The sequence below is a fragment of the Mesocricetus auratus genome, unplaced genomic scaffold, assembly GCF_017639785.1.
Source record: "Mesocricetus auratus isolate SY011 unplaced genomic scaffold, BCM_Maur_2.0 Super-Scaffold_4256, whole genome shotgun sequence".
Classification (NCBI taxonomy): Eukaryota; Metazoa; Chordata; class Mammalia; order Rodentia; family Cricetidae; genus Mesocricetus; species Mesocricetus auratus.
The window spans coordinates 72,208,594-72,275,059 of record NW_024429182.1 but is presented as its reverse complement, the minus strand read 5'-3'; the positions used below and the strand labels follow the sequence as shown (position 1 = coordinate 72,275,059).

The 66,466-nt window shown below is 51.2% G+C and overlaps 6 protein-coding genes and 1 long non-coding RNA gene across 12 annotated transcripts in view; 2 read left to right on the top strand and 5 right to left on the bottom strand.

Moving 5' to 3' along the window:
* Nucleotides 1-3,210, top strand: part of Cdipt (CDP-diacylglycerol--inositol 3-phosphatidyltransferase) — a 4,311-nt gene extending 1,101 nt beyond the window's left edge. The window contains exons 3-6 of the mRNA XM_005064380.4: nt 837-990; nt 1,555-1,636; nt 1,996-2,077; nt 2,193-3,210. Coding sequence (XP_005064437.1) covers nt 837-990; nt 1,555-1,636; nt 1,996-2,077; nt 2,193-2,338 — 464 coding nt within the window. The 3' untranslated portion in view covers nt 2,339-3,210. The remainder of the gene's footprint in view (nt 1-836; nt 991-1,554; nt 1,637-1,995; nt 2,078-2,192) is intronic.
* A 4,159-nt stretch (nt 3,211-7,369) lies between these two features.
* LOC101833970 (major vault protein) lies at nt 7,370-34,111 on the bottom strand. 2 transcript variants are annotated; one of them, XM_005064378.4, is made up of 15 exons: nt 33,956-34,111; nt 24,097-24,246; nt 23,758-23,953; nt 19,706-19,829; nt 19,472-19,603; nt 17,532-17,626; nt 17,041-17,277; nt 13,308-13,589; nt 12,322-12,566; nt 12,043-12,240; nt 9,768-10,154; nt 9,086-9,202; nt 8,573-8,699; nt 7,915-8,103; nt 7,370-7,639 (listed from the first exon to the last, which is right to left on the bottom strand). In XM_005064378.4, coding segments are annotated over exons 1-15 (2,613 nt in total). In that variant the 5' UTR covers nt 33,958-34,111; the 3' UTR covers nt 7,370-7,507. The 2 variants fall into 2 exon arrangements, with proteins under 2 accessions (XP_005064435.1, XP_040610036.1); XM_040754102.1 differs by lacking the exon at nt 33,956-34,111 and adding an exon at nt 25,389-25,507.
* A 164-nt stretch (nt 34,112-34,275) lies between these two features.
* Nucleotides 34,276-36,979, bottom strand: Pagr1 (PAXIP1 associated glutamate rich protein 1). Its single transcript, XM_005064377.4, has 3 exons — nt 36,036-36,979; nt 35,824-35,906; nt 34,276-34,703 (listed from the first exon to the last, which is right to left on the bottom strand). The coding sequence occupies exons 1-3, from the start codon at nt 36,506-36,508 to the stop codon at nt 34,504-34,506; spliced, it is 756 nt and encodes a 251-aa protein (XP_005064434.2). The 5' UTR covers nt 36,509-36,979; the 3' UTR covers nt 34,276-34,503.
* A 144-nt stretch (nt 36,980-37,123) lies between these two features.
* Nucleotides 37,124-40,659, bottom strand: Prrt2 (proline rich transmembrane protein 2). The gene is made up of 4 exons (XM_005063388.4): nt 40,476-40,659; nt 38,921-39,878; nt 38,427-38,559; nt 37,124-38,269 (listed from the first exon to the last, which is right to left on the bottom strand). Exons 2-4 carry the CDS (start codon nt 39,812-39,814, stop codon nt 38,259-38,261), a joined length of 1,038 nt encoding a protein of 345 aa, XP_005063445.2. The 5' UTR covers nt 39,815-39,878; nt 40,476-40,659; the 3' UTR covers nt 37,124-38,258.
* Nucleotides 40,660-40,807: 148 nt separating this feature from the next.
* LOC121142951 lies at nt 40,808-43,936 on the top strand. Its single transcript, XR_005880110.1, has 3 exons — nt 40,808-40,894; nt 42,472-43,080; nt 43,494-43,936. It is a non-coding gene; the product is annotated as an uncharacterized LOC121142951 (long non-coding RNA).
* Nucleotides 41,535-46,441, bottom strand: Maz (MYC associated zinc finger protein). 5 transcript variants are annotated; one of them, XM_040754132.1, is made up of 6 exons: nt 46,324-46,438; nt 45,612-45,698; nt 44,688-45,538; nt 44,269-44,332; nt 43,834-44,005; nt 41,535-42,564 (listed from the first exon to the last, which is right to left on the bottom strand). In XM_040754132.1, the coding sequence occupies exons 1-6, from the start codon at nt 46,357-46,359 to the stop codon at nt 42,416-42,418; spliced, it is 1,359 nt and encodes a 452-aa protein (XP_040610066.1). In that variant the 5' UTR covers nt 46,360-46,438; the 3' UTR covers nt 41,535-42,415. The 5 variants fall into 5 exon arrangements, with proteins under 5 accessions (XP_040610066.1, XP_040610056.1, XP_040610060.1 ...); XM_040754126.1 differs by lacking the exon at nt 41,535-42,564 and adding an exon at nt 42,898-43,100 and having other exon boundaries at nt 46,324-46,441; XM_040754122.1 differs by lacking the exon at nt 46,324-46,438 and having other exon boundaries at nt 45,612-45,913.
* Nucleotides 46,442-47,096: 655 nt separating this feature from the next.
* Kif22 (kinesin family member 22) lies at nt 47,097-59,881 on the bottom strand. Its single transcript, XM_005064375.4, is given in 15 exon segments — nt 47,097-47,223; nt 47,338-47,397; nt 47,479-47,592; nt 47,594-47,692; nt 48,280-48,335; nt 48,708-48,867; nt 49,792-49,960; nt 51,543-51,678; nt 51,787-51,940; nt 52,076-52,306; nt 52,381-52,590; nt 52,761-52,915; nt 52,999-53,126; nt 55,654-55,846; nt 59,751-59,881. Coding segments are annotated over 15 exon segments (1,971 nt in total). The 5' UTR covers nt 59,809-59,881; the 3' UTR covers nt 47,097-47,175.
* Nucleotides 59,882-66,466: the final 6,585 nt, after the last annotated feature.

Here is a 66,466-nt window from a genome sequence, read left to right as displayed (position 1 = left end):
CGGAGGATAAGTTTAGAAAGCTTAACTGCCTGGTTGGGTGGTAGTGTCTAAGCACAATTTAATCCCAGCTCTCAGTAGGTAGAGGCAGGCTCTGAGTTCAAGGCCAGCCTGGTGACAGAGTGAACTCCAGTTGTGGCTGTTAACACAGAGAACCCTGTCACAAACAAACAAAAGAAATGTTACTGCTCTTGTACAGGACCCACGTGGTGGCTTACAAACCACCTATAACTTCAGTTCCAGGAGATCCAGCGTTGTCTTCTGGCCTCTGTGGGCACCAGGCACACATGTGATACACATACATATGTGTAGACAAACACCCATACCATAAAACAAAAGATAAATAAGCTTTAGAAATGTAAGAAGATAAAATAAAAATTCCATTCAACAGGCATTTACTAGGGGCTACTATGTACTAGTCACAGAGAGCAGGGACTCCAGAAGGGGTAGGAGCAGGGTGGGGGAAAGCAGGTGGTGTTTGGAGCTCTGACTAATGAGTTCCAGGTCCATGGAGAAAACTGCCCCTTAGACCTGGGATCTGCTTGCCTTTCTTGGGGCCTTGGTTCTGGATGAGAGGGACTGAAGATAGAGCTTCTCTATTTCTCCAGCAGCTTCTCCTGCCACAGCCCTGTGCCTTCTCATTTCTTGTCCTCATCATCCTCATCCTACTAGCCTCACCATCCATGACAGCAGCCTGCTCAAGCAGTAGATGGTAGACATTTTCAAACTCCTTTCTACTCTGGCCCCGCGTGATAGGCCAGATGGTAGTGCCAGATGTAGTGATCCACTATACCAAACAGTCCCTCCAACTTAATTTTTTCAACTTAATTATTTTTCAGGAACCCGGTTTGGGGCCATGCTCGACATGCTGACGGACCGTTGTTCCACCATGTGTCTCTTGGTCAACCTGGCCCTTCTATACCCTCGAGCCACCCTTCTCTTCCAGCTCAGCATGAGTCTGGACGTGGCCAGCCACTGGCTGCATCTGCACAGGTCTGCTCTGAAGCTGGAGGTGCTGGGGGGTGGAAGGCACTACAGTAAGCGGAGACTGAATGACTTCAGGCTCCCTGGGAGAGGTCTTCCTTTTTCTTTCCCCTTGAGACAGCAGCCCAAGGCTTGCCTAGAATTTAGTGTGTGCCCAGTAGGCCTCAAATTCATGACAGTCTTCCCACCTCAGCCTCCTGAGTGCTGGAATCATATGCCAGTGTGGCCCTGCCCTTAGCTGAGGCCTCTTTAAATTTTGTTTTGTTAAAGGCCCTGGGTGGGTGCTGTGTCTCTGAATGGACTTGACAATTTTACAGGTGGCTTAAGCAGTTTCTAGCATGGGTCTGGCTGGATGTTTTTGGATTCCAAATTCAGGGAGAAGCTTGGCCACCTTATGGTGGGGCATTTAATCCTGAGTCTGCCCCCACTTAGGGAAGTAGAAAGCTTTGAACAGATGCAGTTTTCAGCTTCACACCAGCTCCTCCCTACAGCAGAGGCAATGTCAGTCGTGGGATAATGGGATGGATTTGGTGGCAGTGGAAGCTCATGAAGTCTCATGATTTTCTCCTCAAGCTCTGTGGTGAGAGGCAGTGAGAGCCACAAGATGATCGACCTATCTGGGAACCCTGTGCTTCGGGTCTACTACACCTCTCGGGTGAGCACTCTCCCCCGCACCCCACTCTGTCTGAAAATGGGAAGTCTTAGGCTGGACCCTGGTCAGGAGAGAGTGGCTGGCAGGGCCATCTAAGCAGGGATAGTCCTCGGCTGAGGCCTGGTGAAGGATAATTGGTGGGAGTCTGGGTGAATCCTCCTTGCAGCAGTGAGAGTGAGGCTCTGAAGGAGAGAGGACACAGACAGACAGACAGACAGACAGACAGACAGACAGACACTAAAGAAGGGTGCAGTAGGGTGCAGTGTACGTGGCTGAGAGGCATTCTCCTGTGTGGCTGCCATCCCTGTGGGTTAAAGTAGAGACACGGCCCTGCATCTTAGACAGTCTTATATTGTGTGCAGCCCGCTCTGTTCACCCTGTGTGCTGGGAATGAACTCTTCTACTGCCTCCTGTACCTGTTCAGCTTCTCCGAGGGGCCGCTAGGTAAGAGAAGGGGGTGGGTTGGGGTTCCACCTTGCCCTGCCTGCGGGGAAAGAGGCCTCAGTCTCGACCTCTGCCATCCCCTGCTATGTTCTTCCCTCTCTCCGCCTCCCCATAGTCGGCTCTGTGGGGCTCTTCCGAATGGGCCTCTGGATCACAGCTCCCATCGCCCTGCTCAAGTCCATCATTAGTGTCATCCACCTCATCACAGCTGCGAGAAACATGGCTGCTCTGGATGCGGCAGACCGTGCCAAGAAGAAATGACCCCCGCCTGCCCCCCAGCTGCCCACCTGCCCTGGGCGTCTACTGTGTCACATGGCTCCCCTCCTCCTCCTCCTCCTCCTAAGAGGTCCTAGTGTCATGTCCTTCTCTTGTGTTCTCTAACCTGCTGGGATGGGGGTCAACCTCTGTTTGGTGTTATCACTGTCTTTAATCCTGAGGACCAGACCCATGCCCGTGACCCCGAGGACCTGGCACTGCAAAGCAGGGACAGTGCTCAGGAGGCCCCACCCGTCCAGCTGGTGCTCCAGGAGGCCTGTCTTCGGAGTGGGTGTTGCCACACATCCTGCTGGCTCAGCCCTGGCCTGGCCTGAGATTTTGGGGACATGTGAGGGAGGGAGATGTATGGGTGCCAGGTTTCCCGAAAGGCAGAAGAATCAGACTGATGCCATTGTGCCAAGGAAGCCTGGGCTACCAGCCCAGGAGGGAAGGGGCCAGGGGCCAGCTAGATCCTTCCCTGAGGCAAACTCCTCTGTCCTGCCCTCTTGCTTTAGAAGCCTCCTTAATAAAGGGGAGACTTTCGCTCTTTTTGGACTTGTTTACTTTAAGACATTCTCAGATGAGGGCCAGGGGTTAAAGGGAACTAGGTGTAAAAGATCCACCTGGATGCTCTTCCCAAAGCAGGTGGCTGGCTGCTCCCTGTCATTCATTCCTGTGACCTTAGAGAGGCCCTGTCGGCCTTCAGAGCGCTGTCTGCCCACCTGCTGTATGTCCCTGGCTGGCCACTTTAACTGTAACCTTATGTTTTCCACCCTCATGAGAATGTAAACTTCAGGAGAGCAGACGTCTTTCTTGTCTATGCCTAGAGTGAAAACTAGCCTGGAATGTGGTAGCTGCTTAATAAATACTCATGGAAAGATGGGTGGTCTTTGAAGAGAATGGTCACCTATAGCATGCACCCCACCCCATTGTGCCTCCTGGGACTCCTGGTCCTCCTGCTTTGGCCTCTAGGTTCTGGGTTTACACTATTACATGCCAACTTAAGGGTTTGTGGTTAGTTTTAGGGTTTTTTTATGATTTATGTCATTGGTGTTTTGCCTACATGTCTTTGTTGGATTCACTGGAACTGGACTACAGACAGTGAAGAGCTGCCATATGGGTGATGCTAGGAATTGAACCTGGATCCTGTGGAAAAGCAGCTGATGCTCTTAACCACTGAGCTGTCTCCCAGCTCCAAGGCTTTTGGGTTTTTGTTGTTGGGGTTTTTTTGTTTGTTTGTTTGTTTGTTTTGGTTTTTCCAGACAAGGTTTCTCTGTATTGTTTTGGAGGCTGTCCTAGAACTCGATCTGTAGACCAGGCTGGCCTCGAACTCACAGAGATCCGCCTGCCTTTGCCTCCCAAGTGCTGGGATTAAAGGCGTGCGCCACCAATGCCTAGCTGTTTTTGGAGGTTTTTTTTGTTTGGGTTTTGTTTTTTTCTTGAGATGGTCTCATGTAGCCTTGAGTTCCTAATTCTTTTGCTTCTGCCTCCTGAGTGCTAGGATGTACCACCATACCTAGTGAATGTGTATTTCTTGAAACAGTATTGGCTTCTAGGTTCAAATGAGGCTCCCATCTCAGTCACTGGGACTGTGGGTGCATGTCACTACCTGGCACCAGATTTCTTTGTTTAGTTTTTTGAGACGGGGGTCTCATATAGCCCAGGCTGGTCTCAACTGCTCTAGGAAATCAGTTGCGTTCATTCAGGCTGAATGAATAACCTCATACAAGTAGTGGCTGCTCTTCCAGAGGTCCTGAGTTTGATTCCCTGCAAACACATGGTGGCTCACAGCCATCTATAGTGGGGAATAAAAGTACATGCAGATGGAGCACTCATATATATAAAATAAATAAAATATTTTAAAAAGTGGAGAGGGGCTGGAGAGGTGGCTCAAAGGTTAAGAGCACTGACTGCTCTTCCAGAGGTCCTGAGTTCAATTCCCAGCAACCACATGATGGCTCACAACCGTCCGTAATTAGATCTGGTGCCCTCTTCTGGCCTGCAGGGAAACATGCAGACAGAATATTATGTATACATAATAAAATAAATATTAAAAAAACAAAAAGCAAACCCTTCTGTAAAAGATAAATAAAATAAAAAAAGAAGTGGAGAAGCTAGGTGGTGGTGCTGAAACCCTTTAATCCTAGCACTTGGGAGACGAAACAAAAAACAAACAAAGTGGAGATGCATTAAGGAGGACAATCTGAAAAGTCACGAGGTGTGAGGAATGGGAACTGAGACCACAGAGAACTCTGGGGAATCTGGCTGGGAGGACAACGAGGAAAGGTAAGACAGGAAGGTATAGGGCGTGGAGAGCACTTCTGATTTTTTGGGCGTTTTGTTTTTTGAGACAGGGTTTCTCTGTGGCTTTGGAGGCTGTCCTGGAACTCTCTCTGTAGACCAGGCTGGCTTCAAACTCACAGAGATCCGCCTGCCTCTGCCTCCTGAGTGCAGGGATTAAAGGTGTGCGCCACCACCGCCTGGCTACTTCTGTTGTTGTTGGGATTTTTTGGGGGGTGGGCACACGTCCATGGTGCACAAACCTGTGGAGGTCAGAAGGCATCGCCACCTTATTCGCTTGAGACAGGGTCTACCTCTTGCAGTTTTATGACTACACTAGCTGGTCTGCAAGTCCCAGCAATCCTGTCTCTGACCTTCAGGGTTGGGGTTGGAATCCAATCTCAGACTCGCATGCTCTTAACAAGGAATGGCTTTTACCTGTTTGTTCTGTGTCTCAGAGGTGAAGGGATCCGTAGACGGATGGCTGGGGCTCAGAAGAGAGGAAGAGTTACTGCTGCCGAGGCAGGGCTTAGGAGTCAGCCCTCAGGGCAACATGGTGGGATCTAGGGCCCAGGTAAGGAGTCCTTGGTGGGCACTGAGGCTAGGACAGACAGTTCAGCTGCTCTGTTGATCAGCGCCTGGGAGGGAGAGAGCCTTCCTGCCCGGTTTGCTTCTATTTTTTTCAAAGAGGTGAGAAAAGGTGGGCGGGGAGGAGGAGGGTGAGAAGAGGAGGATGAAGAGTGTTCTCTGTAGGGATGGTGTCTGGGAGAAGAGCGTGAGGGGGAGCAGGCCTCCCTGGCATTGTGACTGGAGTCTAATTAGAATGGTCACGTGCTGGGGTCTCTAGCAACAAGCAGCTGGGCTGGGGCTACAGAGAGAAGGCGGGGAGCTGGTGGACAGCAGGTGACACATGCCAGTGATCCTAACCTCCGGATGGTGAGGCTGGAGGACTGAGCTCATGGTCAGATCCTGTCTCGAAGGAAGCAAAGGGGGGGGGAGAGGATGTGGGGGGCTAGAGAAAGGGAGAGGAGAGAAAGACAGGGGTGAAGGAAGGGAGAGGAGGGGCAAATGCTGAATGCTGGGGGTATACCTCAGGGATGGGGCGTTTGCAGTTCCTTACCCAACATTGCCATGGGGAGAGCGTGTGGGAGGGTCTTTTCCCACTAAATATCACAAAGGTTAGGAAGACATGGGAGTCACGGGTTTTGGTTGAGTGACTTGTAGGGACAGAGCCCAGGATCCAAGTTAGGCAATGAACAAGTGAAGTTTTCCAAGGTGGTATGGGTACGGGCAATGGTAAGAGCAGTCAGAGGACAGCCTTGGGAGCCATAGCTGAGGCCTGAAGGGACGTGCACAGTGTCACTTGTCCCTAGAGGCCCTTGGTAAACACAGCATTTAATACACAGCCGGCACCAGTTGAAGAACTTTAAATTAATTAGTTCTCTGAGGAAAAGCTTGGGAGGTTGGGGGTAGGGACTTTTACACACAGTCAAGTCAGAATGGCCCAGTGCTGGGAGCTAATATGGACAGAGCCCTGCTCTCGTCAAGTTTAGACTTTAGTAGAGACACTGACCACACAAATGCCCCTCAGAAACACTCGGGAAGAAGCAAGGCTCGTGAATGACGCTTTCCTCTAGTGAGGAAAAAGGGATGAAAACGTTATCTCCAACCTTGCTTAGCTGGGAAACCACAGGCCCATTTCACAAATGGCAGGAGATGGGAGAGGCTGGGTTACTTTCAGGGAACGGGGCCAAATTTCTCTCTCCACTCCAGGATCATTTTACTTCTACAGTGGTGACCGGGCAGGACGGACCACTAAGACTCCGCTTGGCTTTAATACCAGCACCCCTGCAGCCACCACCGGCGTTCCCAAACCAGCACCCCTGGAGCCTCCACTGCTGTCCCCAAACTGACCGAGCCCACAGGGTTTCGACAAATAAAGACCCTTTACAAGTTTGGCTAAATTTTGAGGGGCAGATAGGAAAGAAGGGACCCCAGTGCTCCTTAAGAGCACAGGCCTTTAATCCCAGCACTCGGGAGACAGAGGCAGAGGCAAACAGGCTCCAAAGCTACATAGAGTAACCCTGTCTTGATTTTTTTTTTTTTTTGAGACAGGGTTGTCTGTATTGTTTTGGAAGTTGTCCTGGAACTCGCTCTACCTCCCGAGTGCTGGGATTAAAGGCGTGCACCACCAACACCCGGCTGCAACCCTGTCTTGAAAAACAAAAGAAGGAGCCAGGACCAGAGACTTCAATGTGTTCCCTAGATCCTGCTGCCCCTGGCAGAGTCCTCTTCCCCAGTCTGGTGGCCTTATTTTATCTAGGAGGGAACAAGTACACAGGTGCCTTGTGCAAGCCTGGCACTGTGGCTGGTGCTGCAGGCGCATGGGGAGGCCAGCAGGTGGCGGCAAAGGAGAGTCTCCAATGGCAAGGTTCTGCAGCCTAAGGGAGACTCCTCAACTGGGTGGCCAGGATTCATGGAAGCATCAGCTGTGAGTGTGAGTTGTGGTCCCAGTATGGCCTGACCCAACAGAGCTCCCCTGCAGCACTATCCCCTCCCACCTGGAGTCTAAAAAAGGGCAGCCGGCTTGGAAGGCTTTGGGTCGCATGCTTATCATTGTGGCTTCGGGTTAGTTTTCTCCCTGATTGTTTCCTTGGAGACCAGAATAGTTCCAGTAATTATGTCAAGATCTGAGGGGCATCTTCTCTTCACCAGTAAGCTCCCTTGTCACCCAGGCTAGAGGTAACAGAAAAAAAATTTAAATTTCCAAAATTATCAGTTTATTTTTATCAATTGTCAGTGCAGTCATTGTCGACCTAAGGCACAGCCTGGCTGCTTCAAAGATACTGGAGCAGGGGGGACTTGGCCAGCCTTCCCCAGGCTGGGCCAGCCATCTTACTTTGGTGCTGGTGGCTGACCATCAGCCCCCAGCCCCAGCAGCCCAAAGGCCGTGTTGAAGAGGTTTATGGGAGAAGAACCATCTGTGATGAGGGTGGATTTCAGGCCCAGGGACTGAAGAAGTTTCACCTGCGGGGTGGAAGGATAGAGTCAGAAACTGTATCTCAGCTGTCTCCCTAGCGGGCTGGGCTTCAGAGGGGCCCTCCTAACCATACCGGCCTTCCTGACTCTCTTTAAGGTGCGAAGGTCTCACCTGTTACTGTCCCCTAGCAGCGCTAGCTCTGCAGGGTTTAGGGCGGTGCCTGATTCGGGTGTGGCCAGTTCACTCCCAAGCCCTTTGCATCCTCCAGCATTTCCCCAAATGCGTTGGCATCCACCCTCCTCCTGCGTCTCTGGGGCCTCACCTGCATCTCTGGCCCAGCCACAGCCAGGTCCCTGATGGTGCCGGGGCCCAGAGCCTCTGTCATCTCCTTGAACTTCTTCGCCTCCACGTCGGCCAGCTGCTGCGCCTTGCTCACCTCCAGCTGCAGCTGGGCGCGGGCGTAGATCAGCTCCAGCTCCCGCACCTTCTTTACTCGGTCCAGCTCGGCCTCCTGGAAGGGGACACTGGCTGGCTTGAGGTCTGGTGGCCCAGGAACCGCCCCACAGGTCGCCCACGCCATCCACCCTGAGGGAACTGAGGCAGAAGGGAACCGCGGGTGCAAATCCCAGTTATGCTACTGTTTAGCGAGCGACTCTCAGGAAGGAGTCCCCTCATTCAAGCCCCAGTGTAAACCGGAGGTGACGCATACCTCAGGCATGAAATGAGGTCACGGATGGAAAACACACACAACAAAGGGGCCAACGCTTCAGTGCTCGTCTGTGGAGTGGCTGTAATAACCCCCTTCTGGGAGTGTGCGTCCATTGCTACAGGACAGAGGTCTTTGCAGACCCCTGGGAGCGTGAGCTCAGCTTTATTTAAGCCCGGCTACCTACTCGGTGTCCCACTTGGTTCCAGGGTCTTTAATGAGCAGGCCTCTTCCAGGCCCCAGGGCCACCCTTCCAGCAGCAACCCCAACTCACCGTCTCAATGGCCAACGCCTCCGCCTTGAGCTTGGCCTGCAGCACGGAGCCTTCTCCTTCAATCCGTGCGGCCTCTGCACGGGACTCGGCCTCTGCCTTGGCGTTGCCAGTGCTTTCCACAGCCATGCTGCAGGGGAAAGAGAGTTAGGGGAGGCCTAGAAGAAAAGCCCACCCACTCAGGGGCTTGAGGGCAGCACCATGACGGTCAGAGGACAACTTCTGAGGCTCCACTATGTAGGTCCCTGGGAACTCAGGTCATCAGGCTTGACAGCAAATGCCTTTACCCACTGTGTCATCTTGCTGGGCCATAATTTTAATTTTCTTCCGATACTGGAGATGGAGCCCAGGGTCTTGTAGGCAAGTGCTCTACCACTGAGCCACACCCCCTCCCTTGGTCCTGGCCTGTGCCTGGAAGCATGCAATGCTTGCCTCTTACCCCACCCCTGCTTGAGTCAGCAGCTTTGCCAAGGCCCTGAGAGCCACCAGTCTTCCCACCTGCGTTCCTTGACCCACCTCATAGCCTCAAGCTCCAGGAGTTCCTTGCGGGCTTTCTCAGCTTCTGACTGGTCCAAGATCTTCTGCCTCTCAAGCCGGCCACGGGCCTCCTGCTCTAGTCTCTGAGCCTCATGCCTGGGTAAGAGCAGGGGCCAGGGCTAAGAAAGGAGAGCCTGGAGTAGAGACTGCCCGTGCCTCCCCTCGGTCAGCATGCGCCTTGACCCAGAACAATGAGCAAGCTGTGAGCAGCCCTGGTGTGGCTCTAGGCCTGTGGAAGACACACGTGCTTGGTTCCCGTGGGAGAAAACCCACTAGGTGCTCTCAGACATCGATGAGCACCTGGGAGCACGTGGGTGAGTGAGAAAGAGGACGCGACAACATCTGCAAGAGAAAGTAAGGGGCTCTCCTGGGAGGGGACCTTAGGGCTGAAAAAGGATCCTAGGCAAAGAGGTTCCAAAGGCCCAAGGTGGGAGCAAGCTGCGGGTTGGGGACGGGGAGGCCAAACTTTCCTGGAGAGCCTGGAAGGTCTTGAAAAGAATGGGAAGCCATAGGAGCAGGAATGTCTCCTGTTTTAATAGTCATGCTGGGTAGAGAATAGACCCTTGGGGACCAGATGGCAGCAAGCAGACATTTTGAAAGCCACCTCCCTCAGGTCTTGGCACTAGCTGAGATGTTTCCCCTGACCCCCTGAACTACTCACTTGGCTGCTGCCTCCTGGGAGTTGGTGGTAATCTCAATGGCTAGCTGGACACTGCGCTGAAGGGCGTCCCGGGTCCTCTGGTCCACAGGCTCCACTGACTGCACATCCACACTGCTGACCACCAGCCCATTTTGGGGAAAGGTGGCCCGGTCACGAGCCCTGGGCAGGAGTGTGCCATCAAGACCTGTGTCTTCAGACGTCTCAAAGCCAAAAACAGCCATGCGAATGATACGAGCTGAGTTCTTGTGGAAGTCATCGAAGGTGACAGACGCCACAGCCCCTCGGACTCGGGATGCAATGGCCTTGCAAGCATCACCCACGAAGTCAGGCACGGAGAAAAGCTTCGCTGTCTCTTCAGGGTCATTCCGGTTCTTCAGCTCAAAGTGCCTGTGAACAAAGAGACCCAAGGTGAGGAAGTCGTTTTCCCACAAGAAATGATATCATATCCCTTCCGAGCAGGATTTCAGGACCCATCCTACAACGGAGATGTTAACTTGTGCCCAGCAAGCTCATATGTAACTGTTAAATCCTCAGAGTCCCTTGGAGGACAATGCCTATTCTCCCATTTTACAGAAGAGGAAATAAAGGATTAGGGGAGTTAAATTCAAGGTCATACCATATGTGGCAAGCCAAAACTTGTATCCAGGCAAGATGGCTCTATAGAGGGCATGTGCTCATAACTATCACTAGGTCAGCACCCTATCTGCCTTGGTCATAGTGCTAGCTCTTGGCCAGATGCTGGTGAACATCATTTCTCTAGGTGATTCCTAGAGGCAGGACCTCACATAGGAGACCCAGGCTGGCTCTGAGCTCTTTCAGCTGATACTGGCCTCAAAAATCTGATCCCCGCCAGGCGATGGTGGCCCACACCTTTAATCCCAGCACTTGGGAGGCAGAGGCAGGCGGATCTCTGTGAGTTCGAGGCCAGGCTGGACTGACAGCCTCCAAAACAGTACAGAGAAACCCTGTCTCTTAAAAACCAAAACAAAACAAAACAAAACAAAAAACTGATCCCCCCCTGCTTCTACCTCCTGAGTGCTGGGATTACAGCCACGCGCTGTTCTGATGGTGTTAATATATATATTTGTGTGTGTTTGTGTGTAGTGTGTGCAGTGTGGGGGCATGGCCTTCCTATGGAGGTCAGAGGGTAACTCTGTGGAATCATTTCTCTCTGTCCACCTTTATGTGGGCTCAGGGACGGGACTGAGGGTGCAGCAAGGGCCTTAACCTGCTGTACTAATGTCCGCCCCGCTGGCTTTTTTGAGAAATAGCTTTTACTTATTATTTCACTATTTCATACGTGTATATCATGTATTTTGATCATACTTACCCCATTGCCTTCTCTTATTCTCCTCACTCCCCCTGGAGGACTCCTCCTTGCCAACCTCACTCCTAGTTCCATGACTTTTCTAAGTGACTCAGAGTTTAATAAGAGCTGTATGCATGAGCATTGGCATGAAGTTATTTACTGACGTATGGGCACCTTGTGCGTGGCTACATCACTGAAGAAAAGTTACTCTCCTGACCCCAGCATCCGGGAATTTAATTTTTCCTTACAGCCTTTCAGTGCTCTGTGAAGTGCATAACCTTCATTTTCCAGCTAGGAAAAAGGAGGAAAACACAACGTTCCTTGTGCAGGTCCCCAGACAGCAAATAACACAGCTGGGACAGAACCCAGGAGTGTGTTCTGGCCACATGTGCACACTGTTCATGCCTGTTAATTGTGAAAAGCTATTGTTTTTTTTTAAAGATTTATTTATTTATTACATATACAGTGTTCTGCCTGTATGCCAGAAGTGGACACCGGATTGAATTGTAGATGGTTGTGAGCCACCATGTGGTTGTTGGGAATTGAACTCAGGACCCCTGGAAGAGCAGTCAGTGCTCTTAACCTCTGAGCCATCTCTCCAGCCCAAAAGCTATTGTTTTAAAGCCTTGTGGAAATTGGGAGTGGTGGTACATGCCTTTAGACCTAGCACTAGAAAAGCAGAGGCAGCCTAGTCTACATGTGAGTTCCAGAATAGTCAGGGCTGTAGAGAAACCTTGTCTCAAAACAACAACAACAAACAAACAAAAAACAACTTGTACTGATAAACAATGGAGGTGTGATTAAGTAGGGCCCTTTTCCTGGGGCCCTGAAGTCCTCATCCTAGAAGGTTAGGCCATTCCCTCCCCATATTTTCTAAATCCCCAGCTTCCTTCTGGTCTAGGGCATCAAGACCCGCCTTCTGTCCCTCCTTGTTCCCGAGGCTACCCTCTAGGTCTCCAGTCTCACCAGTTGTAGGCAAGTTGCAGCTGCAGCCTGGCATGATCTGCAGTTTCAATGGTGATGACGTCAGTAAAGAAATCAGGCCCCAGCAGCAAGCAGAGTGCACGGCGAGCATGTGGGCGCTTGGGCCGTCCAGCAGAAAGGGACAGTACTGTGAACTGTTCCTCAGGATCCAGTGACACCAGCTCGGGCCCAAAGACCACGCTGTGGGGAGAGGTGGAGGTCAGACTCCCTGGGAGCATCACTGGGGACCCCACAGAGCACAGAGGCCCTTCACTGGCTCACCGGGCTCTCTTGGCTCTGTAGTCATAGACCTGCACCGCCGCATTGTGCGGGACTCGGTAGCTGACTACCCGGGTCTTGTTCCTTGGAGCCGAGGGCTGAAGGGTCTTGGCTGTGCCCTTCTGACCTCTGTCTGCCAGAGGGTCGTGCCCCAAGTTCAGCAGCTCCTCCACCCCAGGGGGCAGCTCCTTTTCCCACAGGACTTCATCCTGGGTCAGCATGTAGGTGCTTCCAATCACAGCCCGCACCTAAGGAAGGTAGGGAAGAGAGGGTAGGAGGGAGAATGGCCTGAGCGGACCCTGCCAGGGGGGTATCCTGGTTAAAGGAGGTCTCTGCAGGAAAGCAAGCTTGGCTGCCATCTGCTAGGTGTTTTCTCAAGCTATACCCATGCTTTACTTTCCTCATCTGTATAATGGGCCATCTGTCTGGGGTTACACAATGAGGAGGGTTTACAAGTCTAATTCAAAGGCCAACACTTGTTATGTAGTAAGTACTTGATTTTATTTCTAGAATTTTCCTTGATGGAGCAGTGTGGTGAGCATCACGACCACAGATGTGGTCTTCAGAAGCACCTCACACATACTAACACCACCTTGGATGCTGAATTGTTTCTACATTAGATTTCCAGGGACAGAGAGGTTGGCAATGCAGTCCTCAGTCAAACCAAGGTCAAAGTCAAGGTGAAGCAGCATAAGGAGAGTCTAATGAGATGTACGCCACATTCCGGTGAGATCTCTGTGCTAGGACCACATCTGCAGTATGGCAAAACCCTGTCCTAAAGCCTAGTTCACTCTCAGCCGGAAACTCCACAATGCAAAATTAGACATTGAGCACAAAGATGGCAAATGGAGTATGAAATGGCCTCACGTCTGTCAGAGGGCCACCTGGCTGCTGCTATGGAGTCTCCCCCAACCTGCCTCTTCCCCTTAGCATCACCTGCTTGCCAGGGGAAGCCACCTCTGGCGCCTCCCACACCCCAGCATGGGTACCTTCCCGGTCTTGACATCCTGCACATAGATGCCCTCGTTTTGGTCCAGAGGGATGGCCTGACGCTCCTCCACCACCTCCACTTTTGCAGACGGCACATACTCCAGGGGTCCACGGATGAGCCAGCGGTCTCCAGCCTGGTGGGAGACCTTCTCCTCGCCTTCGCCCTCCTCCAGGGGCTGCAGTGCCCTCAGCAGCAGCCCCTGCTGCTCGGACAGCACGTACACATCCTGGATGCCTCTTTCCAGCCTCTCCCCTGGCTGGAGGAAAAAGGACTTCTCTCCCTGGTGGGAAAGAGGGGCGGTTAGGACACGGTGCCCCTCAGGCCTGCAGCAGAGCCACACGGCCTTGATGTAGTCTTCTGGCTTCCCACCTCTGCCTGACCTTGAGCGGGGTCTTCTGATGGTACTCTCCCATCCACAAGCTGTGTTGGGCTTGTGTTGAAGACAGAAGCCCAGAGAACATCTCCATCATAGGCCCTGTCTTTCTGTTTGGACAAATGCTGGAAGCTCACCCGGTAAACGGTCGGGACCTAGGACCTCAGGCTAAAAAGGTAAGCATTACCCTAGGCTGGGTGCAGCGCACCCGTCTGTGCACACCGGAAACTAAAGAAGGATTGTCCTGGGTCCAAGGTCAGTCTGAGTAACAAAGTGAGAACCCAGTCACAAACGCCACAACAAAGAATCCACAAAGAAAATAAGATGCTTGCAAAGAAGTGATATATACTTAACCTATTGCTGCTTTTCATTTCTCCCGTGGTTTGCTTTCTTGATAAGGTAAAACTCGAGGGTGGGCAAACTCTGGTCATAGGGCCAACGCTGACCGGCCACCTATGCTGTTTGCTGGTGGTGTTGATGATATGGGACCTTGCCGTGTTCCCCAGACTGGCTTTGGACTTCTGAACTCTTGCATCAGGCTCCCAAGCAGGAGGCACTGCAGGTACATACCTCACTGCAGGTACATACATACCTCACTGCAGGTACATACATACCTCACTGCGGGTACATACCTCACTGCGGGTACATACATACCTCACTGCAGGTACATACCTCACTGCAGGTACATACCTCACTGGGTCTACTCCCTCCTTTGAGAAGGGCTCTTGGCATGTAGCCCAGATTGGCCTCAAACTCACAGTCATTCTGCCTCAGCTTCTAGAGTGTGTGTCACATCTGGCTCAGTTTATATTTTAGAAAACAGACAGACTTCTCTCTGTGTCTGTGGATAATGGCTTCTAGAACCCTCCCAACTAAAAACCCCAAAGTGGTGTTTCAGTTCCTTATGGATGTAGCCCATACATCCTCCTGTGAGCTTCAAGTCATAAATCATACTGATAACACATAATACCATGTAAAGACTGTATTGGAAAAATTATAAAGAAAAATTTACATTTCTTTTGTTCAGGTGAAACTTTTCTCAAAACTTTTGAACTGCTGCTGGTTGAACTGCAGATGTGGGGCTTGTGGATAAAGAGTGTGTTTGTGTGTGTAGGGTGCATGTTTAGGCAGCTGTATATGTGTGAGGCTATGTGTGTGTGACTGTGTCTGAAGGCCAGAGGTTAACCTTAGATGCCACTCCTCATAAGCCAGTTAATTTTTTTTAAAACGATGTTTAAGCCGGGCGTTGGTGGCGCACGCCTTTAATCCCAGCACTCGGGAGGCAGAGGCAGGCGGATCTCTGTGAGTTCGAGGCCAGCCTGATCTACAAGAGCTAGTTCCAGGACAGCCTCCAAAGCCACAGAGAAACCCTGTCTCGAAAAACCAAAAAAAAAAACCAAACAAACAAACAAACAAAAAAACAAAAAAAAACGATGTTTAAATTACTTTTTTACACACATATGCACACCTGCATGCCATGGCACACATGTAAAGGTCAGAGTTCAGTTTGCAGGAGTCAGTTTTCCTGGCCTACCAAATGGGTTGTGGGGATTGAACTTGGATCACCATGCTTGGTGGTAAGTATCTTTACCCACTGAGCCACCTAGACAGCCTTGCTTGGTTTTCTGAGACAAGGTCCCTCACTGGACCTGGGGCCCAATGATTAGACTAGGCAGCTAGCCTCACAGACCCTCCTCGCTCAGCTAGCCTCACAGACCCTCCTGGGTCTCCTGCCCCGACTCTGGGATTACCATGCCCAGTTTTTTTGTTTTGTTTTGTTTTTTTTTTAATGCAGAGATTTAAGCATTGAACTCAGGTCCTCATGGCAAGCAAGTTACCAACTGACCTGCTCCTCAGCTCTGGACTGTGTTTTTATTGTCATGTCAGTAGATTCAAAATTATTCAACTGTCTCAACTGTATAAGCCTAGAATATTTTTTTCATTATCCAAATGTTTATTTACTTTTTCTTTTTCTTTTTTTTTTTTTTGCCTAGAATATTTTTATCACTTTGAAAAGAAGTCTGTCCTATGACTTTATATATTAGGAGATTTCACATATATGGACTCATATAGTATCTAGTCTGGCTTCTTTCACTTAGCTGTTGTTTTCAATCTTTGTTTGTTGTGGTATAAAGAAATACTTCTTTTGCTGGGCAGTGGTGGCACATGCCTTTAATCCCAGCACTCGGGAGGCAGAGGCAGGTAGATCTCTGTGAGTTTGAGGCCGGGCTGGACCGATAGCCTCCAAAACAACACAGAGAAACCCTGTCTCGTAAAAACCAAAAAAAAAAAAAAAAAAAAAAAAAGAAAGAAAGAAAAGAAAAAGAAATACTTCTTTTAAAATCCCACCTTTTTTTTTTTTGGAATATGCCACAATTTTTTAATCCATCCATCAAATGATAGACATTTGGGTTGTTTTGTTTGGTTGTTTTTGAGACTGGATCTCACTAAGTAGCTCTGGCTGGCCTGGAACTCACTATGTAGACCAGGCTGGCCTGAAATTCACAAAGACTGGTCTGCCTCTGCCTCCGGAGTGCTGGGATCAAGGGCGTGCGCCACCACCTCCTTCAAGGGTTGCTTTGACTTTTACTCCCCCATCCTCTTCTTTCTTTTTCTCTTTTAGACACCATCTCACATATCCGGGAGCCCAGAACTCACCATGGGTCTTGAACTCCTGATCCTGCTGCTTTAACCCCCCTAGCGCACTGCCACACACCTAGTTTCTGGCTTTGCTTCTACACTGTTCCAAGGTGCTGTGACAGTAGTCTAGCTAAGCACCTTCAGTAGAAATCTCATCCATATAAGCCCTAAACTGTCTAGTTCCTGCCTTTCCGGAGGCAGCTTGCTAAGCTTTCATAGGAGGCAGGGGAGGGCAGAGGGTGGAGAGATTGTAAGATGTGTCTTATACAGAAGACAAGGGTTCTGGAACATGGAGGAGAAAATCCCAGGAACTTCAGATGGAGCGGAAGTTCCCACCAGTGACAGCAACAGGCACATAGGGTCTGAGGGAGAAACCCAGGGTCCCTAGGGGAACCAAATAGGACAGTGTGACAGGTTTAATTGTACAAAACACTGAGCCGGGTGGTGGCGCACGCCTTTAATCTCAGCACTTGGGAGGCAGAGGCAGGCGGATCTCCGTGAGTTTGAGGTTAGTCTGCTCAACAGAGCGAGTTCCAGGACAGCCTCCAAAACAATACAGAGAAACCCTGTTTCAAACAAACAAATAAACAAAAAAAGCACTGGAGGGGTTTCTAGAATGTGTGTGCTATTTGGAAGAAGTGAAAGGAGAGAGATTAGAAGGCCTCGTGTGGCTCAAGGGTCTTGATTCTCACAAACTCCGGGGAGAAGAGCTGCTTACCTTGACAACACGCTTTTGTCCCAGCTGGTTCTTGCCATCTGGTCCCATTGGGTCAAGGATGACACAGTAATGTCGAGGTCCCAGAGTGGTGATGGGTACCACCCCCAACACCTCCTCGTGGACATCTGGCACATGGGCTTCTGTGTCCTGGACCGTCACTAACCATTCCTCCCCAGTGCGGTGGGCCACTCCCCGAAGGTCCTTGAAGTTCTGCCGAGCCCGGAGGTGCAGGGCTGTCTGCAGGACAAAATACAAGGTGTTTGTGGAGGCCTCCCCCACCTCCTCTCTGTTAGCACCTTGGATCCGGGAACACCATAGGCCTCTAACTGACCTCAGTTCTCAGGGACAATGCCTACCTACCCTGGAGGACGCGCTTGAAATCTGACCTATTTTTTCCTGTGACCTCAGGGATGCTGAGTCTCCTTTCCTTGCACATTGTCTGCCTTTGAGCACTGCCTAGCCAGCTCCTACCCCACAGCCAGAGCACCAACCTTTTCTGTAAGGATCACAGCGTCCACCAGATCCAGCACCTCTTCAAACACAGCCGGGAGATAAGCACCCACGGATCGGACCAGCCACTCCTCACCTGGGTCATGAGCAGGGAGGAGTCAACACAACTAGCACCCGCCATGGCTTCTCAACACAGCCTAGGTGACAGGACTGAAGAAATGCCACCGCCCCCCAGGGTTGAGCAGCTGACAAGGTCCTTGCAGCCAGTCCTTCCTATGAGGCTGGAGGAAAGCTAACCTCTATCCCAGAAGAATTAAAACAACAGCAGCCTTTTAGAGGCTGGGTGTGGTGGCACACAGTGGTGGCACACACCCATAATCCCAGCACCATGAGATTAAGGTGGGAGGGTCAGGCGTTTTTTGGACAGCCTAGGCTACATAGGGAGATCCATCTCAAAAGGCAAAAGCCAAAAAACTACAAAGGCCGTTCTAGAACACTAAGTCACTGCTACAGCAGCACCCTGCAATGCTGTCTGTAAGCATTGGACAGAAGGGCCTCTACAAGGCCTGTGAATATCATCTTGTTTATTAGAGCAGCAAGTATGCCCACCAGCAAGTCACAAATCTCACCCTGCCTGGCCACATACCCTAGGTAAGTGCTTCAGTCTAGCCATGGAGAACATGGGAAAAGCAGATTCTCACAGTTGTCAGGGCATTAAATAAAACACCATCTGTCATTTGGAACCAACATCGGGTCAATGCTTCTGACTTTCTGATCTAGAACCAGGTAAGAGGTGGCCACTGCCTACCGTTGAGTGAAGAGTGGGTAGGGTATCTGGGCGTTGGTGGCACACGCCTCTACTCCCAGCACTCAGGAGGCAGAGGCAGGTGGAGCTCTGTGAGTTCAAGGCCAGCCTGGTCTACAGAGAGGGTTCCAGGACAGTCAGGGCTACACAGAGAAACCCTGTCTTGAAAAACAAAACAACAACAATAACAAATGGGGGAGGGTAAAACTAAGCTATCATGGTGTGACTGCAGGGTTGAGACTAGGGAACAGTTAGCATGGGAGCAGATGTGCAGGAAGCCACAGACAGACCTGGACAGCCAAAGACACTAGAAAGAGCAGGCATGGCGGTGCACTTATAATCCCAGAACACACAAAGCTGAGGCAGAAGGATTGCCATGAGTTTGAAACCATCCTGGACTATATGATGAATACCAGGTCAACCAGGGCTACATGAAATATTGTCTCAAAAACAACAGGCCTGGGAAACCTCTTGCCTGGCTCAGTGGATAAGAGCATTCATTCACTCACTGGCTCTTCTTACAGAGGCCCTGGGTTCAATTCCCAGCACCCACATGGTGGCTCACAACTGTCTGTAACTCCAGTTTTAGGGGATCTGACACCTTTTTCTGATCTCCATGGGCACCAGACACAAAAGTGGTGCACAGACATACACACATGCAGACAAAACACTCATACATAAAAATATGGTAATGACATATTTTTAAAAATCTTAAAATCAAGCCGGGCGTTGGTGGCACACGCCTTTAATCCCAGCACTTGGGAGGCAGAGGCAGGCGGATCTCTGTGAGTTCGAGACCAGCCTGGACTACCAAGCCAGTTCCAGGACAGCCTCCAAAGCCACAGAGAAACCCTGTCTTGAAAAACCAAAAAAAAAAAAATCTTAAAATCAACAGTAAGAACAAACAATGAAAGACAGAGACAGGCTGGGTGGTGGCTTACACCTTTAATCCAGAACTTGGGAGGCAGAGGCAATCAGATCTTTGAGTTCCAGGCCAACCTGGTCTACAGAGAAACCCTGTCTCAAAAAAACCATAAAAACAAAAACAAAAACTCCACAGAGACAGACAGACAGACACCGGGGGGAACCCTGCCCTGGCTTTACGTGGTTTCTCTGGATCTCCCTTCAGGGAGCCCTTCCCGCCCACTTACCAGCAGTGCCCTTTGTTGACCTCACCTGTCACCCTCTGCTTGCCATCCCTGTCAAAGCATTCCTTCCGGGCCCTTAGCCGCAGTGCCTGGTTCTGCTTGATGACTGTGGCCTGAATGATCTCCACGACCTCCACTTCCTTCCGGGGGATGTAGGTGCCTGGGGAAGGGGGAGGAAGCCAATGGACACAGACAAAGATGTCAGGGCTATGGCAGGAAGGCCCGGTCCAGACAAAGACCATGAGATGGAGCTGTAACTCACCAGGTCCCTCAAACAGCCACTCATCTCCCGCCATGACCTTGTCTCCATTCTCATCCTCAAAGTCTAGCAAGGCCTTGAGATGCAGGGCAGTGTTGGGCAGAACCACCTGCAGCGGGGTGATGTCCTACAGGGAAAGAGTCATGAAGTGCTCGAGCTGTGGCCCAGGGTTCAAACCTGATACTCCGGAGACCAGAGCCCACAGCCTCAGTCTTCGGGAGGTCTGCACTGCTGCCGTGGATCAAATCAGGGCCTTGAGAATGCTGAACTGAGTTCAGTCACTGAGTTACACATCCAGCAACACAGGGGCCATCTTTGTGCATCTCCATTAAAGACACAGTGGAATAGACAAGGTAGGGTGGGCCCAGGCCACCTGAGCTAAAGAACTAATGAGGACGTCATCACCGATGAGCCAAGAACACTGTCCTCTGTCGAAAACAAGGGCGAGGAGAAGAGCTGGTGGGAGATTGGGAGAGACATCCAGGAAGCTGAATAATGACAATCGCAGGACCTTACGCTCTAGAAAGCAGTTCTCAACCTGCAGGCTGTGACCCCATGGGGCCACATATCAGACATTCTGTGTACCAGACACCACCATTACAATTCATAACAGTAGCAAAATTACAGTTATGAAGTAGCAGTGAAATACTTTTATGGTTGGAGGGTCACCACAACACGAGGAACTGTATTAAAGGGTTGCAGCATCAGGAAGGGTGAGAACCACTGCTCTAGAAAGAATTTGAAAGTGCAAGCATAAAGCTGGGCATAGTGGCACACGCCTATAACCACAGCACCTGAGAAATGCCAACAAGAGAAGCAGAGGTTCACAACCACCCTCAATTACACAGCAAGTTCCAGGTCAGCCTGGACTACATGGGACCCTGTCTCAAAAAACAGAAAGAAGGAAAGTGGGATTATATAAGTGCTATCCAACACAGGGTTTAATCTTGTGGCTTTCAGGGCTGCCTCATGATCACAGGATTCCCTCCAGTAGGAAGCAGAGGCCTTACAAAAACTGACCAACCTTAAAGTTTGTAGAAATGCCTTTACAAATACCACTTGATTTGGTCTTTGAAAATATTCTAAAAGGGGCAGGAAAACAGAGGTTCAGACATGTCGGGCGTGGGGCAAGCCTACATAACTGTTACGGAATAGAGTGAAGACGTGAACCCAAGTTAAGGCCCATGTTTCCTACAATGGACTGGCCTGGGCTGCAGAAGGAGGGCGATCACTTACCCCCTGGCCTCACACCGCGCTGGAGACAGACAGACCCCTTATCAGCTTCTGTCCAGTCTAGGCTGCCTTCAAAATCACGATCTTCCTGCCTCTGCTCTCCAAAGCACATGACTGCACACCCCACTGCCACTTCCTGTCTGTTTCACCACCAAGCCATGGTGTCTCCCTGCCGTGTTCCCCTTTGAAACTACCAGGATGAGAGTGACACCTTCCTAATGGTCCACTGGCTGCCCCCACTGTTTCTTTCGGGCTTGTCCCCTGTGCCGGTGACATCCTGATCAATACTGAGAGTCCGGAAGAAGAGAACTAGGGGGCGGGAGTGTTGGGTTCAGATGTCTAAAGTGAGGCTACTCTAGAAGAGCATTCCCCGCTGCAGCCAGGAGTCCTGAGCGGTTAGGGACACAGGATCATGAGGTGCACAGCAGACTCAGGGCAGAGTGTGAAAGCAGCAGAGACAGGGACACAGTGGACACAAGGCTGGCCTGGAACTCCTGCCTCCCAAACGCCAGGATGACAGGCGGACGCCACCACGCCTGGCTTGTCTTAGGCCTTTGCCAAAGGAAGTTCAGCAGAGCTGGGGGGTAGAGTCAGAGGGGTTTGTGAAGGAAGAACTGAGAGACGTCAAGTACAGATTGCTAAGAAAGAGCAGATAAGAGAGAGAAAGCCATAGATGGCTAGAAAACAGATTTACAGGGCCATTAGGAAAGCCTGCAAAGAACTAACGTGCATACCCTCCCACCTGGTAAGTCTCATTAGTTTCTAAAAATCCGGAGGAGGCCAGGTGTGGTGGCACACTCCTTTAACCCTAACCCTTGGGAGCCAGACGCCCATGGATCTCTGCCTTCTGACCAGCCAGGACTACTGTCTCAAAATTTGGGGGAGCTGGAAAGGTGGCTCAGTGTGTAATAGTCCTGGCAGCTAAACCTGACCACCCAAGTTTGATCCCCAGGACCCACACAGAAGGAGGAGAGGACTGAGTCTTGCAAGTTATTCTGTGATATGTACATATACTCTATTGGTGTCTGCTAACACACACACACACTCATCATCATTATTATCACCATAAAATATTCTGTTTTTTAAAAAATACCTGGAGTTGGATGTGGTACTGTAATCCTAGTACTTGGGAACCTGCTGCATGAGATTTGCCACAAGTTCAAGGCCAGTGTGGTCTACATAAAGAGTTCTAAGCAAGCCAGGGTTACATGGTAAGACTCTGTCTTAAAAACAAAGCAAAGCCAAGAACAAATTCACAAACAAAACAGAAGGAAAGGCGAAGGCCAAGCTGCTGTCATGGTCACGGCTCAGGAGGAGGCTGACCCAGAAAATGTCTCTCACGCCATCGACAAAGGCTGCTGGTCTCAGAGAAGGTGGCGCTATGGGAGAGTGTGAATGCTGATCAGGATGGGCAGGCCCTTCTCTGAGATCCCCACCCTCCTGGTCTGAGTGTGAGAGGATGTAGGGGAGAGGTGAAAGTGAGGCAGGGATCACAAGCTTTGCTCCTCAGCCTCCACGGTTTCAAAACTCCATACTCATTTCTTCACCCACTCCTCACCCAGAGTGGGACTCGGTAGCTGGAGCTAAGACAAGGGTATAGATTTGTTTGCTTGTTTGTCTCACCGTGTAGCTCTGACTGTCCTCGAACTTGATATGTAGACCAGGCTGTCCTTGAACTCACAGAGATCCAACCTGCCTCTATCTCTGAGTGCTGCGGTTAAAGGCATGCGCCACCACCTCCCAGCTTCACTCAGCTTCTTTAACGATTGCTGTCTTAGTCATCCCTCATTATTTTTAGTTTCATTAGACTCTTTATTTATTTCTCTCTGTGTGTGAGAGTGTGTGCACGTGTGTGTGTGCGCGTGCTCCTGTGTGAGTGCATTCGTGTGAGTGTGTAAGAGTATGTTGGTGCGCATGAATCAGCATACACGTTTGGAAGTCTGAGGGTAACTGGCAGGAGTGGGTTCTCTTCCCACCATGGGGTTGAGGGTTGGACCTCAGGTTGACAGACACGTGCGGCAAACACTTTGTCTTGCTGTGTCATCTCACTGACCCCTCATTATTTCCCTGTATTGTCCTCCCCAGCTGTGTGCATCTCTGTGCTCTCCCGGAGTCATGCTATTAGGCACTCAAGAGCAAAAAGCACTGATTAGGGCTTGTGGATATAGAGCACTTGCCTAGCATACACAACGCCCTGAGTTCTATCCTTAGCACTGGAAAAAAAGGAAAATTTAAAAGTGAGCTGGCTAGATGGCTCAGTGGTGAAGGCACTTGCTGCCAAGCCTGATGACCTGGGTTCAACCCCAGGACCCACATGATGGAAGGAGAGAACTGACTCCTTCGAGTAGTCCTCTGACCTCCACATGCAATCGGTAGCATGCATGCACACCCCGTCCCCCAAATAAACAAGGAAATAAATGTAACGATAACATAAAAGGTACTGTTCTCTAGGGAAAGTCAGCTTAAAGGTTTAAAACACCAAGCAGGTAAAGGTAGAACTACTAAAGAGATTTCCCTTGCTTGGGAGCTGAGGCCTGAGGGCCACAGATGAGGGTCTGGCTATGATGGTGGTCCCTGCACCACCGCAACAGGCACAGGCATCTAGGCGTGGATCTTGTGAGACAAGTGAGGAGTGTGTGGAGAGCAGGGCAGTTGGAGTGAAGGGGCAGTGAGTCAACTTTGCCCCGGTGAGAATCTGTAAACAACCCTCCTCCTCAGCCCTCCCCTCAGGCCCTTTGTTTTCCCCGGTGGAAGGCAGTGAGGAGCCCTAGGAGTAGGGACAGAGCAGGCAGAGTTTGGCTCAAGGGAGGAAAGCCAGGTACCTTTTCCAGCACTTCCCCTGGGTACAGGGGGAAGGGGTCCTGGGCCAGTCGGATCTCCTGGTCAGCATGGCGAAGCCGAACTTGCCCTGTGGTGTCAAATAACACCAAGCTCTGGGCATCCCGGGACACAGGGTTGGCCACTATGCAGTAGTGGCGTGGGGGAACTGTCACCATGCGCACTGGGGCAAACAGTACCCTGTTGCAACGTAAGAAGGCGTGTGAGGACCCAGGATGCTGTTCCAAAAGAGGCAGTAAAAGCAAGATAACCTTCCCAGCCACCTAGGCAAGGGTCACTCCTGCCAGCCAGGCTCTCCTCAGCTGGGACAGCTCTACACCAACCTTTCATTGTCCTGCCGGATGTATGTCTTTGGTCCAACCTCCACACGGGACACATTGCTGTTTTGGTCCAGCACATGGATGTAGTGGTACGGGGGGATACGGATGATGGCCTCTTCAGTTGCCATGGTAAATCCCAAGCCCCGGGCAAACCTGATGGAGAAGGACAAGTAGAGAAGACAAAAGATAAACACAGGGCATTTGGGACAAGACGGGGCAGTTCAAAGATGGTCTCCCCTTCCCAGAGCCCCAGGAATCCTCTTCTGCTTTTTAAAAAGCAAAATGTTTTATTTCATGTCATGTGTATTTGCTTGCATGGGTTTATGTGCACCGTGTGCTTGCATGCAGGAGACCCCGGAGGCCAGATCCCCTGGAACTAGACTTAGTGGTGGTTGGGAGCCTTTCAGGGTGCTGGGAACTGAATTTAGGTTCTCTACCAGAGTAGTAAGTGTTCAACTTCTCTAGGCCCCGCTTCTTTTTTTCTAATTGACATATATGACATAGATATATGGATATGATTTATTTTATGTGTATGAGTGTTTCGCCTGCATGTATGTATGTGTAACTGGTCCCCTACAGGGATCAGAAGGGGGTGTCAGATAACCTGGAGCTGGAGTTAGAGGTAACTATGAGCCACCCAATGTGGGTGCTGGGACTCAAACTTGGGTTCCCCTGCAAGCACTCTTAACCTCTGAGGCACGTCTCAGAGCTCCTCCTCCTCCTCCACCCTCTTCCTGCCTTGGCCCAGTCTGAGTTCACTGGACTCTGTAGCCTAGGCTGACTCTGAGGTCACGGTCGTCCTGTCTCAGTCTCTGGGAATGAATGGCAGGCTCTGCCATTCCTGCTTCTCCTTTTCTCACCCCACCCGATCACTTCTGCTTGCTTCAGTTACCCACAGAAGCCAGAGGCGCTCCTCCTTTCCCTCACCCCAGTCCACTGTCTCCACACACACCCGTGGATCATAGGTTCCCAGTTCCTGAGGTGCAGCAGGCAGTCAGGCCAAGCTGAGTGAGCAGATCACTCTGGGACACAGCCATGCAGCCTTGTCCTGCACACACCAGGGAGCCATGCTCTGCGAAGCTTGCTGGCTTCTTCAGAGTCAAGCAGCTTCTTAGTCCATGACTCACGAAGGCCTGGCTGTATTCAGATGTCTGTCTGCATCCCTCCCGTTTCCTGGGCTCTAAGCAGCCCTGAAATGAACCTTCCAGAAGTGGGCCCCCGCCACAGAGAAGACCCAAGTGACGCTTCCATTGAGCCAGGTGGATGCGTAATGTGGCAAAGCACTCTAGTCTCACCCTTCTTGGTCTCGGGTCTGTGGACGCTCCTGGTTCCTGCCGTCACGCTGTCACAGTATTACAGGGAGGAGAGGAGGAGACGAAAAGAGGGCAATGCTACCCATTCCATCGTATTTACCTCTGAATCCCGGGTGGTTTCAGTCAGTGCTTGGCTTATTTGTGAATGTCACACCCTTATCACTGCCCGTTTTTATACCCAGCACCCCTTGAACTTTGGACAAGTCTGTTTGAGTCAGAAAAAGGCAATTAAGTTTGCTAGGCAATACAGAGCCTTGACCCAGAAACTATATACTTGACCTCTTCCTTCCTTCCTTCCTTCCTTCTTTCCTTCCTTCCTTCCTTTCGAGTGTGTGTGTGTGTGTGTGTGTGAGAGAGAGAGAGACAGAGAGAGAGAGAGAGACAGACAGACAGAGAGAGAGAGAGAGAGAGAGAGAGAGAGAGAGCGCGCACGCGTACGTGCAGTACCTGCAGAGAATCCAAGAAAGCTTTGGATTTCCTGGAGCTAGAGACACAGGCAGTTATGGGCTGCCTATTATCGGTGCTGGGAACAAAGTCCTATTCCCTGCAAGAGCAGCAACTGCTCTGAACTTCTGAGCCATCTCTCCAGCACCTGGAAATATTCTGTCTTCTGTCCCTGGACTAACCATATGCGCTTGAACATCTGGAATGTGGTTAGTGCATCTGAGAAAATAAAGTGCTTTTTTTTCTCGTTCATTTTGATAATGAATCTTGTTATTTAGCCCTGACTGGTTTTAAATTCTCTATCTTCTGGCTTCTGAGGGCTGGAGTTACAAGTGTGCTCCACCGTCCTTGGGCAAAGTGTTTCTGACTTTGCAGTGTTGAGAACGCAGCCTATGGCTCCCTTGCACAAGCTGGGCAAATGCTCTACCGCTGAACTACGTTACACCCTGTCCTGGTTAGCTTTTTGTCATAACGTAAGCCAGCGCCAAACGGAAAGAACTGCAACTAAGGGTGTCACTGCATCAAACTGCTCGTAGGCAGGCCTGAGGGCCATTTTCTTGATTGCTAAGTGGTAGAGGAGGGTCCAGACACTGGGGACAGTGCTGCCCCTGCACGGGTGGCCCTGGGTGGTTAAGAAAGTGGGCTAAGCCAGTAAGCAGCACTCCTTCATAGCCGCTGATGCAGTTTCTTCCTTTAGTTCCTGCCCAGCTCCCCACAGGATGGAATCCAACCTATAAGATTTAAGAAACCCTCTCCTCCCTAAGTTATGTTTTCTTATCACGTTTTATCACAGCAACGGAAAGCAAACTAAAACACATTCCCAGAAATGTTCTTATTTTAATTTGAGAGTCTAGCAGTAGAGCACTAGGCCCTAGGCTTAGTCCCCAACATGGGGGGAATTTTTAATTTTAATTTAAAGGGGCCATTGTGGCTGACTGATGCCATTTTGCCATTTGAATACTCTAGCTCTAAGTAGTTGTGACTCAGATACAGACTATGAGTCATTCAGTGTCATTCAAGAAGTAGTGTTACCAGGACAAGAGCTCTGAAGTAATGTCTGATTCTTTTTTAAAGAAAAATATTATTGTTGTTACTATTTTCAATTGTTGTAACATAATTGAGGGTTGAATTTTACAAATGCTAGACAAACTCTCTTTCTAGCACTGAGCTACATCCCCAGCTGGTCTTTTCTTTCTGCAAAGGGTTAGAAACACCAGCAGAATCCTTAGGGACCTGGATTCAGAAGGCTTGGGCTGGACCAGGGATGCAGCTCAGTCGATGGAGAGGTTGCCTATCATGCCTGAAGCCCTGGGTTCAAGTGGCAGCACCACACAGACTGGCATGGTGGCTTTCATCTGCAATCCCAGCACTCAGAAGGCAGAGGAGGATTGGGAGTCTAAAGTAACCTTCAGTTACACAGCAAGTTTGAGGCCAGCGAGGTTATGCGAGACCTATCTAGAGACAAAAAGATGAAAGGTTTTTGTTTGTTGTTTGGGGCATGTACAGGAGCATATGGAGGCTACAAATCAACCTGGGGTGTTATCTTCAGGTGACATCTACCTTTGTTTTCAAATTTGTTAAATTAAACTTTATTTAGTGGGTATGTGTGCCATAGTGAGCCTATGGAAGTCATAGGACAACTTATGGGAGTAAAGTTGGTTCTTTCCTTCCACCATGTGGGTCAAACTTGGTTTGCCAGGGTTAGCGGGAAGCACCTTTGCCTCATCTCTCCTGTCCCACCTTGGGTTTTTTGAGACAAACAAAACAAAACAAAACACCTCTCAGTAGGACCCATGGCTTGCCAAAACCAGCAGGCCTACCGGCCAGCAAGCAAGGATTTATCTGTCTGACTACAATTACCGGCCAGCAAGCAAGGATTTATCTGTCTGACTACAATTACCGGCCAGCAAGCAAGGATTTATCTGTCTGACTACAATTACCGGCCAGCAAGCAAGGATTTATCTGTCTGACTACAATTACGTGTTTAGCTTTTACTTAGGTGCTGGGGACTGAACTCAGGTCCTCTCACTTGAATGACAAGCACTTTAAGCTGAACCATTTCCCTGGCCCAAGGCTATAGCTTCCAAGCTTTTCTGCTACACTTCCCGCATAAGCAACAGGGTGCAATGTCGCTTGTGCCTGTTAATGCTGCCAGCTTGATTGCCAGCACCTAGAATCATCTAGCAGACAATGCCCAGGGCGTGTCTGTGAGGGGATTTTCCAGACTAGGCTAACTGATGTGGAAGACCAAGCCCAACCACCACCCATGGGCTTGGGGCTCACACTGGATCAAAAGGACAAAGCAAGCAGGGGCATCTAGCTGTTTCCTGACGGCCAGTGGGTACGGTATGAGCGCTATCAGGATTCTGCTGCATGCCATCAGGCACGATGACTGCAACCTTAAATAGTGAAGATTCAAGTCCTTCCTGAAATTGCACGTGTGGGGATTTTGTCCTTGCAACACAAACAGTGGCTAACACACTGCCTCTTTCTGTAACATGGCAGCCACGTTGGGATTTGACCTAAGCCTTTTCCTGGGCTCCCTTTATAAACACAGGAAGTTAAGTTCCTGATTCTCAGGAGGGCAGCTTCTCCAAGCTCAGAGCTCTTCTCACTTCCAGGCTCTGTCCCTACTTAACCTTCTGCCCCAGCCCTCCTCACCGCTGCTCGTCTGGCTTAGCTTTGCCTCTCTTCTAGCTGCTCCAGGATATGAAATGGGGAGAGCAATGTTCAAGACTCTGTAAGGTTGGGGCCACCTAACCTGTGACTCCCACTCTTTTTTTTTTTTCCACTGTGTAGCCCTGGCTGTCCTGGAACTCACTCTGAACCAGGCTGGTCTCAAACGCAGAGCTCCACCTGCCTCTGCCTCCTGAGTGCGGGGATCGCAGGTGTTTGCCAGTTTGCCACCACCACCTGGCTCCTCTTCTTTGAAGGGCGGCCGTAGACAAATCCTTTGCTTCTCTATCTGCCTCCTCAATTATGAAACTGGAATGACTAGCAGTCTCTTCCCAGCACTGATGACACGTTTGTACAGAAAGCCCCCAGAGCCAAGCCTGGCTCTTCACCAGCACCGTGTTTACTACTGAGAATAGATACAGCCCAAGTCCCAATTTCCTAACCCAGCGAGGGAGGGTGTGGTCGGGGCCTCCTTCTCCAGCTGGCATTAGGACTTAACCCTCACCTGTCTCTTGGCGAGGAAGGAGGTAAGTCTTACAGCAACCTAGCCCAGCACTAGGGCACAGCAGTGCAGTGGCTCCCACAGTTGGAGCGTCTCTCCAGGGGCTCCTCTGCAGGTTCATTGCAAGGGAGAAGCTGGCCAGGAAACCAGATGGGACAAGAGGAAGGGCCTGGGATGTCAGCAGGGTTTGGAAGTTCCACCCGGAGGAAGGGTATTGTGGAAAGTCCTCTGAGGTGGGAGTAGGTTCCAGGCACAGCCTCTATTGGCTCCTTGAAGTACAATGCTCCTCTCCCCAAGACTGAGGCCTCTTCACCATCTGTCACCCCAGCTGGGAACAGTCAGGGGGCCTGAGAGCCTCTCCCAGCTCAGTGACTCAGCAAGAGCCTTCCTCATAGCTAACCAGGCTGGGTTCCGGCTTTGTTCTGAGGCCAAGCCCCCGCTTCAGCACAAGGGTTCCATTTCACTTCCCTGTGGACTCCCTGCCACGCCCCACAGCTGAGCCTTCAACTACGACCACCAGTCAATTCCTATGGAGTCCTGTGGCCCGTATGTCCCCAACCCTGTATTTGTGACAAGTCTCAGAGTCTAGTGGCTTACTAGATGATATGTGCAGTTCCAGCTTTTTATTTCTGTTAAGCCAAGGCCCTCAAACGGCAGCGGTGTGCTGGGCATGGTGGCACTTGCCATTAATCTCAATATTTGGGAGATAGAGCTGGGAAGGTCTCTGTGAGACAGAGGCCAGTCTGGTCTACATAGTGAGTTGCAGGCCAACCAGGGCTACATAATGATACCTTGTCTCAAAATAAACAAATACTAAGCCTGTGGTAAAGGGCCCCTGGATGTGTCCCTGTGAGGGTATGTGCACGTGAGTGCTGGGATCTGAACTCAGGTCCTCTGTAGGAGCAGAGCCTCTTAGCTGCTGAGCCATCTCCCCTGGAGATTCTGTTTGTTTATTGGCTTTTTGAGACAGGGTTTCTCTGTGTAACAGCCCTAGTTGTCCTGGAACTTGCTCTGTAGACCAGGCTGGCCCCGAACTCACATCAAACTCACAAAGATCCGCCTGCCTCTGCCTCCCAAGTCATGCACCACCACTTCCTGGCTTTTCCCTGGAGATTCCTAAAGTCCTGTAAATCTGGGGATTTGGACTTTTTGGTATCAGGCAGAGTCTGAGCACCGATATTTTTTAAAGTTCTCACAATGTATCAGAGACTACGAGGTCAGGGGACACTGCTAGTTCAGGCTAGCCTGGGTTACACAGAGACATCAGGGTGTGGGGGAAGCTGGGTCTAATGGTTCATTACTGTAATCCCAGAATTTAGGAAGTAGGAAGGGACTGCAGTTTGAAGGGCTGAGCTAGACAGCAAGTTTCCAGTTAGCTGAGGGTAGAGTCTGAGACTTTATCTCAAAACCTCAACAGAGCCAGGTGTGCTGGCATACACCTTTAATTCCAGAGTTTGGGAGGTTCAGGTATGTGGGCCTCTGAGTTCCAGGCCAGCCTGTCTACAGAGAAAGTTTCAGGGCAGCCAAGGCTACACAGGGAAACCCTGTCTCTAAGAACCATAACAAAACCTCAACAACAGGAAATGTCAGTCTGCCAGGGTTCTGTCATTTCAACCTTGGCTCTAACGAAGCTTCCTCTGCAGGACTGAGAAAGTGGCAAGGTGACAGTCCTGAAGCTACAGGTTTAGGGAGAGAACAGCCCATCTTTTTGTTGGCTTGTTTCTTGAGACAGGGTTTCCCTGTGTAATAGCCCTGACTGTCCTGGAACTCACTCTGTAGGCCAGCCACCATGGCCTCTGCCTCCCAAGGGCATGTGCCACCACAGCCTGGTGGGAGGATCGGCCGGAGGGTCCATTGTAAGCACACCAAGCTCAACAACTCAGACCGCATCTGAAGTGCAGCGACTCCCCCTCCTTTCTCTGGGTGGGGTGGGGGGGTGTCTGGTCCAGGGTAGCACTGAGCTGCCTGTGAGGCCCAGGGACAATGACCTGAATCTAATCTGCCTTCAGGAGAATAACAGCACAACTCAGCCTCACCCAGGCCCTGTGATAGCATTCCAGTTTGAAGAGCCTCTTTCCTGTGGCTAACGGTTCTAACTGCCCAGCCTCACCCTTGAGTCGTCACTCCGGCACTTCCTAGTTTAAGCACTGACCCTGTCAGATTTCACTTTCCTGCCTTGTGTGATAAGAACCCTTCTCGGGTTGGTTCCAGAATCAATCTGTGCCCCCACCAGCCTGGAGCCTCTTCATTCTGCACACCCACCAAGTGCTGAGACGACAGGCCTGTGGCACCACCCTCAGACCTTTCTCCCTCCTCCCATCCCTCCCCGCCTAGCTTCAGGTAGCTCCCTTTGTTCCCAGCTCTGCCCTGTGGGTCCAGGCAGGGCCCACAGTGAAGTGGTGACCCAGCCCAGCCAGCAGGTCGTCACCCACTTTGAGAAAAGGTGCGTGAGTGTTCAGTATGAAAAGGGACTCTCCCTCAGTGACCTCACCTTCCACCATGTTAGTTCTGCGGCTTGGACTCAGATCTCCAGTGAGGCTTGGTGGCAATCTCACCAGTCCTTCTTAAGTCCCGCTGAGTGGCAATCCATGCTATACTATAGCATAGGCGTGCCAGGCTAGGGAAGACTAGAGACGCCGGAAGAAGAAAGAAAATCTTAACCTGAACTGTGGCCCAGTTAGGCCACTTTGTGGTAGGGGGACAGTTTGGTGGCCTCACCATGTGCCAACTGGCTCTGCCAGCACAGAACTCTGCTCCCAAGATGTTACAAATGAATGCCAATCACCAAAGGTGAAGAGTGTGTAGACCAGAAGTGGGCTTGGAACCTCTGATCTAGAGCCAAGTTTTCTCTCCTGGACAAGACTTGCCTGGGACTTCTTTCTCCTTTTTCTTTTTTAACTTTTCTGTGTGTGTACATGTATACAGGTGTCCATGAAGAGGGCATCAGAGCTTATAGAGTTGAAGCAGCTGTGAGCCACCCAATGTGGGCACTGGCAACCCAACTTGGGTACTGTGAGCAGCAAGCCCTCTAAGTTACCGAGGCAACTCTCCAAGCCCCACTTTGTTTTCAAGAGTCTTGTTTTGCTGTGTAGGCTGGCCTTGAACTCTGGGGATAAAACAATCCTCGAGCCTTTGTTTCCCAAGTAGACAGGACTAGAGAGAGGCTCATGCTCTCATGCCTGGTTTCTATCTACTTCGTCTCTCAGGCCTTACTTAGGATCTGTAGATCAAGGTTTCCAGGCAAATTCTGGAACTTGTATCTGAGGCATAATCCTCACCACCAACTCCTACTTGGAACAACAATCACATTTTAAATGCATTTGCCTGACCCATTCTAGACTAAGATGTCAAGGTCTAGCTCAGTCACTCTGCTTCAGAAGGTTGGCCAGGCTTCCGCTGGGTCACCATTCCTGGAGGCAGGATGGCTTGTGAGGCCATGGGCCATAGAGGATATGGGTGGGGTTGTTGCTGTCCAGGAAATGGCATTCAAAAGTGAACATTTCCCATAGCCTCTGCTACACAAGAAGCTGGAGTTGGCACACACCACAGGAGGCCTGAATACCCAGCACCCAGGCACTCAAGGCGGTAGGTGCCCTGCCCAACTACCCCACCTCAGGGCAGGGTAGATACTCTGTGTACCAAAGGTATAAGTAGATAGTTTCCTGTGATGGTCAGCCTCTCGTCCCTGCCCCAAGGGTCCTCAGTAGGAAGCAGAGGATATTAGGAACAGCTACCTTAACCACCATCTCCTATCGGAGTTGGACTGCAGTCACAGATCCCAAGTCCCTAGAACCTCAGGCCAGTTGTCCAATCGAGCTTACTATCATTTACACCCTCTTCCCCAAAGACGCTTGTTCTCCCTAAACTCTGCACCTTTTGGAAATCAAGCTACCCTTACAAGCATCCTGTTAGCCAGTGCTCAGTGACTGGCCTAAGCCCACAGTTCGAGCAGGCCTGGACAGGGCAGCAGGAGAGAGAGACCAGGGTCAAGTCACATGCCTGTCATTCAAGAGAAAGCAGAGCCCAGGCCCTTGGGGAAGGAGGACAGGAAGACCAAAGATGGAGTTTGCATGGAAGCTGTAACTTTCCCTAACTGGCTCAGTTATTTGAGACAGGCCCTTACACAGTGGCTCAGGCTGTGGTGACACTATGTAACTCAGGCTGGCCCCAAACCTCTGAAACCCTCAGTCTGGCAAGGCTCCCCCAGGCTTTCTTTGTTTCTTTTTTGTTGTTGTTGGTTTTTAAGAAAAAAAGTGTGCTAGGGGCCAAAAACAGGGTCTTGGATATGTAGTTATGTTGTGAAATTGAGTTATATCTCATTCATCAGTTTGTAGAGTCCCCGCCTAACATGCATGAAACCCTAGGTTCGAACCCCAGCACTGAGTAAAACGGATAGTGGTGGCAGACAGCTACATCAGCATTCACTCAGGAGGTGGAGGCAGGAGGACTCAAGGTCATCCTGGGCTACAGAGTTCAAGACCACTTAGGAAACACAAGACCCTTTCTCATAAAAACAAAAGCCAAACAAGTAAACCAGAAAGAAGAAGACGGGGTTTCACTGTGTGTCTAAGCTGGCCTGGAGCCCAGGCTCAAGGCACCCTTCTCCTTCAGCCTTCTGAGTGGGCAGTTAATGTGTGCAACTGGGTCTGACCAGAGCACCCCCTCACCCCAATCCCAATCTTCTGTGAGGTACTGATGTCAAGGAGGCTTGAGGTTTTGGGGGTGAGGATATCGGCAGGGTGTTTCAAAGTCCAGAAAACTCTTAGAAAGTGAAACCTCCCAAGGCAGAGCCGCCAACGCCCTCCTTCCTGCCCTTTTCGACTAAGGTACAACTGCCCCAGAAGAAGGCAGCACTAGTCAGTGGGACAGACACCTACTCATGGGTTGGAGTCTGGGGGCCCTGCCAGGGTTTCAATCCCATACTCACATTTAGCAGTGTAGCTGGCTGCTGCAGGCCTCAGAGTCAGGAATTTCCCTACCCACACTGGGGATGACTTCCCGTAGGCAGGGGCGGAGCTTGTATATTTAAAGGGCCCTGCAACTGTATCGTTTCCTCCTCCAGGCTGCAGTTGAAGACACTGCATAGAGTCCATACTCAGCAATTTCTGCCTCAGCACTGACTGGTGGGACTGGACTGAGAATGGAAGGGTCAGAGGACTGGGTTGGAGGGGGGTCGGGCAGACGATGGCTGGGCACCTCGGCCCTTTCAGGCTTCTGCCTCTGCCCAAGTGAGAGCACACGCCTGGGTTCAGTGGCAGTCTCTGCTGAGACTCATTCTGCATCTTTTATTAGGCTCAGCAAACCCAGCCCAGAGCTGCAAGCAGACATCTAACAGAACGCACACTTTCCTGCAAGGAACTGCACTGGGAGCTTGAAGCTTTTCTCTATGACAAGCAAGCTTCCCAGAGCCTGGGCTGGGAAGAGCTGGCCACGCCCAGCAGAAAAGTCTGCACCTGTAGGCCCTGGCAGCAACAGTCAGTACTTCCGCTGCCGGGGAAAGAGATTGCTCCCGGAAGATCGCAGTGGAGGGCTGGCAGGGCTTGGGCCCTCTGAGTCCAAGCTGAAGAGGTCTCTCCCAGTGCGAAGGATCTGTTCCTCTAGTTTCTTATGTCGCTTCATGTCCGAGAGGACCTTGTCCAGGCGGGCTTCTCGTTTCTGGCTCCGGGCTGAGCTTCCTAAGAAGGTAGGAAATGAGACAGGATTGAGGCAGTGAGCACCTCTGGCCCCTACACTTAGAGACCTTGTTGAAGAAGACATCCATTTTAGGCCTCAGCACAGAGGACCTAATGCTTCAGGCTGAGCCACACACAGGATGACTGACATAATGTGATGACTGGGGAACATACCTAGCAGGGAGACACACACACACACACACACACACAGACAGACACACCACACACACACAGACACACCACAGACACACCACACACACACACACGGAGACACACACACAGACACATGCACACGCACACACACAGGGGAGACACACACACACCACACACAGACACACCACATACACACACACACCACACACACACAGGGAGACACAAGACACACCACACACACATGCACACGCACCACACACAGACACACCACACACACCACACACACACACAGGGAGACACACAGACACACCACATACACATGCACACGCACCACACACACACACCACACACGCACCACACACACCACACACAGGGAGACACACACACACATGCACAAAGGTCCTGGACACTGCCGTGGAGATAGAGGACAGACGACTTAGATTCTCCCTGGTCATGCTCCCTGTAATGGAACCCTCTGGAGGACTACAAGCAGAGAAATGACGAGGACTACTCTGGTTGCCAAGACCAGAAGCAGGGAGGCCAGTCAGAGCTGTGGAAACTGCGGAGCAGGAGAGAGATGGCACTGAAGGTAGACCTGCAGACATGGAGCTAGTGGAACTTGCTGTTGGCTTGACCACCTTCCAGAGAGCTCCATGATTCTGAGGAAGGTCTCGGAAGGCATGTGGGCCGGGATAGCAGCTTAGTTCTGGGGATTACACAGCGCTACAGAATTGTGTCCTAGAGAATAATGACCAGCTGACTTTGGACTTCTGGGAATAAGATGACAACTGGCAAAAGAAGGTCTGTGGCTCTCTTAAAAGGGAAAGAAACGCGCTGACCTAAGCCAGAAACACCCTGCCCCTGTGTGTATGCTCCTTCCTGCAGCTGGTTTCACAGCCGCCGCCTCACAACTCTGGGATACACAGAAGCGGCCCCGGACCGCCCCTGAATTCTTCCCTCTGGCTCGTACCTGGCGTGCGTCTTCTGTCAATCAGTGAGTCCTTCGGGGTCATTGGCTCATCATCAAAGTCAAATTCTGTAGGCATGTGCGGCCTGAGACAGGGTGAACAGAGAATGAGGGGTGAGGGAGGCCCTCCCAAACACCTACGGGCTCGTCCCTCCCTCCAGTTTCTGTGCTCAGGAGAACGGTCCTAGGGGCAACGAGTAAAGTTACAGCCTCACTTTTCCTCCTCCTCCTCTTTGGCCTCTGGCTCCTCATCTGATCTCTCCTCCTCACTCTGGGCTTCAGGAGTAGGCGGCCGGCGGGGCAGGATCTCCGCTTGAAGCTCCAGAGTCCCCTGGGCAGCCAGCAGTTCATAGAGTCGCTGGATTTCGGAGGGTGGGGGCATCCAGGACTGCCCATTGGCCGGCAGCTCCACCTCCTCATCGCTGCAGGGCACGCACCAGTCTTCGCAATCGCCCTCGGCGCGCTCGTCGCCCGCGGCGTTGGGAGCTCCTAGTGCTTCCTCAGTCCTGGATCCCTCACGCCCGGCCTCCTCCCGACCTCCTTGCCCCTCTTCCTCGGCCTTACTAGCCGAGACAGAGGGACCTCCGGTGTCCTCCACCGCCAGAGCCTGGAGGCCGGAAGTCACTTCCCCTTCTTCAGACAGAGGCGCCGTTGTGCTGCCTGCAATGGTTCCATGGCCCAGGGACATAGAGTACTAGAGAAGCCCAGCAATACAGGAGACTCTGGAGTAGCAGACCAGGGTGCCTCCCCCAAAGGACTGAAATCCGCCGGGGCTAACGAAATCTCCAAGCAGTCAGTCTAGCACTGACCGCGGCCAGAGAACCGTCCCCAGGAAGGGGCGCTCAGATCCCGGCAAGGACAGATCCCACCCCACGGATCCAGAACCCTGCCGTTCCCGGGAACCCGCAGAAACCACGCTCGGAGCTGGAAAGGGAAGGGCCTGCTTTCTCGCTTTCACATCGCTTTCTCCAACACCTGGACGGGAGTCATTTCCTTAGACCTCGCAGACCTAGTCCGTCAACTCAGCGGCCGTACAACTGGAGCTAAAACCCGCCTCCCCGGCTGCGCAGGGTCGCAGCACGCAGGCGCAGAGAAATGGCGCGCGGAGACTCCACTGTAATCAGAGCTACTCGAAAGAGGAAAGAGAAGGCTGGCGCATGCGCGGATAGGCCTGTAGGCATCACTAGCTTTGGCCCACACTAAAGATGGCCACTGCGGCAGCGCATGCGTATTTCGTTCACTAGGGCCTGCCAGAAAGCAGTGCCTTGAGTCTGCAAACGAACACAGGGACCAACTGAGGCGATTCTCATGCATTCTCTGTTTATTGGTGTTTAAGACTCATGCAGCATTCAGCATACAAAAAGGGAGACTCAGTTTGGTTTTCTTTTTTATAGGAATTTTAGTTTCTCCCAACTTTTTCTTAAAGGAAAACACCCCCACCCCCACCCCAACTCCCTGCCTCCTCAGAGGGCTGTGGCGTGCAACAAACCTTCCTTATCCTCTTAGAGAATAATAACAGAGCTCCCCCACCCCCCCTCGCTCCCTGCAGCTGGGAACTTTGGTCCTTTTTTTTTTCTTTCTTTTTTTAATTCTACTGTTTACAAAGCAAGTGAATGGCCCAACCCCCCCAGACCTTCAAACAAAAAACTCTGAGGTTAAAAAGCCCAAATGGGCAGGTCAACTCAGGCTATGGCCACTGTGGCCCTCCTTCCTCCCCTGGATGTTCAGAATGAGGACTCCCATTCCTGTGCAAGCCCCCCAGGTGAGGCCTGGCTTGCCTACTTTGCAACCCAATAGGCACCTTAGGGATTGGGGTCAGGGTACCGTCTGGGCCCAGATGGTCCCCAGTAGAGAACAGTCAGAGCCCCTAGCTAGGCAGTCCCTCCCCACACTATCTTTCTCCCTCAGCCTGGCCTAATGTTGCAGGTTTTTTTGCAGACTAAATGGCGGCAGGAGGGTGAAGATACTGATGGGCAGATGAGAAGGCAGAAGGGGTCAGGGAATGTGGCAAGGGGAACGAGATGTTAAGGAAGGGAAAGAAGAATGAGTCAGATGCCAAGACAGTGGAAGTCAGGAGGCCGGGGTTCGTTAAGTCAGGGGCAGGAAGTGGGCTGGGGGAGATGCAGAGGTGCAGAGTACAACTTAGATGTTCAGGGAGGCTTCCAGAAGTGCAGAGAGGGTTTCAGAGTGCAGGGTTAGGGAGGCCAAGAGGCAGGAAGAGAGATCCGCAGGCAAAAGTGCAGGAGAGAGGAAGCCTGTGTCGGGCAGTGGAGCCTGGCAGGTGCAGGGGCAGGGAAGAAGCTGTAAACAAGGCTGCTCAGGCTCCCTTGGTCCCTAGGGAGGGGGCCAGGGCCATGGACTGGGTTTCCCCAGGGTAAGGATGGACCCAAGACAGCTCCCAACAGGAAGGAAAGCCTTGGAATGCAGGGCAGAGCCCCTCACTTATACACTGTGGAAGAGGAGAGGGAAAGACAAACAGGGAAGGAGACAGGAAGAGACAAAGAAATAGGGAGGACAGACAGGAGAGAGCAGGGTCAGGGGTTAGTAAACTGCCCTTGTCAACCTTCCACTCCTCCCTTTCCTGTCCCCGACCGACCCCCACTCACCGCCCAAGTTGATGACGCAGGAGGCGATGATGATGAGGACCCCCCCCACCAGCGCCACGATGCTTAAGAGCTTGGCTACTCGGCCCAGACGTTGGGCCCCATCCACGTCCCCCTGTTGCAGGCTGTTCCGGGACTGGGGTGAGGGTGAGGGGGTTGGAGGTATCATGGCCCAGGTCAACAGGAGCCAGCCCAGCAGGGATCAGGTGAGAGTCCAGAGGAAGGAGGTCAGCCCCATGGGGTTAAGAAAGGAAGGAGGATCCGGGATGCAGGAGGGAGAGGGCACAGGTCAGCAAAATTATATGAAACATCTTTCTTTTCCCCTCCCACTTGAAGGGGTGGGGCAGGAGTGGCTTGGAGGGTTAGGTCCAGCAACTGGGAGAGTGGGATCCATGCAGAAAGAGGAAAGGGAATGTGTCATTACTGGGGCTCTGTTCTGACACTAGCGGGACGCTGGGAACCACAGTATGCCTGGGCCAGGGTCCCTTGGAGCTCACCATGACGGCGTAAGCGAAGGCCACAATGTTGACAGGCCACATGGGGCAGAAGCAGGACAGGATGGCAAGGATGATGTAGTCCCGAGGTTTCTGGGAGCCGTCACCCCCTTCCACCCCAGGTCCTGCCAGCTGGGAGCTGGGGTGTCGGCTCAGGCTACCTCGAGGAGATCCTGGATGCCCACTATGAGCCCTTCCTATCTTGTCCTCCTCCACCAGCTTCTGCAGCACCCGGGGGGGAGCCCCATTGGCTGGTGGTGTTTTAGCTGAGGGTGATGAGTGAGGCTGGGGAGCTGGACCCTCTTCCCCATCCCCAGCCTGAAGGGGAAGCACTGCCCCATTTTCTTGCTTTTCCCCTATGCCTCCTGTCAGGACCTCAGTGCTAGGGTCCTCTTGGGTGGGGGCCTCTGGCTGAAGGGGTAGCTTGGGAGCAGCCTGGGAAGTTGCCTGAGGGTCTGAGTGGGAATTTAGGTGGAAAGCAGGCGCTGAGGTTGGCTCCGGAGGGGCTGCAGACCGCGGCTCAGATCCCTGCTCTGCCGTGGCTTCTTTGCTCACAACTGCTGTGGATGCTGGCTCTTGGCATGCCTCTTTGGGGCCAGGGCTGGCCTGGGATTCTCTGCCTGGCTTTAAGCTGAGGTCTGTGGCCTGGACTATCTCTGGGGCCTCAACTGGGGTCTCTGTGGTTTCTGGGGCCAACTCAGCCTTAGGTTCTGAGTCCACAGGGGCTGCAGTGATACCTGGACCTGGCTGAAGGGCCTCTGGCTGGTCTGGAATCTCTGCTACAACCTGGACAGGACTGAGGCCAGCTTCAGAATGGCCAGGTCCTTCTCTCTGAGTCTTGGAACTATCTTCTACCCCCTTCATCTCAGAGACCTCAGAACTGCTGCTGGCTGCCATCTTAGAGAAGGGAGATAGGAGAGGGCCCGCGGGGAAGAGGAAACAGCAGTGACAGTGGCAAATCCTGGAAGAGGAGGAGACAGTCTTGGTGAGAAGGCCAAGGCTAGCCTGTACTATCCCTAGGGAGACGAGAAAAAGTTGGAGTTTCCTTTGCTTTAAGGTGGGACACCTCTGGCGAAGTCTGCTTGGAGACCCCGGGAAAGATAAACCCTTTTCTAGACAGAGCCCTCTAGATCTGTCCCTGGATCCATCCAGCACACCCAACAAGACCAAGCCTCTCAGATCTCACCTCGGAGGTGCCCCAGCTCATCAGAATCTGTGTATACAACAGACACTCCAACAGGCAGACTGACAGAGAACCCACACATTCTGTTCCTCTTGTACCCTTCCTTCCTTTCTGGGCACCACCTGAGCAGTGCGGGTTTTCCTGCTGCGCATTTGGGATCAAATGCCCACCCCCAGCCTCCTCCCCGCCCCTCTCTGGAGAGACCTAGCATGTTGTGTGTCCTTTCTCAGCCCTTTTAGGGGTTCTCTTGCTGCCTCCAGAGAGGCTGAGGGGGAGGGGATGCTCTCCCGATGGCATGGCGCACCCAGCACCACCCTTCAGTTCGCCTGGCACTTGCATTCCCATGCCACCCAGCTGCCTGCCGTCCACTCCTACCAGCGGCCTCAGTTCGCTCCAGTCTCATCCGCTGCCAGCCTCGGGACTTGCTTCTGCGTCCCGCCGCCACTGCTGCAGCCGCAGCCGCAGCCAGGGAGGGAACAAGTCTGTGAGCAATGAAGGGAGGTGGCGGATCTCCCCTCCTCTCTCCTCCGGGTTTGCTCGGCCCTTCTTCTCTGGTCCCCTCCCCTAAGCTGCACTGCTGCCGCGCCGCCCCCGCCCCTAGCACGCCTCCTGCCCCTCCCGGACAGCCTAAGGGAACCTCGTGCCAGGCCCCGTGTTACCTGGGTAACCGGCCTGGGGACCACTCCTGCCCCCTCCTTGACCTTTCTCTCGCGCACCTCCAGGTGGGGCACCCCCTTCCTAAGCCCTCGGCCCCTCCCGCCAACGGTCACCGGGGGATCCTGGCACAGACCCGGGTTTGTGAGACCGACCAGTGAGGGCTGGGAGGAGGCATCCTGAGCAGCATAGATGGGTTAAGGAGACAGGTCTAAGTTTGTGGCGGCTGCAGGGGTACCGCGTGGGGTTTCAAATAAGGGAACCTGCAAAACTGAAGCCTCTCTACTCCAGGAAAACAGCAGCAATGCTTAAGGGAGGGTCTCTGGGTCTGAGCAAAACCCAGAAAAAATCCCAGCAAGCTTGGCAGTTGCGCAGGGCTACCCTGAGATAGCTAGGGCGAGCAGCCCATGACCCCCGCGGTGGAAACGAATAGTTTCCTCAACCTTTCTGCATCTGTGTCAGCCATGGCCTCAGAGATCTAAATGTGCAGGCATTTGGCAGGGTTCTGTGCAGTCTGCTGCTGGGTTATGGAAGGGAGATAGCACGAATAGCTGGCTAGCTTGAGCATCCCAAACCTCCCGGTATCCTCTAGAGACCTGGAATTTGCTCTCTCCACAGCCTCTGGATTCTTGAGCATACCCTAATCTGTGCTGTCGCTAGAGGCTGTACCTAAAGAGGGGAGTCACTCTGCAGGGCAAGAAAAGCTGGGACTAAGAGAGAGATGAAAGAGATAGAGAGACAGAGGACTTGGTGAAGATAACTTAAGAACCCAGAGACAAATTTTTATTTAAAATTTATTGTAATGGGGTCTGCGCAAAAGGAGGGAGGGGAAGGGAGGGAACATGCAAGGGACACAGGAACACGATGACATGGCCAGGGCCACAGCTTCTGTTGTGGGAAAGAGGAGAAAGGACCAGGGCTGGAGCTGGGGTGGAAGAGGGAAGGGGGAGACACCGTGGCTGCATTCCCCCACCCCCAGGAAGCACCTCTAGTCCCTGGCTCTCCTCCTTTACCCTGGCCCCTAAGATTCCATCTCTCTTGTTCTGCCTCTGGCCCTAGTGGCTCCCTCTGACACTCCCCTTGGCTTCTCCCTGGACAGATATCCAGTAGGATGCTTAGTGTTTAACCACCCTACCTACTGAAAGTATCCCTTTGCCTTCCCTGCTTCTGTCCCTCAATACCACCATATCCCTCCTCTGGGACAGAATCTTAGTCCCCCTCCTCTCTCTCCTCCCTCCCCCTGGGAAAAAAACAACAACAAAAAAAGAAAGCACCAACTCCCCAGGAAGGGGCAGCAGACAGTAGGAGAGGGGACCGAAGGAGGAGAGCACAGGACCTTCTAGGGAAAGGCTCACAAATCCCTGGGAGGAAAGGCAAGGGGTTAAAGGTTGAGGGCAGTGGCTGCTGCTGTCCTCTGCCACCCCTGCTCACTGTCCAGGGGACTTCAACACAACTCAGGGGACAGGTGTTTGGAGGGTCAGCTCTGATAGGGAGAAGAAAGGAGCAGGAGAAACATCGTTAAAACCTAGTGAATTCCTTCTTCCTCCTCCTTCTGGAGGCTCCTTGGTTGATGGCGAGCAGTGAGGAGTTGGTGGGAAGAGGAGACTGTACCAAAGAAGAGTTTTCCTCCACTCTTCCCCTCTCTCCCATCAACTTGGAGCTCACCAGGGCTGGGAGGGAAGTGGCTGAGAGCTCACTGGTACCCCCTCTGCCCCAGAGAGGGAGCCCACAGCTGTGGGGGGGGCTGCCACTGCTGCTGCTGCTGCCGCCGCCGCCGCTGCCGCCGCCATTGGACAAACCTCACCAGTACCTACAGTGAGAAACACCAAGGATCACAGCACAACCTGAATGGCAAGAAACACGCTCCATACCCCCTCGATTTTCCAACTATTTCCCTACTTCCCCTGGGACACAGCCGTTACTTCCTGTCTGGCCCCAGAGACTTTGGCCTGCCTGACTTACCCACACAGCAATTCTGTACTACGTTCTCTGGACCCCAAGTCTCCCTAAATTGAGTGACAAACTGGCATCCCTGGCCTTCCTGAGATCCCCTATTGGGCCCTTTGAACTCCCTTGTCCCACACATCCCATCCTGCCCCCCCAGCCATGTCCCACGCCTTGCCTGGTGGGTGCAGGGGTCCCCTCAGCAGGTAGGCTGTGGCTGGGGGGCATCTCCCGGGATAGGAGGGACGGCCCCCCCCAGATGGGTCTGCATGTGGCCGGCCAGCTGGGCAGGGGTCTTGCAGTGCACGCTGCACAGCTTGCACAGGATGCGGTCAGCCCGCGGGGCCTGGAGCCCATGGTCCTTCACCGCGTGGATGCGCAGGTATGCTGCTGTGGTGAAGCCTATGGGGGGGGTGGATTGGGATGGGGGTGGGGGTCAGCCTGGTGGAGACCCCAGAGACAGGGTTGTTCTCCTAGGCTGGGGACACCCTCCTCACATGGCACTGTCCTCCTCCCACATCCTTGGTAGGCTGGGGCCAACTACTCCACTGGGACATAGCCTTCCCTGAGCTTGGGGCCTGGTTTGCATGGTGCCTGTTTCTTAATCCTTCGTAATACCTACAGAGACCTTCCCTCATAACAGGGCGATCTCTCCCAAACGACAGGACACTGTTGCCTAGCTTTTTGAAGGGTTGACTCTCAGTAGAGACGGCTGTGTCCCCCCCCTCTCCAGTGCCCCAGTCTCAGCTCTATAGTGAATAACCACACTGAAAACAGCTTTCTGCTACTGGGCAGGGCGTGTGCGTGTACACCCGTGCTGATGTACTCGACTTGCCCCGGGAGCTGGAGACAAGAACTTGTGGCTGCAAAGTTGAAACCCTGGGGACTGGCTTTCTTGAGTCTTCCTCTCACAAAGCACCCACGTCCTACTTCATTCTCCCCAACTCTGGTAGACTGTCCCCTCTGAGCCATGGCACAGAATTTAGTGTTCAGTTACTTCCAATGCTCTTGTGCTTGCTTCTTAAAGGGCTCTCTACATGCCACGAGCTCTTGGCTACAGCACCCTTAACCCACACCCGTGAAACACCACCCACTCCCACTTTGTCCCTGCCCTCTGGCATCCCTTAGCATGTACCTTTGTTGCAGAGCTCACAGACATGGTGAGGGCCCTGGCTGTGCACCTTCATGTGGTCCGAAATATAAGCCGAGCTCAGCATCTTGCCACACACATGACATGGCACCTTCTCCTCGTGTCGTACTGTGTGCGCTCGGAGTCGATCCTTCGTAGCAAAAGCTGCCTCACATTTCTGGGGGGGAGGGCGTGGGGGTCACAGGAGAGTTAAAGCTTCGGGGAGTAGAGAGAAGGGGCAAGATAAAGGGATCAGAGCCTTGGGGGTCTTTGATCTGTAGGAAATGGGCGTGAGATGACCAGGCCTTGAAGGAGAAATGCGAAAATGGAGTGAAAAGGCAAAAAGAGAGAGAAAAAGGGGGTCTGAGAGGTTGAACTCAGACAGCTACAATGAGGATCACAATCATGAAAACCAGGACAGGAGGGCAGCGGGCTTCCTACCTCACATTTGAAGGGCCGCTCTGTTGAGTGCACTTGTCTGACGTGACTGTTGAGGTGATCCGGCCTAGGGATATGTTGAGGTGGGGGTGGTTAGGGCTAAGGCTCCAAGGTGAGGTGTGCCTCAAATCTGCCTACATTTCTCCAAAGTGCCTTTTCCCCTACTGCTTCCGTCCTTAGGCAGGAAATCGCTCAAACAGGATTCTATCTCTGCCCAGAGGCAGCTTTCCCTTCAGCCCAAAGACCCACCTCCTCTGAAGTACCACCCCCTGATCCCAGTAACCACGAGGCTCACTTCCCTCCTCCCTGGGAGTGGTTCCTGTCCCCAGCATCGGGAGCCGCCTCCCCACCAGCCAAAGACAGGCCACCTTGTTGCCCTCCCCCCACCACAGGCCTAGTGGGCAGCCGAGGCCCCTGCACACCGGGAGAAGCTCTTGCCACAGTGGGAGCAGTTGTAGGGCTTGTGCACAGCGCCGTCATGTGAGCGCACGTGGTAACTCATGCGGTCCTTGCGCTTGAAGCGCTGCTGGCACACAGGGCACTGGTAGGGCTTCTCGTCCGAGTGCGACAGCTTATGTCGGTTCAGGTGATAGACGTCGCGGAAGGCCTTGCCGCACATCTCGCAGGCGTGATTCTTCCGGATGCGTTTTCCAGAGGCGGTCGTGGTCACAACGCCACCGGGTGCAACCGCGGCTGTGCCTCCGCCAGCCCCGGCTTCTCCCCCTTCCCCGCTGGCCCCGCTCAGCTGGGGCACGCTCAAGAGGCTCAGGGGCACCATGGTGGGCATCTTCATAGCACCCGAAGGGACCCGGCCAGCCTTGGCTCCTGTGTGGATGGCTTCGTGCCTCCGGAGATTGTAGCCGTTCTTGAACTCCTTGGCGCACAGGGCGCAAATGTATGGCCCCTTGCTCTTTGTCTTCTTCTCCAAGACAGATGCAACAGGGGCCACAGCGACTGTAGAGGTTGGGGCGACGACAGCGGTGGCTGCCGCTGCGGCGATGGTGGCGGCCGCGGCGGGGGGCGCGGCTTCGGCGGCTGGCGCGGATACGGCAGGGGGTGGCGGAGGAGGCGCCGGAGGCTGCTTCAGGGCCGCTGTGTCCACTGTGGAGGCGGCAGCAGGGGCTGGGGGTGCAGTAACCACTGCAGCGGCCGCAGCTGCCGCGGCCGCAGCCGCCGCGGCCGATTCCTGCGCGGCGGCGAGAACCGGGAGCAAGTCCACTTGGAGGGGCTCGGCCGCCGGGGCCTGGGGCGTGGGTGGGGGCGCCGGTGCGGCCTGCAGAGACAAGGCGCCGTGTGGGCCGCGGTCGCTGGTCGGCGCCTGCCCGCCCGGCCCGGCCCCTACTCACCTGGAATGGACTCTGGGCGCAGCCCTGGGAGGCAAAGAAGCGGGACTGGAGCTCAGCCCCGACCTGCAGGGGGTTCTGGGCGTGACCCTGAGGTGGCGGGAAGGAGTTCATGAGGCCGCCCACCCCCCGGGAGTCCAGGCCCAGCACCGGGAAGGGGGGGGCCAGCAGCGTGCAAGGGAACACGGGGAACATGGCCTCGGCCACAGTGGGGCCCCCGGAGCTCAGCGGGAGCCGGGGGCACAGGCCGCGCGGGGCCCGGGCTCGGGGCGCCGCCCCCGGCCGGCCGGGTTGGGCCGAGCCGAATGCATGGCCCGAGGGCCGCCCCGCCGCCCGCGCACCCCGGCCGGCGGGAGGGAGGGAAGGAGGGCGTCTTGTGGGGCGCGGAGCGCGGCAGCGGCGGCGACGCCCCCTGGGTGGGGGCGAGAGGCCCCGCGGGGCCGAGGGCCGGGGCCGGGGGCGGGGGCCCGGGCGGCGGCGGCGGCGGCGGTGGCGGCAGTTGGAGCCTGGCGGGGCGGGGTGGGGGGAGCGAGGGAGCAGCTTCGGCCCCCGCCGCGCGCGCGCGCCCAGCCGGCGCCTCGGGGAGGGCGGGGGAGGGCGCGAGGGAGGGAGGGGGACAGCTGCGCGCGCACCGGGCGCGCGGAGGGGGGGTGGGACGGGAGGGAGGGCGGGCGGGAGGGGGTGTGGGAGGGGGGGCAGGGGCGGGGGTTGTTACCTGGAAGATGAAGCTGCTCCAGTTGCTGGGATCCATGGCGGAGGGAGGAGGGAGGTGGCTCGCGCTCACCCTGGGGCGGGAGGAGGCGGTGGTGGGGGAGGGGGGCCTGGGGAGGAGGCGCGCAGGGAGGGAGGGGGGAAGAGGGTGGGGGAGCGGAGCACACTGCGCGCCGGAGGGCGGGCGGGGGGCGCGAGGACACACAAGAGGCTGGAGCGGGCGCGAGCGCAAGTGCGCGCGGGGCCAGCGGGAGGGGGAGGCACGGGAGGGACTCTGGAGGGAGGAGGGACGGGGGAGCCACCCAGCAGCCCGAGTCGCCCCAAGCGCGAGACCCTCGAGACGGCTGCTGATTGGTTGGCGATGGTGCAGGTGGTGGGCGCGGGAGACTAGGCGGCTTCTCTTCCCCCACTTCAACGATTCCACCCCCCACTTCCCTTTGCCAGCAGCCGTTATTTCACGCGCACGCGCGCACAACACCGACGTCGTCCAGAACAGAATGGGGAGCGCGCCCAAGAGTTACGGTGGGGCGGGGCTAAACTAGAAGCGCGTGCCCGCCTAACGGTCGGTCGTTGTTCTTCAGCTTTCCGCTTCAGCTTTTTGATTCGTCTAGGCCACCGTCCCCTTCCCATTCCAATGGTTTATTTACAATCTCGGACTAGTTCGGGGTTTCCCAAAGATGGCGCCCAGATAAGTGTCCCGCAGAGCTTCATCCTGATCCCAAGGGCAATTGTGGCTCCCACCCTAGCCCCGCTATCCCTAAAAACCAGGCTCAAGCATGGAATAAAAACTGTATTTACACAAACACGGCATTATACAAGGATCTTAAAAGAAAAAGGTAGTGTTAAAAGCTGGTCGTCAGGAGGGACCAGATGGCTGGTCAGCAGCCAAGCTCAAGAGGTTTGCCTGTAAGGAAGAGAAAAGTGCGTCAGTGTAGCAGCTGGGGCAGGGTGGGGTGGCAGTGGGAGGGGCGGGGCGGGCCACAACGTGAAGGCTGCTAGAGGGCAGAGGCGTTCCTACCTTCAGGAAAGACTCCACCTGCTTTCCAGAGATGCCTTCTACCTGTTCCAAGTCCTCCACCTAGTGGGACAGCGGCAGTAGGGAGGATGTGGACAAAGAACCTGGGCACCCCTCCCCACCTGCCTTCCCCAGGTTGTTTACCTTGCTGAAGGGACCGTGGAGCTCCCTCCAGCCCATGATGAGTTGGGCCTTCTTCTGGCCAATGCGCTGCAGGCTGCGTAGATCCCGAGCGGAGCCTTCATTAAGCAGATCCAATAATTTTTTTGCGCCCATGTGCCAGTAACTCTGGGCTAATCTGTAGCTCCCAGCAGTCCTCAGTCTTCTCCATAGGCTCGGACAAATCAGAGGACTCCTGCTACGAGGTAACAAAATGATAGCAAAGGCTTATGGATGACTGTACCAAGACCAGGCGCCTAACCTTACCTTCTCCAGCCTCCCAGCTCTGCACTAATTTGTTGGATTTGTATAATTACTAGCATCTTTCTCAGCTGCCGTGAAGATACGATAAATAAATGAACATACACATCGTCTGACTAGGAGTTTATAGTTCAGCAGTAGAGCACTTAAGTACCTACCATGCTTGAGGATTGGGGTTCAATCTCCAACAGGAGGAAGAAAAAAGAACACAGTAAGCATCCCACCTCATCCTGACAGTTTGGGGCAGTTTTCCTAGTGTTCATTTTATGTGAGGACCTTCTGTGTGAGAGGTTCTTAAATACCCATCGTTTCCCTAAATGGCTCTACAGTTTATAAAGGCAAGAGCTAGGCTATACACTAGATTCAGTCAGTACCCAATCTTAAGTGCAAGAAGCATCACAAAGGAAATTGACAAATGGTGGATACCCACTTCATCAAATACACCTAACATTTCATCCAGGGTCTTTAAGGCATCACCTATGCAAGAGATTCCCTGCTGGAAAACCAGGATGGGGTCGGGCTCACCTTTCTTTTGTGGCCTCTCTTCAGGATATGGATCTTTGAGTCTGTCTGATTCTGAACTGAAGGCAGGAATTAGGAACTGGTTAGGGCACAGGCAACCTCCTTCCTGCTCTCCTACCTCCCTCGTAACCATTTGCTCCTATTTCTCCAACCTGAGCTTTTGTTGTTTCCAAGTGATTTTTTTTTTTTTGAGACAGGGTCTCACTCTATAACCAAGGCTAACCTGGAATTTAGCGCAATCCTCCTGCCTCCCCCTCCTGCGTGTTGGAGTTACAGGCAGGTGCCACCATATTCAGCCAATACCCTGCATGATAAGCATCCAGGGCTTGTTCAGATCCGGTGGGAAGGTACGAGTGACAGAAGGGTAGTCGCGCTTTACACGTCTTCATTTCTGACATAGCTGGGTCTCCCTAGACTGGAACCACACTTACTCAGTTGCAGGGGCATCACCACAGCCTTTTTCAGGGGCTTTGCCACTGTGCCTGGACCAGAGGAAAGGGGCTGGAGACGCGTGTTCTCTTTCTCCTTCGGGTCCAGTGCCTCTTGGGCTAGCACCTTGGCCTCCAGTTCTTTTTGCTTCATCTTGAGCCTCTGTTGGAAAGGATCATGGGAAGAAGTGACTCCACTCCAGCCCCAAAGCAGTGGATTAGGAAGGTAAGGAAGGCAGAACTCTGAGGTCTCTCTATGTAGCCATGGCTGGCCTGGAACTTGGCATGTAGACCAGGCCAACCTCAAAGTCACAAAGAGAGCTGCCTGCCTCTAGGCAGGTTATATATATATGTGTGTGTGTGTGTGTGTGTGTGTGTGTGTGTGTGTGTGTGTGTGTGTGTGTGTTTCCTGCAGGTATATATCTGTGTACTATGTGTGTGCCTGGTGCAAAAGACAGGGTTGGATCCCTTGGAACTGGAGTCAGAAGGTCACCACCAGCTGCCATGTGGTTGCTAGGAATTGAGCCAGTGTTCTTAATTGCTACAAGTCATATCTCTAGCCCCAGGTACTATTTTTATTAATTTATATAAATGTACCCATGTCTGTGTATGTGACCAAAGATGTCACAGAGGTGTAGGCTTCCTGAAGCTGAAAGTTTCAGGCAGTTGTGAGCTGCCTGATGTGGGTGTCAGGAATTGAAATCTGGTCCTCTGCAAGAACAATATGTGCTCTTAACCACTGAGCCATTTCTCTAGCCCCAGGTAATGTATTTTTAATTCGGATTTGCCCCTTTTATCTGATCTCTATTATAGTTTCTTAACCCAGGTTTGAACCCTAGCATGCACATGGCAGCTCATAACTGTCTCTTAACTCCAGACCCAGGGTACCCAGCACCTTCTTCTGACCTCCTGGGCACTATACACTTGTAGTTCACAGCCATACATGTCAGCACAAAGCCCATATCCATAAATAAATACTATGAAAAATAGATTCTAGATGGTATCTAAGTATTCTTCCCTGTCTGAACATATCAGCAATGCTTCTCAAAGCTGACTGGGATATTAGGTCACAGTCCCCAACAATTACCTCAATCTCCAAGTCTTTTTCCTCCACTGTCTTAATGAGTACCATTCGCTCTCGCTTTGGGGTATTCAGTAAAGGTGCCCCTTGGCTCCCCTGGGAACCCAGCAAACGATCCAAGCTCAGGAGGTTCTCCAACATGGCTGGGTCCATATTGCTTAGCTTCTGTAAGACGCTGAGTTAAAAAAAAAAAAAAAAAAAGGTTACTCTCACCTACCCCCCATCACCTCCAGTAGAGCTAGACTCTTTGTCATGCCTTCACTTGGTGTTAACTGTGAACTCTAAACAGTTAACTAACCTCTGAGTATAGTGTCTTTATCAGGTGAAGTAAACTCTTAGGGACACCAGAATATTAGATGAAAAGCAGTTAATAAGCACTGGATGCCACACAGTAGGGACCCACCGTTCTGCCCTGTTTAGGAGATACTTGTGTGTGAAAAAGAAAAGAGAGCGGGGAGATAACTCAGCAATTAAAATACTTGCCACACAAGCAAGAGGCCTGGAAGTTGGATCCTTAGAGCCCACAGTAAATGCCAAGAGGGTGTGGCAGCCTGCCTATAATTCTAGCCTCAGAAGGCAGCCACAGGTTGTCCCAAGCAAGCAAGTAGGCTAGGAGTACTAGCCACAGCAGGGAGTTCTCAATGAAGATGCAAGAGTGACTGAGGACACTTCTCAGCATCAAGCACAAGTCTCCACATGCATGTGCACACACATGCATACTGCAAGCAGGTCCACATGTGCACACACACATACACATGCATACTGCAAGCAGGTCCACATGTGCACACACACACATACACATGCATACTGTAAGCGGGTCCACATGTGCACATACACACACATACACATGCATACTGCAAGCAGGTCCACATGAAAAGGAAGAGGAAGAGCTGCGGGCTTGGCCATCTGGAAGCAAGTAGGAGAAGTGTCATAGGAGGACCTCATTAGCAGGTATAAGATAGCCACTAGAGACACAGGATGAGAAGCCTTTATCTGGTGGGCTGTATACAGAAGAGTCTTGTTCTAGCAGTCCTGGCTATCTGAGCGCAGTAACTTCTAGTCATCTTCATTCTGCCTGAAATATTCACTTTCATCTCTGGTAAAAACTGCCTTTCACAAATGAACTTGTTGTCTTTCCAAAAATGCCCAGTTAGATTATCTGTGCTGCACCGAACTAGTTCCTTAATGACATAAATCGTGTCCTGTTTGTTTGTTTGTTTGCTTTTTGGTTTTGGTTTTTAGAGACAGGGGTCCTCTGCATATCCCTGGCTGTCCTGGAACTCAGAGATCTGTCTACCTCTGCCTCCCAAGCACTGGGATTAAAGGCATGGGATTAACTTCCCAGTGCTATTTTTCTGGGGAGGGGGTATTTCAAGACAGGGTTTCTCTGTAGCTTTGGAGGCTGTCCTGGAACTAGCTCTTGTAGACCAGACTGGTCTCAAACTCACAGAGATCCGCCTGCCTCTGCCTCCCGAGTGCTGGGATTAAATGCGTGCACCCAGTGCCATTCTTTTCTGTTTTATCTACCTGGCTTTACAACCTTAGGTTCCCCATCTCCTAAAAGTAAATCCTCAAGGTCAGGGTCTAAGTTTGATATGCCCCATTTCTGAGCTTGCCCTTATTCAGAGTGACAATTTGGCTCTTTGGTAAATTCAGAATAAGTCTGAGAGTGAATTCATTGGGGAAAAGGCACACAAGCTAAGCCTCTTGATAGCCTACAGCTATTACAGATTCTGCAGGGAAGGCGTGACTCTCACCTTAGTTTCTGGGAGGCAGAGGCTGGAGCTGCTACAGACTCAGGGCTCCCAGTTGATTCTTCTTCAGGGCCTTTGGCTTTCTTTGCCTCTGACGGGCCTAGCAGTTCTTTCTGAGACAGCTTAACAGGTGCCAAGGCTGAGAAGATTGGAGGGACATAAAGGAGAGTCAGAGTGGTCAGCTTGGTGGTTTTGGCAAACTCCCCAGTTGTCCTGGCCATTCCACTCTGTCTTCCCCAGTCCTCACCATGAGGCTGTAGACTCTCATTGGTGAAAGGCCGGTTAATCACCTCCTTGGACCTAGCAGTGAAGTTCAATGCTGAGACTGTATCCAGGTAAAAACGTCTTTCTGGAGCAATGTTGGCAATGATGATGCTATGAGCTGAGCCACCCAGAGAGTCCTGAGGGTAAGGATTGGAGTGTGGTTCAGACTCCCAGCCTTCCTATCCCTTGACAGCAATCCCCACTGCCCTAACCAGAAGGCCTAAGAGCTGCCTTCTCAGAGTCCCTTCTGACCCAATATGGGCTGGCATGACCTGCAATAAGCGAGTGAGCTTGCTGTCCCGGTATGGTATACGAGGGAGGCCCTGGCTTAATGCATCCACCACTTTGCCCAGTACGAAGAGGGAAGTATTGATGGCTCCACTCTCTTTGAGCCGAATGCCTTGGTTGCCTGTGCGACGGTTGTCCTCTGAGCCAGCCAAATCAATAAGGTAGAGTTTTCCTTCCCGCTGACGAAATGGAGCCAGACGTTCACGCTGATCCACCTAGGGGAAGAGCAAGGGGCCCAGACTTAGCTTAGGGTTCAGGAGCTTCCCAGCACTCTGTCGGTGGGCCTTACCTTGACCAGAAGCACTGCATGACTACGGGAAGAGCGCTGGTTAAGCCGGGTAGCTCCTACAACTCGATTCCTACTGGCCGGCAGGAAGTGCTGCTCAAACTCAGAGAAGCTAGTGATGGGCTTCTGTGTGAGGCCAGGAATCAGGATGTTTCCTCGACAGTCTTCTCGGATCGCTAGGTCTCCTGAGGCAGGATCCAAGAGGTCTAATACCTATTTGGACAGTGAGAGTAAGGTCATTTCTCCATGAAGAGGGTGCTTGCTTCGTGATTGCCAAGTCCTTCCATCTGACACCCTAGCCCCATCTTTCCAGGTCTCTCCACACCTCTTAGACTAGAGCAGACTGTCATGTTCTAGAAGGCACTTTTACTTTGACACCTCACCTTTTCCTGGTAGATCTCTAAATAGGACATAGTGACAGAAAGGTCCCAAGGTCGGCCCTCTGTGCTTTCTTCCCTTGTAAGCTGCAGGAGGTCCATGAGAGCCCTGGGAATCACTCCAGGCTGCTCAGGGCTGCCTAGCATTGTGTGTGTCTTCCCTAGGGAAAGAGCAGAGAATGCTGTGAAGTTTTCCTGTCTTCCCAGCTCCTTCTCACACACAGTATTCTTCTGGCTTTCTCACCTGCCCCAGTAGGCCCATAGGCAAGCACACTGGCATTCTGCCCTTCCAGCAAGTGCCTTAGGATGGGCTGTACTGAACCTACATAGATGTCTTGTTGAGTACTCTTCTCCCCATAGAAGGCATCAAACCTGTAAGCAGAAAAAGGAGGCCATTAATAGGCTGTTGGGTCCACACCCCAAACCTAGATGATGCTGGCTTTAAAGGCTCTGTCCCATTTCTTGAACAAAGACCTTGCAAGTATCCCTGGGAAATCTTCTGTAGTCTAGTCACTGTATTGACACTAGGAAACAAATTCATCTCACATTACCATCTGGTAGGCCAGATACCCATACTTTGCAATGATTCAGGAGACAAAGATAAGAACACACTAGAAGGAATAAATGATTCTAGAAACAAAACATGGTGTTTTTTGTAGCAATTTCCATTTTGGAAGGAAGCCTAAGCTCAGGAAGTAAGACAAAGGCTTCAGAAGTCCCAAGACTGATCAGGTAAATAGGCACCTCCCTCCCCGAAAATAGAAAGCAGTAAGGGCTGCTAAGAGTTACTCTCAGACCAGCAGAGCCCTTAGAAGAAGCAGAGGCCAGCTGAGCTGCATGGAAGAGGCTCATTGCCTGTAGGCTGTTCAGTGTTCTCCAGGCTCCTAGCTTTTGTGAGCTGTCAGCTATCCTGGGGTGGGCTTTGGTGATGCGGCTGTCTTTGAGTCTTTTTTGCTCCTGTGGTAACTTACTTATTTATAACTTACATATTCCTGTAAGTAAACCCAATACAACTTATTGGATCACCTTACTTTGGTCCATAGCTGGTTCCTACTCTGGGGTGAAGAGACATTTGTTTATAGTCCCCAGGAATAGTGTCTTACAGCGTGGTGTGAAAGGGCTTCCCAACATTTTTCTTGAGGTAGCACTTTAGCAGGGTAGATAAAAGGCCACTCTAGATTCAAACACACCTCATTCACTACACTGTGACTTAGAATTTAGCGCATGCTCACAAGAGAAGACTGGGAAGGAACAGAAGCCAAACTATAAGGACTTAGAACTAGAGCAAACTAACTTTTTCTTTTTTTTTTCTTTTGGTTTTTCGAGACAGGGTTTCTATGTGGCTTTGGAGGCTGTCCTGGAACTCGCTCTGTAGACCAGGCTGGCCTCGAACTCACAGAGATCCGCCTGCCTCTGCCTCCCTAGTTCTGAGATTAAAGGCGTGTGCCACCAACGCCCGGCAGAACTTTTTTCTTTTTCTTTTTTTTTAAATTTATTTATGAATACAGCAGCCTGCCTCCATGTATGTTGCACACCAGAAGAGGGCACCAGATCTTATTATGGATGGTTGTGAGCCACCGTGTGGGTGCTGGGAATTGAACTCAGGACCTCTGGAAGAGCAGTCAGTGCTCTTAACCTCTGAGCCATCTCTCCAGCCCGCAAACTAACTTTCTATAAAGAACTAGACAACAAATATTTTAGGTTTTGTGACCATGTGGTTCCTTTCACAATCACTTAACTCTAAGGCTAGTCAAACAGCTATACTAAGTAAATAAAAGGTAACATTTTATTTACAGAAAAGTCTCCTGAGCTGGGCATGGCAGCACACACCTGTGATCCCAGCACTTAGGAGGTAAGGAAAGAGAATTGGGAGTTCAGGGCCAGCCTATGTTTTATGAGACCTTGTTTAAAAAAACAAACAAGTGGGAAGCAGAGGCCAGCGGATCTCTGTGAGTTTGAGGCCAGCTTGGTCTACCGAGTGAGTTCCAGGACAGGCTCCAGAACAATACAGAAACCCTGTCTCAAAAAAGCAAAAAATAAATAAATAAATAAATAAATAAAACAGGGCTGGAGAGATGGTTCAGTGGTTAAGAGCACTGGCTGCTCTTCCAAGAGGGTCTAAGTTCAATTCCCAGCAACCACATGGTGGCTCACAACCATCTGTAATGAGATGAGATCTGCTGCCCTCTTCTGGTCTGCATGGATACATGCCGACAGAACACTGTATAAATAAATAAATTTAAATAAAATATTTAAAAACCAAAACAAACAAACAAACAAAAAACAAACAAGCGCCGGGCGTTGGTGGCGCACGCCTTTAATCCCAGCACTCGGGAGGCAGAGGCAGGCGAATCTCTGTGAGTTCGAGACCAGCCTGGACTACCAAGCGAGTTCCAGGACAGCCTCCAAAGCCACAGAGAAACCCTGTCTCGAAAAACCAAAAAAAAAAAACAAGCAAAAAACAAAACACTCAAAAAGGAAGACTCCTGGTTAGACGTGACCTGTGAGATAGGGTTTGTCACCCTCTAGGCCAGACTAACAGGCCAAGTTTAAGCTTTAAAACCTCATAGAGTCTTTAAGTAGTTGTCCAAATCTGCATGGTCTTCTCTGGACTGGCCACCACATCTGTTTTCCTACCCTTTCCATGTATTTTCTAGAACCTGTTTGGGGCTACACTGCTCCTTTCTCCCCTTGTCCCAATTTCCCCAAAACTGACATCCAGCTCAAACCCCTAGTCTTTCTCTATATTATTCACCTGTATATCATGAACATCTAAATAACCAAATGAAGACTTGGGGAACAAAGCTTTGCCTAGCAAGGAATAGGACCCAGAGAGACAGATCTCAGAAGCTGGGAAAGTGATCAAATGAGCAGGCCTGGAGGGTAGCTTGAACCTTACTGATATTTGAGTGTCTCCTGGTATTTCCTCCAGTTGGCCACCTCAAGAGAGCAGCTGTCTATGCCGCGGACACAGGGGGGTTCATTTGCTTTGGTTGCTTCATCCATAAATGGCCGCAGTCGTACAGCTACCCTTACTCGAGCTGGAGGTGGGCGCCGGCTAGCCCCTCCCTTGCTTAGGCAGCGACCAACTCCTAGAAGAGACCAGTTTAGACATTAAAGTTTGGTAGAAGCACAGAGAAATGGGAACCAACTTTGCTGGGAAGCCCAGGGAAGCCTTTTGCTTAAGGGGAAGCTAAACATGTGACAGATGTAAGCAGGTGGGCTGTTTGGAATACAGCCTCTGCCCTTATCTGACAAATGATACACTGTGTTTAACAAAGCACTTGAACATCCAATTTTCATTTGCTGCTTATGACAACTAGAAAGTAAGGAGAAAGCTGGTAAAAATGTGGAGTAGAAAACTAAGATGCAGCCAGGCAGTGGTGGGACAGGTCTTTGATCCTAACACTTGGGAGGCAGAGGCAGGCAGTTCTCTTGAGTTCGAAGCCACTCTGGTCTACAAAGAAAGTTCCAAGATAGTCAGGGCTACACAGAGAAACCCTGTCTTAAAAAACAAAAAAACCAGAAAAACTAAGATGCAAAAACCTTACTGGTTTGTGAAAAACACACTCAAGAGCATTCTGCCTGTTTTCCTAGGTGAGGAGAGAGAAAAGCACTGTGGGAACTCAGTGATCATCTAAAGGGTTGGGTGTGTGTGATAGGGGGCTGGCTGTTCACATAGCTGGGTTTTAATTCCACTCCAGCCTGTAACTGTGATTGGCTTGTGACTAGTAGCTTAAGATCCATGTATCTTGGTTTTCTTGTAAATCAGCCTCTGCTCAAATTCCAGCTCCCCTACTTACAACTAAATTAGGGAAGGTTTTCCACTATGCCCAGCTTTCTTACCTGTAAAATGGGAATAAATAAATAAATAAAGCCGGGCGTTGGTGGCACACGCCTTTAATCCCAGCACTCGGGAGGCAGAGGCAGGCGGATCTCTGTGAGTTCGAGACCAGCCTGGACTACCAAGCGAGTTCCAGGACAGCCTCCAAAGCCACAGAGAAACCCTGTCTTGAAAAAACCAAAATAAATAAATAAATAAATAAATATAGCTACTTACCAGGTGGTGGTGGCAAACACCTTTAATCCCAGAAATTGGGAGGCAGAGGTAGGTAGATATCTGTAAATTCAAGGCCAACCTAGTCTACCCAGCAAGTTCCAAGACAGCCAAGGCTATGAAGTGAAACCCTATCTAGAAAAACAAAAACAAAAAACAAAACAAAACAAAAAACCTACTCATTGGGGTTGTTAGAATAATGAAAGAAATTCATATAAAAGTGCTTAACTTCTGGTACTGGATTTAAAAAGAAATCCTGTTTTAATCATTTGGTGTTTTTTTTTTTGTTTTGAATTATTTTAGATTTATTTTATGAGTATTTTGCCTGCCTGGGTGTATATGCAAGACAAATGTGCCAACAAATGGTTATAAGCCACCACTTCCACATGAAAGCTGGGAACAGAATCCAGGTCCTCTGTAAGAATAGCAAGTGGTAGCCGGGCAGTAGTGGTGCACGCCTTTAATCCCAGCACTCGGGAGGCAGAGGCAGGCGGATCTCTGTGAGTTCGAGGCTGGGCTGGACCGACAGCCTCCAAAACAATACAGAGAAACCCTGTCTCGTAAAAAAAAAAAAAAAAAAAAAAAAAAAAAAAGAATAGCAAGTGGTACTGGAAACTGGACTCAGCACTTAGTGGTGTGGTAGGGGACTCTGGGTCCTATTCCTAGCACCTATGTGGCTGCTCACAGCTGTTTAAAACTCTAGTTCCAGGGGGATTTGATGCCCTCCTCTGACCATCACAAACACCAGACACTCTCATGGTCCACATACATACATGCAGGTAAATACACTCATGCACATAAAAATAATAAAATAAATCTAAAAACAGTTAGGTGGTGGTGTCACACTTGGGGGACAGAGGCAGGTGGATCTCCGTGATTTTGAGGCCAGTCTGGTCTCCAAATTGAGTTCCAGGAACACCTGGCTATACAGAGAAATCCTATCCAGAAAACAAAACAAGCTGGATGGTGGTGGCGCATGCCTTTAATCCCAGCACTTGGGAGGCAGAGGCAGGTGGATCTCTGTGAGTTCGAGGCCAGCCTGGTCTACAGAGTGAGTTCCAGGACAGCCTTCAAAGCTACAGAGAAACCGTCTCAACAAAACAAAAACAAACAAACCAAAAATTGTCTTTAAGTCTAAATAACACTTGTTCTTTTGTCCTTTTCAAGGTTGAGTAAAATCCTGCCCAAACTTTGAACCCTACTTTAACCACCATTTTCATATTCATGTATCTGTTTATGTGCATGCGTGTTTTGCCTGCTTGTATGTATGTCTATTGTGTGTATGATGATGCCCTTGATTTCCTTGGAACTAGAGTTACAGAGAGTTGTGAGCCACTATGTGGGTGCTAGGAACTGAACCCAGCTCCTCTGGAAGAGCAAGTCCAGCTCTATCATTTTCTTCTCCTTTCCTTTCTTTTTGCTGTTATTGTTTTTGTTTTGTCAAGACAGGGCTTCTCTGTGTTGCCCTGTCCTGGAACTCACTTTGTACAACTCAGAGATCCAACTGCCTCTGCCTCCCGAGTGCTGGGATTAATGATGTGGGCCAATGATGCCCTTGGAAACTATCATTTTCTTCACGACAGGGTTTCTCTGTGTTGCTGTGGAGGCTGTCCTGGAGCTCACAGATCTGCCTGCCTCTGCCTCCCGAGTGCTGGGATTAAAGGAGTGAGCCACCTACACTTGGCTCATTTTCTTAATAAAGCCTTCTCAAAATACCCAAGGGTTTGCACTACAAGTTTATGCCTAACTACCACTGTTTCCATCACATTACATTAATTTATGAGACTACTTGAAAACAATCATAACTAGGAAAGGGACAATACCCATCTCAACACTTCACAGTTTACTATATACCAGACACGGCCTGTATTTGGGCATTGGTCAAGGGAAGTGGCATTACAATCTAATTACCTGAATGTGAATTTAGACCCCCCCTCTCCCAATATTTGCTAGTTGTGTTACCTTGAACTGAACAAGCTACTTGGCTCATTTATGCCTGTTTCCTCTTGGCCAACTACAATGGGCTGGTGAGCCTTAGAGGTTAAGAGTGCCTACTATTCTTCCACAGGACCTGAGTTTGGTTCTCAGCACCGACATAAGGCGGGTCACAACCACCCTAGAGGATCCAACTACCTCTTCTGGCATCCACACATAGGTGGTGCACACAGATAATAAACCTTTTCCTTAAAAAAACGGAACATTAGCAGTAATCACCTCAGATCTCTGTAAAGACGTTAAATGATTCATTATAAAATGCTTGCATCTGTGCCTGGGGAGAGGCGTAAATGTCTGCCTCCCCAAAGGCCGAACAAACAGCAGTAGTTACAGGCCAGAATTCGGCCTAAAGAGGGGAAGGGCAGGCATATGCAAATCCTCTTTTTTTTTTTTTTTTTTTTTTTTTTGGTTTTTCGAGACAGGGTTTCTCTGTATTGTTTTTTGGACCATGTCCTGGAACTCGCTCTGTAGACCAGGCTGGTCTCGAACTCACAGAGACAAGTCCTCTTAGAAAAGGTTCTGAAACTCCTGACAGCCTTTCCAACATGAACATAGCACCGGATTCCATGGCTGGAGGGGAAGGAAACCGTCTTTGATTTCTCCCTGCCGGAACTCACGGCGCGGTCGGGTAGTTTTCAGCCGGCCGGGAGGCTCTCCTGAGATCTTGGGCACCCAGACACCACGTCTCTTCACAGATCGGGTGGCTGCCCGGCTTTACAGACGAGCCAGCTGAAGGGCACACAGGAGCGCGCCGGCTCTAGACGGGCAGCGGACCCCGGGCAGTGGGTCTCAACCCGGTTTATGCCACCGAAGGCGGCGAGGAGAGGACAGGGGCTTGCGGCGTCACCACCCCGCCCTTCCGCACCACGCCACCTGGAGTCTCCGGGATAACCACTACGCCGTAAGTCTCATACAGCGATGCCTCGCTCTCTGGACCCGCGTACCTGAAGTGGCCGCCGCCATCTTCCGCCGCCTCGGCTTCGCTTTAGCTTCACTGTCCATACTCCTCCCTTCTTCGGGCCCCGCTTCACTCTTTTGAATTGCCCGGGTTCCGCCCTCCTCTCAGATTCGACCAATCACGTCTTCTTGCTGCCGGAAGCCTCTGTTATAACTCACTGTAATTCCGCCTTCTTGGGTTCACTTCCGGTCCCGAAAGCGAAGGTTTCCAGCGATAGGCCCTGGAGTCTGTCACTAAGTGGTGTGCCTGAAGGTGCTCCACCTACAGGATTTTGGGTTCCCAGGCACGGGATTGGCAAAGAGCGGACTTTTCCTCCTTAGCTACGAATTTGAAAGCCTTTGATTGATTCACTATCTTAACAGTCCCAGCGCTGAATACAATTTTTGCCTTTTGGAGCGGACATGATCTCTTATGCAGCCCTGGGCGTCCTGCAGTGGTAGAGCAAAGGTTCCTCAATGTTAACCTGAAATTGACACGCACATCCCGTTTGTACACTTGGAAAATACCCAACCCTGTTCTAGAAATTTGGGGTTGAAATGCATCAGTTAACCTCATGTTTTTGGTTTTAATTAAGATGCTTGTTTTACTTTTCCCTGCAATTGCCAACTGAGATGTAGTTTTTCTTTGTATAACGCCTTTAAAACTCCCTGAAAAATGCTTTTTTTTTTTTTTTTTTTTGGCTTTTCGAAACAGGATTTTTCTGTGGCTTTGGAGCCTGTCCTGGAACTAGTTCTTGTGTGTGTGTGTGTTTTCGAGGCAGGGTTTCTCTGTATTGTTTTGGAGCCTCTCCTGGAACTCGCTCGGTAGACCAGGCTGGTTTCGAACTCACAGAGATCTGCCTGCCTCTGTCTTCCGAGTGCTGGGATTTAGGATAACACAGGAACACTTGCCAAGGAATGGTGCTGCCCATAGTGGACTGGGAACTTCCTTCACCAATTAGCAAGCCAGGACCCCCACCCCACTCAGGCTTATTTGATCTAGATATTTCCTCAATGGAAGTTTTCCCCTCAGCTGATTCTAGTCCATGTCTAATTGACAAAGCTAAATAGGACACCTATATTGATCTGAATTTTAATATTTAAGCCTTTGCTTCATTTCAGGATTGGCACTTGAACAAACACTGACAATAGTATGTGAGGGTGATCTGGCTGTGGCGTTGGTCACCCTGTTGGTCACCAAGTTGATCTGGCTGCTTCCAGCGCTGTTCATATGACCCTCATGCTTGATTGAAGGGGAGGGCCTTCCTGAACAGAGGAGGGCCAGCCTTCAGTCCAGGACTTAGAGAACAGCTGCATTCTCCTGTTAGAGTGCCACACCATCAAAACACACACATGGCAGTTATGTCGTTTGTGTGTGGCATGAATTCGATGAATACATTTTCAAGTTAATAAGATGAACCACCTGTCATCTGTAATACCAGTACTAAATAATTCTTCAAGTTTATCATGTAGCACTTAACAAACACCAAAAAACCCTCTGAACCCTGTGGGAAAGATGTTGACGAAGGCATCATGGGAAAATGTAGTGGTTCCTTTATGTTGGTGTGTTTTCCCCACTCTGCAACATCACATATCTAAGTGTGTCAAAGGAATAGGAGAGGGTTCCACAGCACATAGCTATGAACTTGACCAGTGACAAAGGAGACAGGAAATGAAGCTTCCTTTGTTATGGGCAATAAGCCCTTAACATATTGTAAGTTCCAAAATAAGAGGCTTGGTGAACACTGATATACTGAACTGAAACACTAAATCCAGTATTTTTTTTTTTTTTTTTTTTTTGGTTTTTACGAGACAGGGTTTCTCTGTATTGTTTTGGAGGCTATCGGTCCAGCTTGGCCTCGAACTCACAGAGATCCGCCTGCCTCTGCCTCCCGAGTGCTGGGATTAAAGGCGTGTGCCACCACCACCCGGCTAAATCAAGTATTTTTAAATTAATAGTTCCATCTGGTTTCTTATATCATTCTGCAAGACTTTCCCCAATATCAACACCTACTGAAATTCAAAGCAAAACCCAATGAATTTGCTGCACTTAAGCGTGTTGCCTAGCAGTCCCATCAGAGCCAGTTCCAAGTTACTGCCCTATCTCTGTGAAGAGACATCATGACCAAGTAATCTATAATTAAAAAAGCATCTAACTGGGGCTTGTTGTGGAATAACCTTTTTGTGCACGGTGAAGATGTGTCACTCTGATTGGCTTAATAAGAAGCTGAATGGCCAATAGCTAGGCAGGGTTGCAAGCACAGAGGACACAGGGAAGAAAGCCAAAGTTGCCAGCGGAATGGAGAGGATGCAAGAGATGCCAGAGGAGAGCTGAAAGCCAGGAGCCACATGGCAGCACACAAGTGACTAGAAGTGGATTAATTAACTTGTAAGAGCCAGTGGGACAAGCCCAAGATATAGGCTGAGCTTTTACAATAAACAAGTCTCTGCGTCATTTCTCTGTGAGCTGGCAGCCCACAGAAACGTTTGTCAATAGGAGCTGGCTTACAGTTTCAGAGGTTTAGTCCATTAGCAGCATGGCAGGAAGAATGGTGGCAGGCAGGCAGACCCTGGAGCAGTAGCTGAGAACTACATCCTGATCTGTAAACAAAAATAGAGGGGTTGGTGTAGGCTTTTGAAACCTCTAAGTCCACCCCCATGACATACTTCCCCATCAGGACACACCTCTTAATCCTTCTAACCCTTTCAAACAGTGCCACTCACTGGTGACTAAGTATAGAAATGTATGAGCCTATGCAGACCATTTTTATTCAAACCACCACAGCCAGCTTCACAAACAAAACAAAACACTACAGAATGTTCTCTAACTCTAGACAGAAATGGTTGCATTTGTTCTGAAAAGCAACACTTCAAGCTTGTATTAGAAAATATCATTTGCCAAATTGCCACACCAGTAACTGAAGAAAGCTGTTCTCTGGGAACTCTGCAGCAGACAGTGCACCACGCCCTTGCAGCACACCTCAGGGCTGGTGAGCTCGGGTGGCGCCTACACCTTTGCACAGCAACTTCACCCCACCCCCACCACTACCAGATTGGACACAGCCTCAGCTCTGCCAGCCAGCAGGTCTTTTCTGACGTATATATCATCTACCAGCCCATTTTACCCATAGGCTGCTTTTTCTCAGTGTGTTTGTTTGGTTTTTCAACACTGGGTTTCTCTGCAGCTTTGGAGCCTGTCCTGGAGTTTGCTCTGTAGACTAGGATGTCCTCGAACTCACAGAGATCTGTCACTACCGCCCAGCACTTTTTCTCAGTTTTAAGCTGTATGATGGAGAACATGGTAGAGAGCCCAGCTGGAAGTCAAGCATGAAGTGATGAGCCAGCTAGACCTGGCTTTGTGTAGTGTTGGGAATCAAACCCAGAGCCACACCCCCACCCAGGCTTTTTTTTAATTCATTTACCCCCCAACATAATATTTATTATTGATTATTTGGGAATTCATACAGTGCACCCTGATCACACTCATTTCCTATTCCAGGTCCACCCTCCCACCCTTGTGCTCCCCCCAAGTCCAATTTGTGTTGTCCATATACTCATCAGAGCATGGTCAGTCTCCCAGTGGCCAGCCCCTTAAAGTTATTTGAGTCCTATGTCTTCTCCCTGCATCAATTCTACCGGTCTCCCTCTCCCCACAGAAACCGTCAACTGTGAAGAGCTACACTTCAGCATCTTTATCAGTTTCAAGGACTCTCTTCAGTGACTTCCTGTGTGGACTTTTTCTTTTCCTTGGGGGTGGGTGGGGTGGGGTGGGATGTTGTCACAGAAGCCTTCAAAGTCTTTTTCTCACAGTTATGAGCCTGCAGTCATCAATACCACTGCAAAAGAAACTTCCTTGCACATAACAGCCGGCAGCAACTCGGACCCCCGACTTTTTTTTTTTTTTTTGGTTTTTCGAGACAGGGTTTCTCTGCAGCTTTGGAGGCTGTCCTGGAACTCGCTCTGTAGACTAGGCTGGCCTCGAACTCACAGAGATCCGCCTGCCTCTGCCTCCCCAGTGCTGGGATTAAAGGCGTGTGGCACCAACGCCCGGCGATTCTATGTAGCTCTGACCATCCTGGAACTCATAAAATAGGCTAGTCTGGCCTCAAATTGACAGAGATCTGCCTGCCTCTGCCTCTCCAGTCCAGGGATTAAAGACATGCTCCACCATGCCAACTATTATTTATTTATTTTATGTGTATGAGTGTTTTGCCTGTATTTCTGTCAGGGCACTACATGTATGCCAGGAGAGGGTATCAGATCTCCTGGAACCAGAATTAAGGAATTAAGAAGATTGTGAGCCAGCCAGTGATAGTGTGCATAGCTTTAATCCCAGCACTCAGGAGGCAGAGGCAGGAGGATCTCTGTGAGTTCGAATCCATCCTGGTCTAGAGAACAAGTTCCAGGACAGCCAGGACTGTTACACAGAGGAGCCCTGTATGGGTGTGGGCTGCCATTTGGGTACTGTGGGTGCCGGGACTCTGCAAGAGCAACCTGGTGACCCTTCTCTCCAAACCATCTCCCAAGCACCACCCAGAACTTCTTTTTTTAGTAAGGAAAATTTCTTCAAATTTGTTTGTTTACTTTGCAAAAATCTAGCACGTGAGACTGATAGAATGGTTGATAGAATGGTTCAGTGGTTAAGAACCCTGGCTGTGAAAGCAAGAAGATCATAAAGCCAGGCATGGCCATTCCAATGTCTGCAGCTCCAACATTGGGGAACAGAGATAGCTGGATCCTGGGAGGTCTCTGGGCAGTCAGCCTAACCAAAACAGTGAGCTTCAGGCTCAGTGAGAGACCCTGTCTCAAAACAATTAAGGTGAACTGTGACAGAAGACACAATGGTAGCTCTGTTCTCCCTTTGCACACGTGTGCACAGATGTGTGTACCTGTACATACACAATCACACACAAAAAGAAGGAAGAAAAGGAGCCGGGCGTTGGTGGTGCATGTCTTTAATCCCAGCACTCAGGAGGCAGAGGCAGGCGGATCTCTGTGAGTTCGAGGCCAGCCTGGTCTACAGAGCGAGTTCCAGGACAGCCTCCAAAGCCACAGAGAAACCCTGTCTCAAAAAACCAAAAAAAAAAAAAAAAAAAAAAAAAAAGAAGGAAGAAAAGGAAAAATTAAAAAAGGCAGAGAGCAACAGAAGATATGTGACATCAACATCTGGCTTCCACACAGATGAGCACACACATTAATCCCACACGTGCCCATACTCATTACATGTCTTTACATGTACTCACATGCACACACCATAGACTATATCCCTACCCCACATTGCACTTTAAAGGGATGAATTTCATGCTATGTGATTTACATATAAATAAAAGACAGTGGCATAGTCTCCTCCATGTAATTGTTGGAAAGAAAGGGCATTTGGGGATGTGGCTCTTTGATAGAGTGTTCACCTAGCACACATGAAGCTGCAGCATCATATAAGTGGGGTGTTGGCACACTTCTGTAACCCAGACTTCAGTTAACTCCCTACTGCCACCCACTAAAACTGTTAGTGTTGTAGTACTTGGAACTGGGATCCTAAGAGTTGTCTCCAAAGTGACTTTATGCCTTTGCTGAATCTATACAGTGGTCTGTATTTTCACCAGCCCTTACAGTCACGATTGCCCATGATGAAAGCCTCCCTCTTGGACTTGACCATCTATCTATTTATTTGTGTATTTAGGTTTCTGGGATAGTGTCTCACTGCATCCAAGACTAACCTGGAATTCACTATGTCCCCAGACTAGCCTTAAACTTGTGGCAATTTTTTGCCTCCTTAAGCCTCTTACTTAGCATCTTACTGTGTAGACCAGGCTAGCCTAGTCTCTTGAGTTCTGGATCACAGGCGTGCACCACCATGGCTCACTTAGGATTGCCCCTTTTGCTTTTGCTTTGCTTTCTAGAGACACGGTCTCTTTCTGTAGCCCTGGTTGTCCTGGAAGTCTCTATGTAGACCAGGCTAGCCTGGAACTCATAGAGTTCCACCTGCTTCTGCCTCCCGAGTGCTGCGATTAAAGCTGTGCATCACCATGCCAGCCCAGGGGGTTTCTCTTTTGAACACTGCATTGATAGTGCTCTCACTACTGGGAATGTGGTAGCTTCCTGAAGAAGGAGTCTTGATTTTGAGAGAGCTAAATTAGGAACGCCCAGACTTGGGAGTAAAATTAAGAGGATCTGGGCTAGGGCAAGAGTCAAGTCCTTAGACCAAACTTCAGAAGTTAAGTGGATTCTGTAAAGAAGAAAGGATAATGTTCCTACCACAAACAACAAGTGACTTCATGTCAGTCGAGTAAGGTGACATTTGGGGCAGGAAAGCGCTTTCCCAAGGCAGGAGTAGAGGAGAGCGGGAGCTTGAGTTTTGGCAAGTTGGCACAACCGAGCCTTATCCTAGCCTCTGAAGTTCTATTTAGAAAAATTCTCGAGCCGGGCGTTGGTGGTGCACGCCTTTAATCCCAGCACTCGGGAGGCAGAGGCAGGCGGATCTCTGTGAGTTCGAGACCAGCCTGGACTACAGAGTGAGTTCCAGGACAGCCTCCAAAGCCACAGAGAAACCCTGTCTCGAAAAAAAAAAAAAGAAAAATTCTCAGGGGCTGTCCTTGGGAAGAGTTGGTGCAGGTAGAATTTTGTCTCTTTTTGATAACATAAAAGAAATCACGCCTCACCCTCACTCTCCCATTTCCTCAGATTAATGTTCAACAGCAGCCAGATATAGCCAGGCATGGTGGCA

Bases quoted from the DNA above. Each gene is read 5' to 3' on its own strand.
- LOC101833970 (XM_005064378.4), bottom strand. The intron at 19,830-23,757 runs GTACCTGGCTTT...CTTTCCCTGTAG, and splicing joins CAGGGGAAGTGCTGGAAAAG to GACATCACCCCGCTGCAGGT. The intron at 10,155-12,042 runs GTGAGACTGGAG...CTTTGTTCACAG, and splicing joins CTGCAACTTGCCTACAACTG to GCACTTTGAGCTGAAGAACC.
- Pagr1 (XM_005064377.4), bottom strand. From the start codon at position 36,508: ATGTCCCTGGGCCATGGAACCATTGCAGGCAGCACAACGGCGCCTCTG. The intron at 35,907-36,035 runs GTGAGGCTGTAA...ACCCTGTCTCAG, and splicing joins AAAGAGGAGGAGGAGGAAAA to GCCGCACATGCCTACAGAAT. The intron at 34,704-35,823 runs GTACGAGCCAGA...CTACCTTCTTAG, and splicing joins TGACAGAAGACGCACGCCAG to GAAGCTCAGCCCGGAGCCAG.
- Prrt2 (XM_005063388.4), bottom strand. From the start codon at position 39,814: ATGGCAGCCAGCAGCAGTTCTGAGGTCTCTGAGATGAAGGGGGTAGAA. The intron at 38,560-38,920 runs GTGAGCTCCAAG...CCCTCACCCCAG, and splicing joins CCTTCGCTTACGCCGTCATG to TCCCGGAACAGCCTGCAACA.
- Maz (XM_013111942.3), bottom strand. From the start codon at position 45,803: ATGTTCCCCGTGTTCCCTTGCACGCTGCTGGCCCCCCCCTTCCCGGTG. The intron at 44,333-44,687 runs GTGTGCAGGGGC...ACATATCCCTAG, and splicing joins TGTGGCAAGAGCTTCTCCCG to GCCGGATCACCTCAACAGTC. The intron at 44,006-44,268 runs GTAGGAAGCCCG...CCTCCCCCCCAG, and splicing joins AGCGGCCCTTCAAATGTGAG to AAATGTGAGGCAGCTTTTGC.